This window comes from Megalops cyprinoides, chromosome 11 (assembly GCF_013368585.1).
Source record: "Megalops cyprinoides isolate fMegCyp1 chromosome 11, fMegCyp1.pri, whole genome shotgun sequence".
NCBI classification, from domain to species: domain Eukaryota; kingdom Metazoa; phylum Chordata; class Actinopteri; order Elopiformes; family Megalopidae; genus Megalops; species Megalops cyprinoides.
Window position 1 is genome coordinate 11,632,636 of NC_050593.1, and position 70,263 is coordinate 11,702,898.

Below are 70,263 nucleotides of genomic sequence, written 5' to 3' on the forward strand. Positions count from 1 at the left end.
GACGCGCTTTGCCTCTTTAAACCAATAACGCAATGACCCAGCACCGTGTGTGACTGAGCGAGTGTGTGTGTGTAAAATAGAAAATATGTCGAGCTGCCTATTACGGCGGCTGTATATTATTAAAGTCACCCTGCGCGGTCAATATGACCCGAAGGACTCCTCCGCTCTAAATGGTTACCAGAAAGCCTCATTTCATAGTTAAATAAATAAATATGTATATTTCAATTTGTCAGATTATAAATCAAGAACAATAACTTAAGCGGCACGACCCTGTAAAATATTTACACCCTGTAGTTTAATCAATCAGCGAAATGTCAGGCTCATTACGGAAATATGAACAGATTGTGTGATCTTTTTAAGTAATCACCCTTATTGGTTTAGATTTCCTCCTGCCTTGTCGTGTCACTTAAGTTAATGGGAAGGTAAGGGAATGAGCGACGGCGGCCATAAATTCACATCTGTCCGACTTTAACCGCCTCACAAATGCAAGAAAAAAGCCAAGTTTTGGTAATACACTTTATTAAAATGGGTAACTGTTTAAATGCTGGGTTGCGTTTAGGAAAGACATTTTTGCGTACGGTGCTTGAAAAAAAAAGAAAAACCACAGAGAGGGTGTTCTGTATTTACGTGCACACGAGAAAGGTAACAATCAAAGTAATTGACGATTGGTACAGCAGCGGGCTTTACAACTAGCTGGGGCAGGCATACATTTGATTAAACAGGAAGGGTGTAAGATAAACTCGTATAAGGGCGTAAACGTGCGGGGGGATGTTAATACTATTTTATAGAAAGCCTGTAGGAAACACCTTCTGTGAGTGCAATGGAAAATGCTGGAAATTCCCAGCACTATGGTAGTCTGTGTGATGAAGACGCAGAGTTACTCTCAGATCTGCAGACTGCGTCTATAGCAGCTGGTCATGATACAGGGAACCAGACCTGTCTGTTTTTAGCCAGCGTGACTCACTGCCTCCTTTTCTCTCCTGTCTGTTTTGTCTCTTCAGAGCTGCAATGTTGGCAGAGAATCCTGGAAACCCTTTGAACTCTGACCTCCTCCAGAGGTTACCCTGCGGCAAACATGAGCAGGTAGAGCTTTTAGAGGGTGCTGGCCCCTCTGTTTGTAGGAGGAAAGGACATAAAGTAAAAAGTAAAACAAATCAGTCCATTGCTGTTCTTAACAATTGGTTTTTTACAAATCATTCAACATGTATCCAACCACGTTATCATCCTAATCATGATTTTTTATGTGTTAAAACCAATAACTAAAGTCAGATTAAAAAATGTATTAAGGTAAGATTCCTTTACTGAATGCACTCTCATTGGATCGTCGCAGTGCCAATTACATCTCAGAGAGCTAAACGCAAAAATCATTCTTATGAACACCAATGATGCTTTTCTATTCTATTCTATTCTATCTGCTCTTAGAGTTGTACAACATACTGTATTACTGTTTTTTTTTTCAGTTGTGAACGTATACACCACAATACATTTTACTAGACAGTTAACTGTCTATGTACAGGCTTGCTTGAAAAAGTGCAGTTAAGTTACCAAATTTCACATGTTAAGTTTTAAAACTACTTTTGATTGTGATCTATTGCTCTGCTCCAAGTGTATCTTGGAGTGTAAGGAATTGCAGTTTTGCAATTAGAAATGCAGTAAGGAATTGCAGAATTACACAGGGAAGACAAAGCCCATATTGCCACGTGTGTGATTGTGGACATTGCATTATTGTGGTATTTGCTTCCCTGTGGCAATTTGTTGCAATAGCACTATATCAGAATAAAATTTGATTAACTGACTTATTTCTGTCGGGCGGTGCCGTGACACGGTGTATGTGAATTCACTGCTTAATATGTCAGAGAGCACTGCCACAAGGCTGGCACTAAAGACACAGGTCACTGAGTGCCACACCTCGCATTTGTCATGTAACCTCATTGAAATATTAGTGCTGACGTTCTCCTGACCTGTATGACGTGCACAAGGGTAAAATACGCAGGTTACTTTGTTGACATGTCTTGCTGACACTGCGAAGAATTGAAGTTGATCTCACAACCCCCTCTGGTGGTCATTTGTAGTCACAACACTGTATCAGGCAGTCATTATAGGCTGCCTGACAGAACTTGAATAATGCTTGCCTTCCTTTCCAGCTGACCAGTTGCTTCTAGTTTCCCGGCAGACCTTTGTAATTGTTTTGTAGCGTGACACCTCATCATTTTTTATCACACGTGCATCCCTCAGGAAGCACTTCTTGCTCTGTTGCAGCTGTCTCTCTCTGTCGAGTTCTTCAATGGTACAGCAGTTTTAGTGCTGTGCATATGTGGCCAGCAGGGGGCAGTATCACGGCGGTCAGGAGACGTCCTGAGGCGAGGGACCTCCCAGCGCAGCTGCTTCCTGGGGGTGGAGACATGGGCGGAGCTGGTGTGGGAGACCTGGGAGCTGGGGAGGGAGTTCACCAAGACCCTGCTGCTGAAGAATGTCCACGGGAAGCTGCAGAAACTGAGCTTCAGGTGAGTCTCGGCGTCCAGGCAAGACTGCAGAGTGTTCAGGAGAGTCAGGTGAAGCCAGTGTTGAGGTGAGACTGCGCAAAGTTCAGATGAGTGTGAGAAGCAGGGCGGGCTGAACTGTGAAATAACACAGTTTGAATATTATCATTAATATATGCATTATTAATGTCTCCCTCAGGCCTCCTGTCTCGAAGTCCTTCTCCACGCTGTTTCCACACACCATCACCCTGAGTCCAGGGACCTCCTTCTCCTTGCCCATCACCTTCCGCCCCCTGGACAGGGTAACAGAGTACAGCACCCTGCTCTCAGCCTTATCTGTACACACTTAACTGTGTTTCTCAGGCAATGGAGAGTATTCAGAGCAACATGTGCGCCAGATGAGTCAAAATGAATGTAATACTGCACATATGAGTTTCCCACTGTGGTGATACTACTGCTTTAGAATTGGAAGTAATGGCTTGCAGGACACTCATAGATGTAAAGCGGGGATATGTAAGCGAGATAATGTATGTGGAGTGGAGAGCCATGGGTGTAATCTCTGCTCCCTCCTCTGTCTTCCCCCTGGGCAGTGTGAGCACTCAGACAGCATTGAGTTCCAGAGCCGGATGGGGACCTTCCAGGTGTCCCTGCGTGCCACCGTCCCACGGCACGCCCTGGTGGTGCCTGAATCGGTGCTGCTGCCCCCCTGCGCTGTCCTCGACAGCTCCCGGACCACCTTCCCGCTCCGCAACGCCAGGTAGGAGTATGTGGTGCAGAGGAGGCTTTAACATGCAGGTCTTTACTGGCTTTACTTTATTCACTGAGAGTTCATAGGATAAAATGAGTTTTCTGTTGTTATGATATAAAAAGGAGGTCTTTTTCTCTGATAAAAATATTCACAGATAAGCACTTTGTAGAGAGATTGCACAACTGCACTGCACCTTTGACCCCCAGACAACCCCCTTTCAACGCATAGCACTGACCATCACTGTTTTGTCCCCATCTCTAAGCACAATAGCCCTGTGCATCACTGATTTGTTTCCCCCATATTGTCTCACCTTGTGCATCACTGATTTGTTTCCCCCATATTGTCTCACCTTGTGCATCACTGATTTGTTTCCCCCATGTAGTCTCCCCCTGTGCATCACAGATGTGCTTCCCCCCGTATAGTCTAGCCCTGTCTGTGACTGATTTGGTTCCCCCCAGACAGGCTAGCCCTATGCATCACTGCCCCACTTCCTCCTCTGTTCCTCTCTCTCAGTAAGCTGCAGACGAAATTCCTGTGGGAGGTGAGCGGCCCCTTCCAGCTGTCCCCAGAGAGCGGGGTGCTGGAGCCGGGGGAGGAGCGTCACGTGATGGTGCTCTTCAGACCACAGGGGGCGCTGGTGTACCAGGAGGAGGCCAGCTGCGTGTTCGGGGACGATGGGGAGAGCCGCTGCACCTTGCTCCTGCAGGGCCTGTGTGAGTGGCATACTGGGGTGTGTCTGTCTTAGCAACGGTCACGACCGCAGGGGTGACCTGGGTAATGATGATACAATGGGTATCCTGTACATAGGGTTTCAACAGGTGACTCTCACCCACTCTACCAGATGGCCCCACACTCTAACAGTGTAATAGTTTGAGGGGAGTCAGGCTGTGTGTGAATGAATATTCTGTACATTTCGTGAGGTGAAACGGCCCTGTGTTCGACACCTCCCCACAGCGAAATACCCCCATCTGCAGCTGCATGCACCGGGGCACGAGGAGGGCTGCAGCGTGCTGGATTTCGGCAGCGTGCCCGTCGGCATCTCTGTGGAGAGACACTTTGAGATCCGCAACCTGTCCCCGGTGAGTCCCCAACCCTGGCCACTGTCCCTGTGGCGACCGCTCAGCGAGACTCCATATGGCACTGAGTAGCTCTTATAAACAGATCTCTGACACGCTTTCTTTCTCTTTCTTACTCCTTCTCTGTCTGTTTTTGCTTCATCTGTCTTTCTTAATTTGTGTTCTTTGCTTTATGTCTCTTTATGTATCTAATTTTCTTTCTCTTTTCCTGTCTCTTTTGTTTATCTTTTTTCTCTCCCACTCTTTTTCCCTTTCCCTCTCTTATTCTCTTGTTCTCTCTTTCAATCTCTTTCTCTGTTTCATTTCTCTATCTTCCCTCTCCCTCCCCCTCCCCCTCCCCCCCCCCTCTGTTTCGTGGCAGGTGAGTGCCCCCTTTGCTCTGGCTCGTGTTCAGCGGCCGGCGCTCCTGGAATCAGTGTTTGGGTGTGAGGCACGGGAGGGGCGGGTGGCCTCGGGTTCGTCTGTGAAGGTGCCTGTGTCCTTCTCACCTCGCACTGTGGACTGCACCAGTGTGGAGTACCTCTCCCTCACCTGCCACGGCGGGGTCAGCAAAGCCGTCCTCAAGCTCACCGGCACCTGCACAGGTGAGAGAGGGATGTGACAGGGACGTGACGTACAGATTACATTCTACGTCATTGTCATTAAGCAGATGCTCTTATCGAGAGTGACTTACATAGGTTACACTTTTATCCATTTATACAGCTGGATAGTAGCTGAGGCAATTGTAGATTAAGTACCTTGCCTAAGGGTACAACAGCAGTGCCTCAGCAACAGGTTCCTCTCTAGCCAAGATCCAGGAGCATGTATGCCATTATGATGAACTTTTTAAAAAATGTATTTTTGCTGCTACCGTCATTGGAAAATTTGTATCGTTCACTCTCCGATGTAAAATGTGAATTGAGGGTTTATCTCATTGACCACACACGGCTTCACTGGTTTGTTACTTAACCCCTCCCTGCCTGGGGCATCTTGCTCTCTCATAGGCCCATCTGTGTCGCTGGGGGCTGCGGTGCTGGACTTTGGCTGTGTGGAGCTGGGCAGGGAGACGTGGCGCACCGTGGAGATCGCTAACACCGCCACTGCCGAGGCGCACTTCCAGTTTGACACGGACACTGCGGGGCACAGCGTCTTCAGCCTGGACCCGCCCTGCGGCACGCTGCCGGGCAACAGCAGCCTCGCCCTGCGTGTGCGCTTCCGCCCGCGGCACCCCATCCCTCACCACAGGAGAGTGGCCTGCCTCCTTCTGCACCTGGTGGGTGTGGCCAGAGGGGGGGCTACACATAGTGGGTGGGTCAGTAATGGTGCTTAGGGGGTGGGGCCTGTAACGGCAACAAGATTTACTGAGGAGTGGGGGTCGCCAGGGACAAGCAAAAGTGGGTGTGACTAGAAACTACACAAACAAGGTGTGGTCAGAGACAGACAGCACAGAGTTGGTGAGGTCAATGATAGGCTTGTGAGCTCCGTTCATGTACCGTACCTGAGATCTGGACTAATTTAATGTGGTGAACACATAATGCGTTATTAAACGTAAATAAGTAACTAAGACACAAATGATAGAGTTCACTGAGAGTGATGCTGAATCTGAACAAATAGTTGTGTAGGTTTTACATCATAAGTGCATATACATGCATATTAGCTTCAGTGTTAAACATGTCACTAAATATGGTTTACTACCCACATGGAAGGAGCCTCTGTTTCTGGACTTGATTGGCACCTGCCACTCTGAGGAGCAGAAGCCAGCTGTCCTGAGCCCGAAGCACTTGCACCTGTACCAGCTGCACCTGGCCCGCGGGCTCACCTGCTACCCCCCTGACATCCTGAGAGCCATGCTGGAGGAGAACAAGCTGCAGCTCGACCAGGAGGAGGCGCTGATGCTACGAGAGGTGCGCTCTGAGTGAGTGTGTGTGTGTTTGTGTGTGTGTGTTAGGAGGGCACTTGCTCATTACTCAGATCTGCAGTTTGCAAAAATCGCACAGATCCACTAAACTGTATATCATATGGACATATCAGTCTCATCACAAGTGTTCACTATAAGCCCATCCAGATGATGTTAACACAAAAAAATTGCAGCGCTTCTCAAAACTGATTCCTAGTAACAAGCAGGATATATCTCTGTGTGTGCATGCCAGAATGCCTGTGTGTGTTTGTGTGTGTCTTTGAAATTGAAACTCTGTTTCTTAGTCTTATTACTGCATGGTGTTAATCCTACTATGACATGGACTTCCTCCAGGACCTGTTGGAGACCCCGGCTGTATCAGACACCCCTTTCCCTGAGCAGAGCCACATGGAGGAGTACTTCCAGGAGGCTGCGGGGGTTGCCGTGGGAGCGGAGCTCGGAGGGGGCGACTCCCGAGCACCCCCCCGCTCTCACGTCACAGTGGACCCCCCCGAGCTCCTCTTCCACGACGGACCCCGCTCGCTCCCCGTCTCGGTCACCAACCACACCAAGGGCCGGCTCAGCCTGGTCTGGACCCCGGCCCCGGACACGCCCTTCTCCATCAGCCCCGCCTCCTGCGACCTGCCACCCCTCAAAAGCACCTCCTTCAGGGTGACCTACGCCCCCCAGCAGGACAACACCCTCCACGGCGCCCAGCTCGAGTGCTTCGCCTTTTACAAGGTGCAGCACATGATGTAGGGGTTTAGGACCTGGGCTTGATACCATAGGCTTGTTGGTTTAAATCCTGGTTGGAGCACTGCTATTGCGCTCTTGAGATAAGGTGCTTAATCTGGATTGCCTCCAGCTGTGCAAATGGATGAACTGTAAAATATGGGCTATGTAGAACCCACTGGAGGTAGTGATGATGCTCATTTCTGTTTGACGCATTTGCTTACTGTGTGGTGAAGGAAGGCATCTCCTTTTCTCTCCTCCTGCCTCACCAGGCACTGAGGGACTATCGTCAGGTGGAGGAGCACACACTGTGTCCGCCCTGGTGTGTGACCGTGAGGGTCAGCGGGCACTCCTTCCAGCCTGGCCGAGAGCACTTCATCCCCCGCTTCTCTCTGCAGCGCCCTCAAGTGGTGGGTCATGGCACAGCTACGAATTCCACTCCAGCAGATATTTAGCATAACAGCGTTTATAATGTGATTGCATGTGGCTCTCTGTCTGGGAAGGAAAAAGGGAGAACGTGACAAACCACCAAAAGTAAACAGGTTTTAATATTTACGATGGATCTTAATTCGGGTCTTAATTCATAATTTTAGGGGTTTAAGCTGGCACAGATGTCCATTGTTTTCATTGGAAGCTACGTTTTCAGCTCTTTTGCCAAAATATTTGTATTCTTGTGCTAAATTAGACTTTACTAATGAGAATTTGAAAATGGTTGAATTTAGTCATTTAATCTCTTTTATTCCTTTGGCTTTGTGGATTCATTTGGGATTTCAGCGCATCTAGTGTTGCTTTTTTTCTACTGTTGTGAGCTTGCTCCCTTGATTCATGGACTCTCCCTCCTTCTCTCCTTCCTCCTCCAGGTGTTCCCACCACTGGCCCAGGTGTGCTACAGCACAGTCCTTCTCCAGAACACAGGGGACCTTCCCCTCACCTTCAGGCTGGACCCTGCCGAGTGTCCCTCTGTCAGCGTGGTGCCCACCAGCGGCCTGGTCAGGGGCGGAGCCCACCAAATCCTCACCCTGAGGACCATCCCGGGCGAGAGCCACGCCCACAAGCTGCCTCTCTCCCTGCAGTTTAACGCTTCTCCCAATCACACACAGGTAACTGAGCATGCTCTGTCTCTTTCTTTGTGCGTCAGTGTCTGCATGCATGTGTATGTGTGCTATTCCTGGTATTTCTCACATACACCTGGCTGTATGGAAGGTCAGGAGGGTGAGAGGTCTGTTGGGATCTGTGTTGTGAAATAAAACTGGCCTGAGGTATGTCTGAGGTGAGTCTGAGGTATTTCTTTGACCTTCTCTGCGGAAGCTGATATACCTGTCAATGTTTTGTATGGCAGTCACAGTGTTTTTTTTCCCCACTGAGCGTGAGGGCAGGGCATTTGTGTGAATAAAGCGTGTATTTGTGTGGATCCAGGAGCTGACCGCGGTCAGCGTTGCAGAGAAGCCGCGGGTGTCTCTGGAGGGGGATGGCACCCTGTTCTTCAAGCCCACAGCAGTGGGCTCCGCCTCCTCCTGCCCCCACACAGTGAAGAACCTGAGCCGCCTGGCTCTGCGCTTCCAGTGGCGAGTTTGTAGCCCTGACGACCGAGTGCTCTCTGTTCAGCCAGCAGAGGGCGTTGTGCAGCCCAATGAGGCCCTGGTGAGAAAGGGGGCCTTTCACTTTGCTCCTTTTTCCAGTCCTGTGATTTTCCTTATACAAATATACAACCTTTTCATCTGAGGGGGCATTGTAGTTTATGATGTCTCAGTAAAACAAGTGTCCTTATCGAGCTTATAGAGCGCGGTTGGAAAGTAGTCTGTGTAAATTGTAAGTAAAGAGGCAACATTCTTTGGCTTGGTCCTGTAGCTGTGCTGTGATTGGCTGTGTCCCAGGTGCATACGTGGTGCTTCTCCCCATTGGCTGAAATGCAGTATACTCTGAGGCCCACCCTGATCTTCTGGCCAGCCCAGAGCCCTGGATGCAAGAAGTCCCGTCTCTCTCTCAAGGTGGTGGGGGAGGCCTCCAAGGGTTCCATCCAGGTCTCGTCTGCTCCTACCTTGTCGTTTTCTACATTATTATGCATGATATTCATAGTATAATCAGTGTCAGAGTGGTGATACTGTAATTATAGAAAAATGACTTTTTCAGGCAGAGCGCTCTGTACTCGACCTGGGTGAGGTGCTCGTTGGCAGCTGCCTGTCAGGTGACCTGCCGTTGATCAACAACGGGTCATGCCCTCTCAGCTTCTCCCTGACTGTGAAGCAGTGCATCGTGGGTCCCGGCCTGCCGGAAGACGATCCCGTTGGTGAGTAAGTGTGAGCTCCTGGTCATTTCTCTGTTTTCTGCTTTTCGCTCTTTAGGGACCAGCTGCTGTGTTGTAAAAGGGGACAGCAGTGTGGTAAAGAGGTACAGCGGTGCGGTATAGAAGTAAGGAGCACTGTTTCTAACTGAAAGGTTGCTGGTTCTGTTCCCTGCTAGGGCACTGCTGTTGTGCAGTTCCCTCAGTAAATATCCCTACAGCTCCCTCAGTAAATATCCAGCTGTGTAAATGGACAAAGAACATCTGTTAAATGCTTTGGATGTGAGCATCTGCTAAATGCCTGTAATGCAATGTAATGTGAAAGAGCTCCTTTCCTCTGTCTCTGTGGTGATTTGGCTCCATGCCGAGTCCCACGTTAGTGCTGTTCCTCATCTGTAGCTCACATATTGAGGATCCACAGCATTGATATGAGTTCTGACCCAAACTCCATTCTTCCTCTCCCCCCGTTGTCCAGCCCTGCAGCTGGACTCTCTCAGAGACACTGTCCCGGCCCGGTCCAGGAAGATGGTGCGGTTCACAGTGAGACCGGCCCGGAGAGCCCGGTACTGCTGGTCCGTCAGCTACCAGATCCTCAGCTCTGCCGGTACTGTTGCGGGTTGCGAGTGGGAGGGCTGGTTATGCGACCAGAAAGTCTTGAGTGACAGTGATTGGTGTTCTTCCTTGCTTGCTGAACCTACGTCCCCCCATCTGTCTGTCTATCTGTCTATCTGTCTTCGGTGCTCCCTAGGCTTGGAGCTCGATGGACCTCAGGACCTGTGCCAGGTGCAGGGGGAGGGAGTGTTCCCCATGTTTCAGGTGACCGACGTCCGCGGCGGCGGCAGCGGGGAGGGGCGGAGCAAGCAGCAACTGTGGGAGCTCTTCTCCGTGGATGCACTGAACGCCTACCTGCGGCGAGACCCCACCCCGTCCGAGCTCACCTACAGAGTGCCCACGAGACACAGGTACCGCGCCTGCTCTCAGCGGTAATCACGATGGTGGCCTTTTTTAGACTTTTAGACCTTTTTTAGAATATCACAGGAGCAACAGGAATAATATTAACAAGCACAAAATGGCCTTTGACACAGTGAATGAGCATCAAGGTTAAAAACAGTGCATGAATATAAGCATGAAGCAGAAATTGTAGGAATAATAGCAGAGTTATGTGTGTGCTTGGCCTCCTGGGTAATACTGATCCTGGTGTGTGTGTGTGTGTGTGTGTGTGTGTGTGTGTGTCTCCCCCAGCCTGCGGCGCTCCCCCTCCATCTTCAGTCCAGTTCTGTTGGACTTCAACTTTGGCGCGGCGCCGCTGGGCTCAGAGCCCTCCACTGCACTGCTGATGCTGGAGAACACAGGGAACATCCCAGTGGAGTGGTGCGTGCGTGTGTGTGTGTGTGTATGTGTGTGTATTTTCATGTGTACGCGCTTCTGTATGTATATCTCTGTGAAGTGTATGTGTGTAAGTTATGTGTGTAAATATCTATGATTTGGTGTTTTTGTGTGCGGCCGTGTGTGCGTGTGAGTTATTTTGTGCTTGCGCCTGCTCATTTCCAGACTAGCTTCCTAACTGTGGTATTACTTTGCCATCCTCTGTCAGGTCCTTCCTGTTCCCAGAGGACCAGCAGATCGAGCTGGAGTACTGGGCGGAGAGCGTGGAGTTCACGCCCACCGAGATGCACCACATGAAGGTGCAAGACAACAGGCTGTTCTCCATCTCTCCCCGCTCTGGCAAGCTGAAGCCTGGCCAGCAGAGGGCAGTGCAGCTCAGTCACAGGTCAGACACATGGACAAATCCATACACATGCACACAGACATGCGTACAGATAAATACACATCCACACTTGCATCCACGCACATACTCAAGTAAACACGTGTGCATCCACGCACAGACGCAAACATTCTCACATACGTGCAAAAATACACGCCTGAGAAAGCATTGAGACCTACACGCCTGCGCTCTCCCTTTCTCTCTCTCACACAGCAAACACAGTGAGGTGGCTCATTGTTTCTCGTCCCACCTCTGTCCAGCTTGATTTACACTTGATTTGGATCTTAGGTAAAATCATGATTTCTTGGAAGAGTAGTCATGGTCATTAAAATAAAATTCCCCCTTCCAGGCATGCTTTTGCTGGGACTGACCTCCTCCCAGTCGTGCTGAAGCTGTCCCATGGCAGGGAGATCCTGGTAAGACCCTCACTGTCAGCTTCATACAGAAGTACAAATGTGATACATTCATACTGGTTTTGCTATAATGATATAAACGTAGCAATGCAAATTTCAGTTAATTGGATTTGACAATATTTATATTTTACTGTCCTTAGAAAAGGGTCAATTTATGGCACATATTTTTACCATCAGTGTCTTCACTATGGTAAAACTAACCATGGGAACTAAAATCTACTCTCAAAAATATTGGTGAAAATTTCAGAAATGTATAGAAGTGAGATTCAAAGTGCTGTTGTGTGTGTTTCCTCCGTTCTGCTGTTTGTAGCTTAATTTCGTCGGGGTGACAGTGGAGGCAGATAGGCCCTACATTCACTTCACCTCCAACAGGCACACCCTCGCACCCGTGGCCATCGGAGGGTTCAACCCCCCCAAACAGGTCAGCAGCTTTACCTCCTCTAACGCTCTTCTCCTAATTCCTCTCTTCTTGTTCTTGTTCCTGTTCTTCTTTACCTGCCAATGCTCCTCTCTGAAGTGATTTACAAAACCATCATGCCAGCATACATGAATTGTATATCACAGGACCAGAGAGAACAATAAGAATATTGGTATAGATAAAATTTGATGGCTGATAATGATGTATAGAACAGCAACGCAGTAGCATTTGTTTCTTGGTGTACATTGAACCGTAACAATTGAAGAGCAACAAACCTACAGCTCCTTCAGCTCCTTCCCACTGTTGCTGCTGTGCCATAGTCCTCTCTTTATGTAATCTCTGCCTGTGTTCCTGTCACTCCCACTCTCTGATGCCTGATGTTTCCTGCAGATCTACGAGCTCTACAATGGAGGCGCGGTCCCGCTCAGGTACCACATCGACACTGTGCCCCTGGAACAGCTGACGGGGGACAGTTTCGGGCACCCAGTCCTGCAGTGCCTGAACCCACGCGGAGAGGTGCAGCCCGGCCGCTCGGTCTCCCTGGAGTGGGTCTTCTCCCCCCTCGAGGCTAAGACCTACAGCGTGAGTAATCCCTCTGGCCTTGCGATGCTCTGCCTTGCCCAGCTTTGTCCTGTGGTAGTTTGTCTCACTCTGTGCTAATCTCTGTTACATTTACATTTATTTATTTAGCAGACGCTTTTATCCAAAGCGACTTACAAAAGTGCATACAGTAAGTATAGCGACAGTACGGGGACAGGATGTGTACAGTTCCACAATGAGACAGTTCTCAGCTGAGAGCAAGGTCTGTTTGAGGACACAGTACTATCAGATTTGTACAACTACAGCATATAGGGCAACTAATACAATACACCTTCAAACAGCAAACTTCAACAACTTCAAACGGCGCAATGAGTGTCAGAGTAAAGGTGGCAACAAGAAAGAATTTAAAAAGCACATCACAGCACATTGTTGCCCTTTCTTGTGTTATATTGTGTTGTCTTGTGTCCTGTGTCACCCTAACTCCACAGGTGGATGTACCCGTCCACGTGCTGGAGGGAGACTCTACGCTGGTGACCTTTGAGGGCTGCGGTTTGGACAGCAGGGGTCTGGGAGAGGCCACGCCCGCTCAGCCATACGGCAGCTCTCACTCCGTACCCAGCACACAAAGGGTGGCCTTACCTGGCCAGGTGAGGAGCAATGCCACCACCATGTTTTCTTCCCTCAGGAGTATGAGTGGTTTACTGTTAGCGAGCTGATTGTGCTGTCCGCGGGGATGGTCGTGTGTTGCGCGTGTCACTGAGAGGCCGTCGTCCCTGTCCTCTCTCTGCAGCTGGTGTTCCTGCCACAGGAGCGGCTCTCTCTGGGCGACGTCCCCGTCTGCTCCCGAAACACACGCATCCTCTTCCTGACCAACGTCTCCCAGACAGACAGAGTCCTCTACACCTGGGACCTGGCTGACCATGACCAACAGGTCTGTGTGTGTGTTTGAATGTATATGTGTATGTGGATATTTGTGTGTGTACGTGTGTGCCTGTCTTGAACAAGGAGTGTGTGTGTGATTGTGCTTTGTATATGGGGTGTGGATGTGAGTGTGTCTTGTCAATGGAGTGTTTGTGTGTGTTTTGGTTATGGGGCATGCACAGGTGTGTTTGTGTTTTGTATATAGAGTGTGTGCATGGGTATTGTATGAGGTTGTATGAGTGTGAGAGTATTGTATGTGTGAGGGTATGGCTGAAGGTGTCTCTCTGTAGGTGCTGCAGATCCAGCCTGCTTCTGGGACCCTGGCCGCAGGAGAGAGCGCCCTCTGCATCCTCACCCTGCAGGCCTCTGGCAGCCCCAGCTTCTACCAGCTGGACCTCATCTGTCAGGTGAGTCAGAAACACACGTACACATACACTGCACTGCTTTACAGCAAGCTGATCTATGATGTCATTAATCATGTGATCTGTTGCCAGGTGACAGCAGAGAGTGCAGTCACACAGTACCAGCAGGAGCTGGAGGACTGGGAGCAGGAGAGGGAGAGACAGAAGCATGAGTTCACCCTGACAGAAAAGGACACCTGGCGCCCCAGTGAAAACCGGGACCGCGGCCACGTCCTGCAGGATGACGCTCAGGTCACAGCTTTACCCAGACACCCGCAGGTACTGTTTGCCGGGAGACACGAGGCACAGACAGCTCAGTCAATTTAAGCCAATCCCTCTGCAATTACCAAAACCTATTTTTTCTACCAACTGTAATGGTTTCATAAATCAATTTACACTAAATACAGTAAACGCGTGTGCTTTGCCTGATCTCTTCTACTGAATGTTCTAATATGATTTATCATATATATATAATGATTAGTCTACGCTCTTTGTTAAATGCTCTGATGTTGGTTTCTTTTGGCTCTAGGAATGCGTATTGCCTGCACAGAAAGTGGGGGCTGCTATCAGAAAGTATAAGGTAACTTTTATTTTGAGGTCATTTCAACATTTGTCAATAATAAAATGTTTGCATTGTGTCTGAATTAAAATGTCAGCACACAAATGTGAATCATGGGTAGGGCCAGAAAAGGTTCTGCCAAAGCAAGTTCATAATGGATTTAGTATGAGAAACATTATTATCACAATAATAATTTCAGATTAATTTTCTCTCTCCCTCTCTTCCTCCCTGTCTCTCTCCCTCCCCCCACCACTCTCTCTCTCCCTCTCAGACCCTGCCCCCCATCCGCGGCAGTACCAGTGCCCTGGGGGGAGTTACGTGCGCGAGGCCCACCTGGGCGGAGCGGCGGGCCCAGAGAGAGGCTGCCCAGCTGTGGAGGAGGCCGGAGCCGCCCCGCCCGGCCCTGCTGCACCTGGGGGTGACCGCCCGCTCCCACTCCCTGCTGGAGTTCCAGCGCTGTTTCCCCTCCAGTCTCAGCGCTCACTATGTCCACAGGTAGGCCTCGTCAGCGCCGAGCTCAGCCGAAGCGGCTCCTACCCACAAGGCTGCGCTGTGATTTTACGGACGGTTATTTCCAGGACTCTGAAGCCCAGACGCCCCCTCTCTGCAGTGCGTCAGTTAATACCTCAGCCAGGGGCCACCTCCACTCTCAGCCGTGGCTCTGAGAGAGAGATCATCACGCATACCCTCACCTCCATCCTCAGGTAAACCACATTCGTCCAACACCTCTCCTATCCCCTGTGAACAATGTTCTGTTGAAAGGGTCAGTATTTCTGTGTGTTTATGTGCCTGTGTGTCTGTATGTATGAGTGTATAATAAAAGCATATTTTACGCATACAGGAGCCTCCTCGATGACCCCCAGTTTCATCAGTCTCTGGTGGACAGCTCAGCAGACCCTGTGCCTTATTTCACGCAGTTGCAGACCACGCAGCCCCAGCGCTCCCCTCCTCATTCCCCTCCCACCAAGACCCTCTGTCCGGAGGACAGCACCATCTTCTCTCTTTCCACCCCAGGGACTCCCTCTGCTGGCCAGGAGGGGCATTGCAACACAGGCGTAGCAGAGCTGGAGGCAGAGTCGGCTCAGTCTGAGCCAGAGCCCAAGGAGGCCGGGCAGCAGGAGCAGCAGCTGAGGCTGCAGGAGTCTGTCCGCAGGTGAGTGGGCAGTCTGGCTGAAATGTCCTTTTGCCAAACTGTGCATATATATTCCTGTGTGTTGGTTGTCGGGGCTCATGCATTGATATATCTCGGACTGTGTGCCTCTGTGTTTCCCCCCTGGCCTGTGCCCCTGCCCAAAGGCTGCCTGAGTTTTGCGACCTGGTTGAGGACGTGCTGCTCAACACGCTGCAGAACCTGATGATGGAGGCCTTCCTGGGGGAGCTGGTTCTGACCGCTCGCCCCCGCGTCATTGCCCTTCCACCCACTTCTTCCAGGTGAGCCTCACACACCTGCGCCAAAACACCAAAAACACCTGCACCATACGTAATTATTCACAATAAAATCTGCACCACGCACTGTACAACAGCAAGAACACCTGCACCACACCTGTATTACACACTGTAATACCTGCACCACACCAGGAACATCTGCACCACACCTACACTACACACTGTAGCACCTACACCACACTTTATAACTCCAACACTATACACTGCAACACTCCTACACACCACCATCAGCATACACTGCAGAACTGCTGTCCTAACTGTCAGGTTATGTCAAATCTAAGACGATACAAAATTAAAACCACTTGATCGCTTGTGTTTTTGTGCAGGAGATCTCCGAGCTGTGGCTCTAGGAGGCCCTCCAGAGGGACCCCTGAGGTGGAGGGCACCACAGACCTCTCAGACTCTCAGGCACAGAGGCTGGAGGACCAGCCGTGAAGTGCCTCAGCTGGAGGCGTTAATGGAGCTAATGGACTTATACTGCTGTTTATTTACAAGGACTGTTTGAAAAAATATTGTTTTTGACAGAAACTGATTTTCTTTGTAACATATTTATCGCTTCCTAAAAAGCATAATCACTGTATTACCACTGCTTTTATAATCAAAGTGTTAGTATTACTGTGTAAGCATTTTAACTGGAAAGTTAATTTTAATATGTAAGTTTGTAATTGTAAGTAATGTAATTTTTTCACTTCCACATCATGTACGAACATACATAAAATATAATCACTAAATAAAAACTACTGGCATAAGATACCCAATTATTTGCAATTATGCGAACGCATGCGAAGCAAAATGCATGTACGCTGAGTGAGAGTCAGTGATGTTGAAAGGGAACCCTGTCCAAGGATTCAGAGCTCAGAGCTTACGTTTCACCAGCTAGATGCCGTTAAAAATGTGTCGAATATTAAATTATGTTGTCATATGGTTACCTGAGAGAACCTGATACAGCGCCGGGGCGGATATAAAGCAAAAGACGTCCCGGCATGCACTGCGCCATATAAAACTTTTGCACTCACATGTTTTGCGCAGTCCTGCTACGCACGAAATAACGACCTGTGTATAGAGTCTACGCAGAAAGCAGCACCATGGCTTGTTCTGAAATTGGTAATTTTGGATGCATTTATATACCTTGTAATTTTTAGGCGTATATAGCTAGCCAGATAAACCTCTGTGTATCGCTTTGTAAAGATGCTCAGATTACGGCTATGTTGCTACAAATGTGCACGGCGCTATGGAGCTAGCCAGCTAACTCGCTAGTAGTTTAAGGTAAAAGTTTGATTTTAAAACAAGACGAGTTTATTCATACTTGTGCAAATTTAGCATAAAGACCGCGTGGCTAGGTTGCACCGCTAACGAGCTAACGTCAGTCTGCAAATCGTGTGTGCGCGCAGAGTTCGCTAACTTCAGGTGGGCGTCAAGGAAACATTCACCGAAGAATTTTAGCAAACTCTCATTAACTAGCTGTCTGTTAATGTGGGTATTGAATTCCGGTAAAATTTATGACCCATGCTATGCGTGGTTGAACGTAACATCTTACATCGTGGCCAGTCTCATTCATCTTAATGGATGCCATTTTTAACTTCCTAGCCAAAGTTACGCTGATTTTGGACCATCTTATTTTAGCTAACTCGTCAGTTTTTGTGCAAAACATCGAACATAGCTGCATTGTTGAATTTTGTGTTTTATGAGAACATTAGCTAGCTAGCCAAAAGGGGTACAATACGTTATAGCTCCACAGTCCGTCCTTGAGATGGACAATGACATTCTATCACTGTAACCACTCACTAGCTCGTCAATATTAGCAACAGTTATCTGCGTTGCATTCTCGTAACAGAAAGTATTAATACTGTATGTAGTTAGCTTTCTCGAGGTATAATGATTTTTTTGTCGTGTCGCAGTCAGGGCAGCCTTATCAAAATGTCACCTGCTAGTGTCTAACAAACAACTCAAGGTGCAACAGCGTGTTAGTCGTGGGGCCGCTGATTGTCAATACAGAATTTGGTCTTGATGATAAAGCAGTATTATATTGATCACCCTTCTTGTACGGGAAACATTTTAAGAGGCTCCATTCCCTCTCAGAAGTAGAACATTGATTGTGTAGGTACCTGGGTAAGTGCAGGGACTGTGCTCACACCTCCGTGAGAAGAGGCTGGTAATTAGTAGATAATTTCAGGCAATATAAGTTGTGCTTAACTATTTATCGGCCGCTAATGTAGTCCCCCCACCTTTTGCAGCTTTGTTGAGCGTGTCTGATAAAACGGGACTGGTCGATTTTGCCAAGCGGCTGGTGTCTGTGGGACTGTCCCTGGTCGCATCGGGTGGCACGGCCAAAGCGCTCCGCGATGCCGGCCTCTCCGTCAGGTATGTATTCCTAACGCCCAGCCACAACCCTGACCAACAGCTTCTAACACTTTGCATGTGTTTACTTGAATTTAAAGATAAAGGTGTGTTGTGCGATCGCACATTACGTATTCAATTTAAAGATTTTTTGTATTTATAATTTGTTTTCCTGGTTATAAGATAATACCTGTTTGTTACATAAATATACAATATAGATCATCAAGCAACGGTACCACAGGCGTTTTCCCCCAGCGTTTTGCGGTTGCATCACTGTTACACGACTCATGACTGCTAACTCAGGGTTTAACTTTTAGTAACGCTCCTGCAGTTCAGCTAGATGTACACTAGGGTTTAATGAGAGATCACATGCTTCAAGGAGACCGTGGGGCTCAGTCCAGTCAGGGATTACTTATAGGTAATTCACCCCTCCCCCTAATGTGTAAAATCATGTTATAACCCCCCTGTCCTTTTCACAGAGACGTGTCGGAGCTCACGGGATTCCCGGAGATGCTAGGGGGAAGAGTTAAGACGTTGCACCCGGCAGTCCATGGGGGAATTTTGGCCCGGCGCACCCCCTCTGACAAGGCAGACATGGAGAAACTTGGCTTCAGTTTGGTGAGGTAGGAAGGCGACGAGGCTAAAGCTCGCGGCTGCCCTGGCGTGCCTCTCTCTGACACAGAAGATCGTGTCTCTCCGCTTCCTCCTTTGTGTTCTGTCCTTGTCTGAGTTTTCGAGTGCCCCCCCCCCACAAACGAGCTAACGAAGTGAAGCCCCCGTGATCTGGCTCAGGCACGCTGTGAATTTGCAGTAATGCCATTAAGGGCGGCGTTCAGTGGGAAGTGGGGCGTCATGCATGTTTAATCTGAATTGGAGATAATTCATAGACTGCTGCTCTAACTCACACTATCACACTGTCATGTGACTGAAGCCACACAGAGGGTTGTGATTGGCTGTGTGGATTTAGCACAGGACACCCATGAAATAAGAAATGAATGACCTTGGTCCCACCCCACTGTAGGAAATAGAACAGAGGTGTTTTTAGGACATTTGTACATCAGCAGCATCAAAGGCTGAAGAGATTAAACGTTTCTGTTACACTAATACTCCTTCTGTTATATTAGGTTATAACATTAAGTCTAAATATGAATGGGGACCCTGTAAAAGCTGATTCTCTGTGTTATATTTGGCCAGGGTGGTTGTGTGTAACCTCTACCCATTTGTGAAGACTGTCTCCTCCCCAAATGTGACAGTGGAAGATGCCGTAGAGCAGATCGACATTGGTAAGCTGTCAGAGACCTCTAACCTTTGCATCCCAGCAGTCTTGTTGTGCAGTTCTGTGACAACATTTGTGTCTTTGCAGAAGTGACAACCATGTAGGAGCATCACAGTGTCAGGAATACACAGTATATACACAGCATACACAGTATCAGGAATGCACAGGAACACCAGACTTCTCTGATTTGCCCAGTGCTTTGAACCACAGCAAGCAGCCCCTCTGTTTCTCAGTCCCAAACGTCTGACCCGCAGCAGAGGTTTTGTCTGTCCAAGTGCAGCGCTATGTGACGTTGGTTTTCGTTCCAGCCCTTGTCTGAAGTCCCGGTAACCATGTGTCCCCTTTCCCCCCCAGGCGGAGTGACGCTGCTCCGAGCAGCGGCTAAAAACCACGCCCGTGTGACCATCGTGTGCGACCCGGCCGACTACGAGCTGATCGCTACGGAGATGGAAGAGTCTGAAAACAGAGACACCGCCCTGGAGACCCGCAAGACCCTTGCCCTGAAGGTAGCCGTGGCAACTGCAGTGTACCCCTAAAAAAAAAAAAAAACCTGACCTTGAAAGTAACCATAACACCTACAGTGTAATCCTTAAACCCTGGTTCTGAAGATAGTTTCCTCGGATTTAGAGAATTCCTTGAAATTTGACCCACATTGAGCTGCTCTTTCTTTGGGTGTCAGCAAACTTTGCCCGACGATTCAGCCATTTTTAAGATCTACCATGTTAAATGTATTTGCGCTTTCCTATTGTATGGGATGATTCACACACAAGCTTTAATGCCACAATGCCCCTTCACTGTCTTTGTAAAGTGATACTGGATGTTTTGGTTCGATTGCGGTTACCTTGTTCAGGCATGTAGAAGTTTGGGTGGTGCAATGAATGGTGAGGATTGAGCAATACTCATCTGCCGCATGCCTCCTCCACCCCTCCCACCCCCCCACCTCCTGACTCGCACTCACCAGATTACACAGACGCGATTGTCACATACCTTAAAGGCACTTCGGTGGTCTCCTCTCCGCTCTAACTGTGATGACGACTCAGAGCTGCGTTGTTGATTAAACAACAAGGCCGCCGCTCCGACTCCATAGACGATCCATATTATCGATGGCAGGTCAGCGGGAGCCTGTTTGCTTTAATAAAGAGAGGGGAGGGTTCAGAGATCAGTGTGCAGGGGTCGTCAGGGTTCAGTGCGGTTGCATCATGTGTGTCAGTCCGGGTCTCCTGAGTTTCCTGTGTCTGCCCAGTCTCCCAGTGCTGCACCCCTGTGCTCTCTCTACAGCTGTGTCAGTACTCCATACAAAGAGCTCGACAACTGTGCTGGAAATGCTCTGTGGTACTCCCTCCCACTAAGGATATTGGCAAACGTTGTGATCTTTTGACGTCAAATGTTCCTAAAATCAAGTATGTGTCATTAACTCTGTCGTTAATTGATGTGCTGCGCACGGCCTTTGCTTACATTTGCATTGTAAAGTGACTACAGCTGCACACTGAAATAAGTCAGGAAAGTACGAGTGTGGATGAAAAGGGGTGATTTTTCTGAATAATGCATCATACAGCCAGAATAATTCAGCTCCAACAAGCCCAGTGTTGTTGTGTAATTTGTTGTCCTTCACCCTTCACTAACTGGAGAGGCTGGTGACAAACATTCTTTACAGTGGCAAATGATTTTTAGCTTAGCAGTGCTGAGGACTGCACTTTGGGACCGTACCTGTGGGAATGATCAGTAAGTAATTTGAAGCGTGATGTCACCAGCAGAGAGGTACAGAAAATGTCGATCTGTAATGATGCAATTTATTTGCAAATCCAGAGGTAGAGTCCCCTTGCCAACAGTTTGAAGAGGGACTTGTGGGTGAGCGCAAAGGTAACATTATCATGATGTGGTTTGGAGATAGACTCATCTCCTCATGCTGGAAAGCTCTGAATCAGGCTCCATTGTTCAACGTGGTTTTGCAAGCATTTGTTTGACAGGATGTGTTCCTGTGTGCCTTTTTCCATTTGAGTAATGAGTTGAAGTAAATAATTTGTTGTAATTGCTCTATCTCCCCCCCCCCCCCTTCCCCTAGGCTTTCACACACACCGCTAAGTACGACGAGGCGATCTCCGATTACTTCCGCAAGGAGTACAGTGGGGGGATATCCCAGCTGCCCCTGCGTTACGGAATGAACCCCCACCAGGCTCCCGCCCAGATCTACACCCTGCGTCCTGCCCTTCCGCTCAAAGGTACCTCCCCCACCATGCGGGCCATCAGCTCGGCCTACAGACTCCAAAAGACCGCCACCTACTAGAATATTCTGCATGTGTTATCACATTCATTCCGTGTTACAGTCCCAACTGATGTGGCGTTTTGAGAGCTTTCTGCTTTCCTAACAAGCCTGTCTTGCCCTCCCTGCCCATGTCTCTCTGAACCCACCCGCTCGCCCTGCAGTGGTGAACGGCTCACCCGGATTCATCAACCTGTGCGACGCCCTGAACGCCTGGCAGCTGGTGAGGGAGCTGAAACGCGCTCTGGACCTGCCGGCTGCCGCCTCCTTCAAGCACGTGAGCCCCGCGGGTGAGCCCTGCCATGCCCCTTTTCCCCACCACTTGGGTTTGGGCCCAAATTGAACCAAGACGTTACAGTGACTGCACACCTTCCTGAATATTGGAATACTCCTGGTGTTATAGTGAAATCTTGCCAGAGGTTAGAGGAGTCAAACAATCTGCGCTCTCATTTCACTTCAGTTCTGTAAGTGTGGTCAAAATGTTTCATTTAATGCGTTGTATAGTATGTATCAAACTTGGGTCTGCTGTGAAACGGTGTGAGAATAAGTTGGATTGTCCTGCTAATGACACTTTTGACATAGTGTGGCATCTGTGTTAACTTGCAATGTTTTGGCAGGGTTAACTGGACAGAGGGCATGTTTTATGTACTTTGCTCTATACATGTGCAGAATCCCTCCAACCTGGTCTGTTTTTAATTGACCAGGGGCCTAACAACAAAATAAACACTTCTGAGAGTCAACATGACTATTGGCACATGCTTTTAGGTGAAGATGAATATATGGATAATTGCATTTGAAGATTTCATCTATAACATGAGCAGGCTGATCTTCTAGGAAGGGTCTGAATACAGTATTTGTGCTCAGGGTGGTCTCTAAGCTGCAATTCCAAAAATGTCCATGTGGTGGCAATAAGCACTTAGGTAGTATAGCCTCATTAGCATTGCAGTTTGGTCAGCTGCAGCTGTTTTCAGGATTGCATCCTCTTGTTCAACTAAATTGTCTTGGCTTAAATAATTCACTCACAGATGAACAGCAGGGAGCTTAGATGTCTGAATTGTGACAATGTGTCATATTAAGTGACATGACTTGTTTTATTCCACTATGACCACTAGGTGCCGCTGTTGGCATTCCGCTGTGTGAAGACGGAGCTAAAGTCTGCATGGTGAACGACCTGCTCCAGGAGCTCACCCCGCTGGCCACCGCGTACGCCAGAGCCAGAGGTCATTTCTCTTTCTTCATCCTTCACTGTCACACCGTCAGCTCTGCGCCTAAGGCTATCGAAGTGACACATCTCCTTTGGTTCGTCACACTGTGAAGGACCCTCCCGGTGGCCAGCATTCCTGCACCTGTCCTTTAATGACAAACCTTTCAACAGCCGTGGCTCATTTACACTGGGGCTTAAAAAGCTATGTTCAATTATAATGACTGGTGCTTTGGTTAGATTGGTTATTTCTGCTCTCTCAGGGTAGGACTGTATCAGTAGCCTAACCCACAGACTTGGCCTTGAAATTCTGGCACATACATCCAGTCAATGTGGCCATTGTATGAGTGTCACAGTGATTGTAAACAGATTAATGTGGGCAAAATTTAGTTTGGGACACATCCTGTGTGTGACAGGGTGTGTACTGTACCCCTTCCAGGCGCTGACAGAATGTCCTCGTTTGGAGACTTCATTGCCCTGTCCGATGTCTGTGATGTTCCTACTGCTAAGATCATCTCCAGAGAGGTAGGTGATGGTGGTGATGTTCCAGGGTGCGGGGCAGGCCCCTGGCTGGGGTCCTGTGGCGATCTGGGAATGGGTCCGGTCTATAAAGTGGAATACAGTTTATTCTTCTATAGGACTGCGCCCCGGTGGTGTCGTTTAGGTCCAGAAGCGTCATTAATGCAGCCCTTTTAGTGTTTATTAAACCCTCATAATGTAAGAGCTGAGCTTTATGGGCCTGCATTTCCCCTTAATTTGCATGTTCGTTTTAGTAAGGACTGTGGAATATGTGTATGGTTTTCTGCATCTGTGTTGTGTCAGGAAAGTCAGACACACACTTGCGTGCAGAAGCACTTTTGCCGCGGTCATACAGAGCGCTTTCTCTCTCTCTCCTTTCGCAGGTCTCAGATGGGATCATTGCACCGGGGTACGAGGAGAAAGCCCTGGAGATCCTTTCTAAGAAGAAAAACGGGAACTACTGCATCCTCCAGGTCAGAGGTCAGAGGTCAGAGTAGCGCCATTGCAGCCAGAGTGAGCCAGAGTGGGTACAGCAGAGGCCGCATAGAGAGCACGTAATGCTTCAGATCTGCTCACACTGAGGATAGCAGCAGCAACCTCTTACACTTACACCCCACACGTGCCCCTTAGCGTCTTAGTATGTGTGGCATTTGTGGGCTGGAACTGTTTGTGTTAATTGGGTGGTTTGTGTGTTGCTTGTGCTTGTGTTGGGTTGTGTGTGGTGTTTGGCTTGGGTTGCGTGTGGTGTTTGGGTTGGGTTGTGTGTGGTGTGTGGTGTTTGGGTTGGGTTGTGTGTGGTGTTTGGCTTTGGTTGTGTGTGGTGTGTGGCGGTTGGCTTGGGTTGCGTGTGGTGTGTGGTGTTTGGGTTGGGTTGCGTGTGGTGTGTGGCGGTTGGCTTGGGTTGCGTGTGGTGTGTGGTGGTTGGGTTGCGTGTGGTGTGTGGCGGTTGGCTTGGGTTGCGTGTGCTGGTTGGCTTGGGTTGCGTGTGGTGGTTGGCTTGGGGTGCGTGTGGTGTTTGTGTTGGGCTCGGTGGGAAAGAAGAGGCTCGGTGACCCGCTCCTCGTGTCTCTCAGATGGACCCCGAGTATGAGCCGGACGAGATCGAGGTGCGCACGCTCTTCGGCCTGCACCTGAAGCAGAAGAGGAACAACGCCGAGATCAACAAGAAGCTCTTCAGCAACGTCGCCTCCAAGGGAGAGGTGTGTGGAGGCAGGGGGGGGGGGGGGGGGGGGGGGCTGTGTGTGTGTGTGTGTGTGTGTGTGTGTGTGTGTGTGTGTGTGTGTGTGTGTGTGTGTGTGTGCGCGCGCGTGTGTGTACAGGCCTGCAGTCAGTATTCCAACTTCCACCTTCAGTGCGTTAACCCTGCTCTGTGTTCTAGCTGACGGAGAAGGCGATTCGTGACCTTATTGTGGCGAGCATTGCTGTCAAGTACACCCAGTCTAACTCTGTATGCTACGCAGTAGATGGACAGGTAACCATGACGAAGATGTGGCAGCTTGACTGTGGGTACCTGTGTAGCTGCTGATTTGTTTTTGGTTTAAAAAAAAAAATGTTGCAACATGTAGGCTGTTTTGTACTTAGCATTGTAATTAAAATGTGATGTGTATAATGTGACATGAAATGTAATCTAAAAAGGTTATCTGTTAACCATATACAGCGTTTTAATTGTAGTTTTGTGAATAGCAAAAAAAAATGGCTGTTCTCTTCCCGTTTGTGCCAGGTGATTGGCATTGGGGCGGGACAGCAGTCACGAATCCACTGCACCCGATTGGCTGGAGACAAAGCCAATAACTGGTGGATGAGGCACCACCCCAAGGTGCTTTCTATGAAGTTTAAGAGCGGTGTGAAGCGGGCAGAGATGGCCAATGCCATCGACCAGTACGTCAGTGGGACCATTGGACAGGTACACCTGCAGCCTCGTCCCATGTTGGGTTAATCTCTCTACTGAAGCACACAAAGACCTTTTCTCTGTCTGTGTCTCCTCTACCAAAACTTGTAGCATATATATCATCGCAGATTAGCACATTTTAACAAAGAGATTCCTTTTTGTGGAATGTTGAATTGCCACAAGCACAACTTGGAAAGAGAGAGCGCATTCCTCCTCTACGCCATAAGCGCAGTTAGGATTATAAGGTCTCTCCGCTTTCTCACCCGTGCAACTGTGTGCGGCGGTGCGTGTGTGTCTGTGGCCATTCTGGTGGCGTGACCGGGGCAGGGTCAGGACCTGGCGGTGTGGAAGGCTCTGTTTGACGAGGTACCGGAGCTGCTTTCTGACGCGGAGCAGAAGAACTGGATCAGCTCCCTGCAGGGCGTGGCCCTCAGCTCTGACGCCTTCTTCCCCTTCCGGGACAACGTGGACCGGGCCAAACAGGTACCAGCCTGTCACCCTGCTGTCTAAAACCAGCACGTCATGGACTTTCAGAGATGTCAGAGAAACGCGGTGATAAGGGTCATATTTCACCCTGTCTCCGTCAGATAAGCTGCAGGTGTGAGGCACTGTATTCAGGGGTGTGTGCAGTCAGTGTTCGCGCAGTGTTGCATTCCTGAACGGTTTCTTCTGTCCAGTCACGAGTGCGGCTGTGTGGATTTGCTTACTGACGGACTCCCCTGGTTTGTGCCCACAGAGCGGGGTGGAGTACATCGCCGCACCCGCCGGCTCCACCGCTGACCAGGTGGTCATCGACGCGTGCAACGAGCTGGGGATCACGCTGGTGCACACCAACCTGCGTCTCTTTCACCACTGAACACGGTCAACACCCAGGAACCCACACTGAACACGGTCAACACCCAGTGCCCCCACACTCAACACGGTCAACACCCAGGAACCCACACTGAACACGGTCAACACCCAGGAACCCACACTGAACACGGTCAACACCCAGGAACCCACACTGAACACGGTCAACACCCAAGAGCCCACACTCAACACGGTCAACACCCAGTGCCCCCACACTCAACACGGTCAACACCCAGGAGCCCACACTGAACACGGTCAACACCCAGTGCCCCCACACTGAACACGGTCAACACCCAGTGCCCCCACACTCAACACGGTCAACACCCAAGAGCCCACACTCAACACGATCAACACCCAAGAACCCACACTGAACACGGTCAACACCCAGGAACCCACACTGAACACGGTCAACACCCAAGAACCCACACTGAACACGGTCAACACCCAGTGCCCCCACACTGAACACGGTCAACACCCAGTGCCCCCACACTCAACACGGTCAACACCCAAGAGCCCACACTCAACACGGTCAACACCCAGTGCCCCCACACTGAACACGGTCAACACCCAAGAGCCCACACTCAACACGGTCAACACCCAAGAACCCACACTGAACACGGTCAACACCCAGGAACCCACACTCAACACGGTCAACACCCAGTGCCCCCACACTCAACACGGTCAACACCCAGTGCCCCCACACTGAACACGGTCAACACCCAGTGCCCCCACACTCAACACGGTCAACACCCAATGTGCCCCCACACTCAACACGGTCAACACCCAATGTGCCCCCACACTCAACACGGTCAACATCCAATGTGCCCCCACACTCAACACGGTCAACACCCAAGAACCCACACTGAACACGGTCAACACCCAGTGCCCCCACACTCAACACGGTCAACACCCAGTGCCCCCACACTCAACACGGTCAACACCCAATGTGCCCCCACACTCAACACGGTCAACACCCAGTGTGCCCCCACACTCAACACGGTCAACACCCAGTGCCCCCACACTCAACACGGTCAACACCCAGTGCCCCCACACTCAACACGGTCAACACCCAGTGCCCCCACACTCAACACGGTCAACACCCAGTGCCCCCACACTCAACACGGTCAACACCCAATGTGCCCCCACACTCAACACGGTCAACACCCAATGTGCCCCCACACTGAACACGGTCAACACCCAAGAACCCACACTGAACACGGTCAACACCCATTGTCCCCACACTCAGTACGGTCAACACCCAGTGCCCCCACACTCAATACGGTCAACACCCAAGAGCCCACACTGAACGCGGTCAACACCCATTGTCCCCACACTCAGTACGGTCAACACCCAAGAACCCACACTGAACACGGTCAACACCCAGTGCCCCCACACTGAGCACAGTCAACACCCAAGAACCCACACTGAACACGGTCAACACCCAAGAACCCACACAGCATTAACCAGAGCTAACGATTCCACACACAGTGACCTGCGCACAGTACACATACCCCAGCATTCCTGTGCAGGTCTCTGAGCATTCCTTTTGTAGTCTCTGAAAGTTTTTTTTTTTCCTCATGAAACTAATAAAATTATGAATACATTTTCTGCTCTTGTGGAGGTTCATTGTTGCCATTGTTTTTCCTCTGAACTGTTAGTTTTAAATTGGAGGTAAAACATTTTCCTTTAACCAGCTAGGCTGAAAGGCTGGATTATGGGAATCAAATAGGCATTCCAGTTCATCTATGAAGTTTCGAGAAGAATCTGATATTTGGCCAGCTTGTTTTCTGTTCATTTTCCCGTGCTGTAATCTGGCCAGCTTCTGTTTTGGCTTGGGTGGTATATGTTGATTCTGAAATGCTTAAACTAAATAATAATGTAATCAGTTTTCATATATTATTGTCACATACAGTCAGAAAGAAAGAGAGAGAGACCTTCCTGAGGTTCTTTGGAAAGCTTTATTAAAAAGGGAATTTCTGTCCACAGTAGTAAAGACTTTGACGCTTACAATATAAAAATAAGAACAAAAAGTTTACACCCCGAAATTTTCATTCACAAAAAAATTGCTTGGATAAAAGGGATAAATAAAATGAGTTAAAAAGATCAATTTGAAGGATGAACGCAAATCCGTATGGACCGGCAAGGGTCAACTGTCACAAACAGTGCTGCCCCCGGATATGAGGACAGCAGACTGCTAGACCATTCAGGACAGGAAATGAACCGCTGTGTGCATGTGATGTGCCAGGTTGCACAGCTGAACAGTGCTTAAATTTCTGAACCTCCTTTTTAAGTACAAAAATATTGTCAATAATACTGGACAGGTAGTTTTAAAAGTAGCATTCACTATATTTGAAAATACTGCAAGGCACGTGGTTGGCTGGGGTTTGCCCACGTTTGTGCTTAATCCAATGGGAGAAGGTGTGGAGGGCCTATTTGTCCAGTCCACTTCTTAAGTTAAGGGAAGGTTGGACTGATGAGTTCTGGATGCTTGGATGCTTGGCGGGGGAAGGGGATGCGAGCTCTAAACCCCACGGACTTTGGGGCGGGCGACTAATCTTGGGAAGCGCTTTACAGGGACTGTTCTGTTCTTACATCTTTTTATTTAAAGTGTTTTAAAGCAGCAACACAAGGACAAGAAAAAAAACATTGAAAGAGCTGTTTTTGTGCAAGGGGTGTTTGGAGGTGTAGCTGGAGGAAGGAGTGGGGGGGGGACTATCAGCAGGACGGCAGTGAGGCCAGCAAGTACACGGGGGGCACAGTCTCGGGTGGGAGGTGTTATAGGAACTGGGGGGGGGGGGGGGGGGGGGTGTTCCTGAGCTACTCCCTGGTGTATGTGTCTACCAGAAGCTGTGGGTTAAGGCACTCGATGGGGCACTGGATATTCTGCAGGAAAGAGGAAAAAAAGTACAGATTCAAGTAACTTCAGTACTCATTTTTGGCAGCCTGTACATGCAGTTACTTATCCAAAAAAGGATATTTAATCTGCAATTTTGATTCATTTCTTAATAAAGTTTAGATTTCAGTGAATTGAATCTACTGCAGTTTTTTATTCTAAATCGAAAATCAAAATTCTGCTGCAGGTCATTTTCTTTTCAGTTGCAATACATTTCCTTTTCATAGACGTCCATCAACATGTTAAAAATGCATGTTCTTAATGAACATGTTAGCCTCAAAACCAGTGAATGAACTCAAATTATAATGTAACAAAAACAGTACCTTGTGCATTTCTCAACACGATCTCCATCCACAGTGTCCTTGATAGATACTTACTATGCGTAGTAATTAATGGCTCCAAAGCGGATTGGCGGAATGTACGTTGATACCCATATCTATGCCCTTATTTGGGATCACCCTCCCACCGTGTGTGTTCATGCACATCACAGAATTTTGGGTAACTATTTTTCCCCTGCAGTTTGAATCCATTCTTAATAAAGTCTTCAGAATCTCTGTGAACACAGGTGCGGGCGTGTTAGGTGTGCTGTGTGTAGAGAGGAACGCACCAGTTTGTTCAGGATCTCCTTGTGACGGGTAAAGTCGCTGGTCCCTGTGGGGTGCAGCACGCCCGCAGTCACGCCTGGCCTTCGACAGTTCTCACAGCGCCAGCCCTGTGAGGGAAGACCTTCTGTTAGGCGCCTGACACACGCATATCCTTACACTGCTATGGCGCTGCTCAGCACCACACGCAACACACACGGACACCTTTACACAGGTACAGCCTCACTCAGCATCACACACATCATACACACACCTTTACACAGGTACAGCCTCACTCAGCATCGCACACAACACACACGCACACCTTTACACAGGTACAGCCTCACTCAGCATCACACAACACACACGCACACCTTTACACAGGTACCGCCCCACTCAGCATCACACACATCATACACACACACCTTTACACAGGTACAGCCCCACTCAGCATCACACACATCATACACACACCTTTACACAGGTACAGCCTCACTCAGCATCACACACAACACACACGCACACCTTTACACAGGTACAGCCCCACTCAGCATTACACACATCATACACACACCTTTACACAGGTACAGCCCCACTCAGCATTACACACAACACACACACACACACACACCTTTACACAGGTACAGCCTCACTCAGCATTACACACAACACACACACACACACCTTTACACAGGTACAGCCTCACTCAGCATTACACACAACACACACACACACACCTTTACACAGGTACAGCCCCACTCAACATTACACACAACACACACGCACACCTTTACACAGGTACAGCCTCACTCAGCATTACACACATCATACACACACCTTTACACAGGTACAGCCCCACTCAACATTACACACAACACACACGCACACCTTTACACAGGTACAGCCTCACTCAGCATTACACACATCATACACACACCTTTACACAAGTACAGCCCCACTCAGCATCACACACAACACACACACACACCTTTACACAGGTATAGCCCCACTCAGCATCACACACAACACACACACACACCATTACACAGATACAGCCCACACACACATCTTTACACGGGTACAGCCCTGCTTTGTGTCATGCACAGCTCACACACACACACACACACACATCTTTACATGGGTACAGCCCATTTCAGCGTCACACACATGCACGCTCACGCCTGCCCATCCAGCCCCAGCAGAACAGATGCACAGCTGAGGGCAGGAGCTCTTACCCGCTGTCCCCCGTAGCAGGTGCAGGTGCAGATTGCTCCCAGGTACTCCTTCTGCCACTGGTTCCCCACGTGGTACATCTTCCCGTCATCGTAGCACGTGGACTCATCTGCACCAGGGCAGTGACAAAGCGGCCATTACTAAAAAGGCATCAGTGCTACACGCACAGCGGCCAATCAACCAATACGGCTGCAGCTACCCTGCGGAAGGCTTATTCCACAAAAAAAAGCTTGCAATGGGAGAGAGGGGTTTCATGAACACCAAAACAGCTGGAGCTGTCACGCGATATCAGCGACTCGCTCGACTGCAGCAATCAAACTCATGTTGTGGAGATCTGTCTTGATTGGTTATGTGATTGGCTCCACCCATTATGAGTCTCATGAAGCCTCATTCTCCCATCATTACAGAAAGGACAAACAGGGACGGGGTGTGTCTCTGTAGCCTGTAATCATGATGATGATGATGATGCCGGTGTTGTATGGTCGTTAGGCCGGTGGGCGGGGCTTACGTGGCTCGCACTTGAACTCTCCCTTCCCGTTGCCCAGGCAGGTGCAGCTCATCATGTGACCATTCTCCGCCTGGCGGTCCCACTTCTCGCCGACGCGGTAGTTGTTGCCGTTGTCATGGCACCACTCTGTTCGGGGAGGAAGGCGGACAGGTTACGGTCAGAGGGCGCTTCTGTCGCGCGGGTCACGCGGGGGATCGGACGTCCTCCGCCTGGTCTCGGGAGCACCACGCCCTGCTTGTGAAGCTGCCGCTCGGTCGGCAGGAGAACCGATTCATCCCTCACACGCAGCTCTCGTTATGTGACCGCAGGACCCGTGATGTCATCACCGAGTGGTGCGGGTGAGAGTCGCGACGCAGGTCTCAGGGTTTGCATCGTCCGGTTAACAGCTGACCATGCAAAGCTGAGGCCCGCACTGCCGCCCTCCCCTTCTGGGTGCCATGTATGGCAGGCCATTCACAGACATGGCGTTTGAGGGGCTAGCATGAGCAGAACATCACTGGAATCAAAGCGCTTCCACAGAATTCAGCCTGAGCCACCTGCTCTGTAAGACTGGGTTCTTAAAACACCAACAACAAAAAATGAAACCTAAACTGATCTGTCTTATCAAAACAGCGTAGTCTCTGCCCTCTTCTAATTGCATTCTCTTCTTCTGCTGTAGTCTCTGTTTTAATGAGACTCCTGCACCGGCATTGCTGAGCCTGCTCATGCTAGGGGCATAGGGGTGAGAGGCATGATGGGAAGGGTGAGTCACTCACTGGATGAATCGCATCTGAAATGGCCGCTGCCGAGCCCCAGGCACCGGCACCAGAGCTTGAAGCCTGTGTCGGACATGCGCTCCCACTCGGCGCCCACCTCGTAAGTGGTGCCGGTGAACGTGTCGTAGCAGGTGTCCTTGGAGGGCAAGGTCTCTTGAACTGGAGGGAGGAGGGAGGGAAGGAGAGAAGAAGGGACGGTGGGAGGGAGGGATTAATAAAAAGCAGAGGGGCATGAGCAGGAGAAAACTTGGTTGCCTTTTCGTCAGTTAAAAACTAACAACATACAAACAAAAATACCTCAGAATGATTAAATGAAGCTGTTGGGAGCAGAATTTCTTCTGCTACCGTGGGTCAAAACCAAAAAACGTAAGCCCTTTCCTCATTGGAATTCTGTGAGTGATATTAGTATGGGAGCATATGCCCCAGGGTGCGTGCTGTACCTGATTCACCAGCAGTGAGAATCTTCTCAAGAACCGTGTGCTTGTCCACTCCACTCAGGCCATCCACAGTCACCTTATAGGAGGCACCGGAGGTCAGGCCTATGAGAGTGGCACCGGTGGAGGAGCCTGGGAGACTCGCCTGTGGAAGAGAGGTGTGTGTTTTTACTGCTGTTTTGGTTGTTTTCATATGTGGAGTTGCTTCTTGGACAAGGACTCTCTTGCAAAAATAAGAAATGTCTGTTGGACAGTTCAGCAGACCTTTGTCAATCCTGAGTGCAATTGGACATAGACTCATATAACACATGTCATATGCTGTTGTGGGTGCTTATGTGTGCACATGTACATGCGAGAAATTTTGTGCGTGTGTGTTCATATCTGCAAGAGATTTTGTATGTGTGTATAGTTGCGTGTGTGTGCGATTACTTGTGGGCACCTATGTGTGACAGATTATGTGGGCATGTGTTTGTATTTTTGTTTGTGCACACATGTGTGAGAGATTTTGTGTGTGTATGTAATTGCGTGTGTGTCTACATTTGTGTGTGCGTACGTACATGTAAGAGATTTTGTGTGTGTGTATGTGTGTATGGGTGTGGGTGTGTGTGTGCGAGTGCCTGCTCACCTGGAAGGTCTTCTCCCCGTGGGGGCTCAGAGGAAGGCACGTCACTATGTACTCCGAGCTGGCCAGCTGCGGCTCCCAGGAGATGGTGGTCCTGGTCAGGGCCTCCTGGGGCTGCCCCGTCTCGTTGCCGGGGAAACCCAGTGGGCCGCCCGAAAAGAAGACCTCATTGACCTGCACCACGGGCACGCGCTCCCCGTGGGGCCCCGCCTGGGGGATGTAGATCTGCGGCCGGCGGTCGCCGGGCCGGCGACCGCTCCCGTCCTCGATGTAGATGTGCTGGCCTGTGGAGTCCTGCCCGTCGGGGCTTAGTGCGTTCCCACTGGCGGTGGGCGTGACGCCCGTCTCCTCGGGCACGTCCAGGTTGCCTGAGCCGGTGTGGATGGGGAGGTCAGGCACGTGCAGGGAGGAGCCCGGCTCTAGCGGAGAGATGGGTTAGGAGCGAGCGTGTTAGAGAGGCCTGCGTTAGCCGGTCGCGGGCGCCAACGGGGGCGCGAATCTGGCAGGATCCGCGGAGCGACCTCCAAGCCGCCAAGCCCGCTGCCGTTTACTTTTGAAATATGCAGCCATTCAAAAGTCAGAGCGTTGTGGGGTAGCGTTTGAAGGGAGCCGCGCTGCTGGGCTAGGCAAGACCAGCTTGCCTGGAAGAGACCTTATCACAACAGTTAACACTACACAAAAGCAGCGTAGAAACCCGAGACACAGGTGAAAAATCAGTGTGTTTACAGGAATGTGTGATGTCTGCTGTTTAAAAATCATTATTGCATGTGTGTGTCCACATGCATAAATGTGTTTGTGTGTGAGTACTTGAGTGTGTGTGTGTTAGCGTGCATATATGTGTGTTTGCATATATGTGTGTTGTAACATTGTGTGTGTGTGCATGTGTGTGCATATATAGGTATTTGTGTGTGTGTGTACACTTACGAGTTCTGGCCTTGCCCACAAGAGCAGGGCTTCTGTTGGTATTCTGCAGGGCAGTGATCTTGATGATGTACTCAGTGCCTGGTTTTAGCCCTAAAAACAAACCAACAGCCATGTCACACATGCAGAAATGTACAATTTCAAGAGCCCCTTTCCATCAGCTTTGAATGAAAGACTCTGACTGGGTGCCCGACAGGGTGCGAGCAGCTACCGGTGATGGTGGCGTAGCTCCTGGAAGGAGGGGGTGAAGGGAGCAGCTCCCGGGGGACTCCGCCCGCCTCCTCGTAGGTGACGATGTAGCCGGTGACGCGGCCGCGGGGGGGCTCCCAGATGAAGGAGATGGTGGTGGGGGTGAGGGAGGTGAAGCGGATGTTGGTGGGAGGCTCCACTGAGGACTTGGCTGCGGAAACGAGCAAATGAACACGCTGACGCCCGGCGATGTGCGCTCACGTCAACGCACCTTTCGCAATACACGTTTCCCTCTCAGTCTGAACGAGGAGCTCACACATCAGCGGAACGCCGTGGAAAACCTGCAGGTCAAAGGTCATGATCTGGGGGGCGAGGCGTACCTGTGGTCACACTGAGAGTAAAGGGGGGGCTCCGGCTGTCCCCGTTCAGGGTGTAGATGTGGATGATGTACGTGGTGCTGGGCTGCAGGCCTGCAAGAGATCCAGTGGTCATTCATTGGGAAATCATTCTGAAGCAAGAACGAGTTCCTCTCCATGGACCTGCAGTGAATCTACACAGCCAGTATGTCAGAATGATTGGAACAGAATAATATAACTAGTGATGGTGTAGAAGCCATTGTGATAAATGTGTAATTATACCAGTGGTGGTGTAGGAGCTAGCATAATAAACGTGTCATTATAGTGATGATGGTGCAACAAATAAGCTAATACAAATGTAATTACACTGCAGATGGGGCAGGAGCCAGTGTAATGAATGCATTATTATACCAGTGATGGTGTAGGAGCGCTCGTCTGCCGGGATGGTCCTTCTGATGGGTGTTTCGCCGCTGAAGCTGGGCGTGGCCTCGATGAGGTAGCCCGTGATGGGCTCCACCTTGGAGCGCCAGGTGAGGGTGATGGCGGAGTCCGTCACTTCAGTGATGCGCACACGGCGAGGGGCGCTGATATCTGCAGCGGGAGGGCGGGGCCGTTCAAAGATGGTGAATCGCATTATGATGAGTCAAGAAATCATATACAATAAGAGGCTCATTATAAGGATGCCCTGCTATTATAAGGATACACTGCTGATACTGCAGATTAAGCAAAGATGAGACATGGGCTTGTCATTTTGGTCAGAGGATATTGTCACTGAAAAGTGTAACATGTCCTGTCCTGTACCCCAGAGTTTAACTCATATGGCTACTGAAAAACAAAGAACTAGTTTAACAGGAGAAATCTACAATCTAAGCTTGTAGATCAAATTTAACATTCAAGTGGTAAATAACATTGTTTAAATACTGAGGAAAATGATTTGCAGAGAGGAGGGGAGATACAGCAATGCATTCTGGGCTTTGTATGTGGGCCAGATGGCCTGAGGTCAGAAAACGCATAAGGAGCTTCAGACTAGCTTGTGCCTTTAATTACTGAAGCAAATTTGTGTTCTTAGTTCTGATCGATAACTTAAGAGCTTTTGAATATGGATGCCTACGATGATAATGGAAAGTTACGAGACACTGAATTTTAGACTTTCTGTGGAGAGAGAAGACTCACTGTCAAAGGTGGTGACCTCTCCTTGAACAGGTCGGCTGGAGATGGTGTCCTTCAGGGCATAGACTTGCACCACATACGTAGAGGCAACCTGCACAGGCGAATAGATATGACGTCATCAGAAAGGGACACTGCACAACGGCTGAAGGCAGATGAACAATTCATAAAAGCAAGAAGAGGCTGAACAAAACTGAGATTTGCTTTCGATTCATCAGCGCAAAGACCAGTGAATTCATACTCTGATCCAGCCACTGCGAGGAAATGAAAAGCTTTGGTGGCTTTGCTGGTCAGGGGACTCCTGGTTGTAGCCCCTCCCTCTTCAGATCACAAACCCCGCAGAGCGAGGTGGGACCAGCTCATTACATTTGACCTACAGATTTGATCCCCAAATTTCGGGGAAAGAAAACGATAGTAGGAGAAGAGAGAGCTGAATGCCTCCTGCGGCCTTGTCCTCAGATACAGAGCTGTCTTTGTGTCAGTGAGGGAGAGCGCGGCATGGTTAAGCTCACCATGAGCCCGGACACCACGACCTGGGTGGTGTCGGGGGCCACGTTCAGCTCCTTGGCCGGGCCGCTCTTCTTCGGGTTGACCACCACGCGGTAGCCCGTGAGCTGGGCCTTGGGGGCGTGCCAAGACACGGTGACGGTGGAAGGACCCACCTGGCCAAAGTCCAGATTGGTGGGGGGAGGGATAGCTGGGTGGGGAAGGAGGCATAATATTACGTATTTAATAAGGACTCGAACAAGCTGTTCAGCCCAGCTAGCCTTGCCGTTCCTCCACAGTGTAAAGCGTTGCTTGTTTTCGCACCATTATAATAGGAAACTAAACTCTCATCCATATTCATTTTTATATTAGTGGGCTTCTTATTGTTATGTCCCTGAGACCTGATATTACAGTCATTATGCATAACAGATACCTACTATGCAATATGAATATCTGTTTTATCAATTTCATTGTTTTTTCTAACCCATGTAGAGACTGCTGCATAAAACGGGGAAATGTTGCCTCTACGTGCAGGGAAGTAGCATTTTGTGTATCATGACAGTAAAAGCTTGTTTTCATTGCGGGGCCATGTCTCAGCTTGTGGGACAAGGCCCCAGTTATGAGGCGTGTGAGGTTTACCTACCTGTGACCTGTGTCCCAACCAGGGGCGGGCTCGGGGTGTGCCTGTGCATGGCGATGACCTTGACCGTGTACTCCGTCCCAGGCTGCAGGTGGGTCAGGACGGCGGTCTCGGCGTCCGGTTGCGGGCGGGGGTACAGCTCGCGCTCGCCCTCCTCCCGGCTGGAGTACAGAACCCTGTACGAGGTCACCACCGTGTCGGGGGCCTCCCAGGAGATCCGCATGGAGGTGGTGTCCACGTCAGAGAAGGTCAGGTCTCTTGGTTGGTCCATGGCTGCGAAGGGAGAGTAACGTGGACGTGAGGATGAGGAAAAGCCTTCTTTAGTGCGGCCTAGTGCTTAAGCAGCACAGGTCATAACCTAAGGGTTGCAGGTTTGATTCCAAGGTGGGACACTGCTCTTATACCATGCACATTTAACATATAATGATATATCTGTATATAATTTATATATAATATAATAATGTAGAAAATATCCAGCTGTGTAAATGGATCACTCACTGGTCACTATGGTCACGTCGTGAGACGGGCTCTCTCCATCCTCACGCAGGGCATACACACTCAGTATGTACTCCACTGCAGGAGAGAGGCCAGTGAAGGTCTTCTCTGTCTGGTCTGAGAGAGAGAGAGAAAGATAGAGAGGGAGAGAGAGAGGGAGAGGGCATCAGAGACCCCTCACAATGCGCTGTAAGCACGGTCATTCACAGTGAACGCAGTCCTGCTCGTTAAATACGGCCCTGCACCCAACACATGATCCTGGGCTGAAAACACAGACCTGCACCACGGAGGCCGGTGAGCAACAGACTGGGGAGGCAGAGAACTTGGCATCATTCAACAATCTTCCTGAGCCTGTATCTGACCGTGCTGTGTAACTAACAACCGTTCCAGTTTAAGTGAGAGTCACCCATCAGTAGCTGACTCTTTGGTTATATCATTTGATTGCAGTTGTAGTGACTCTGTGTCACTACTGTGTCACTCAAATGAAATAACTACTCATACACAAAAGAAACAGGTGGGATTCTGTGAGCCTGCTTGTTAAAGTCAACATTATCAGGTACGTATCGTACTCTTTCTTGTAACTGAAAGTATCACGCATCATTCAAGTAAAAAAGAATCAGATATTGTTGGGTGATGCTTTCTAAAACTGACAGGCTTCATAACAAACATCAAAACCGGAAAAAACACTATTATTAGTTTACAAGTAAATTCTCTGCCTCCTCTGTAGAGGAGTATTACTGGCTACTAGTCATGCCCATAACACATTAAAGGCCTGACTTTGTAACATAGGCAGTGTGTTAGATGTATGGTTTGCACACACATACAGGAAAGAGGGTTGTTGGAACAGTCAGCCAATAGTCTAAAGATAAGAAGCAAACTGTGAAACAGAAGTGATAAATACCCATGCAAAACTGTTTTATGCTTCATAACTTATGAAAGGATATGAACATGTCTCAACTGCGCCCCCTGCCATCTGCAGTAGAGAAGTACGGCCAACGCTAACAAGGCGTACTGCAGTCTCTCTCAGTCCCATAGCTGTTGTCTTACCAGGGCCGACCACCTCAGAGAGGGAGGGGCCTTGGCCATTTTTGGGCACAGCGGTGACTCTGTATCCAGTGATGGGGCCTTTGGCAGGGGTCCAGCGCACTGTAATGCTGGTGTCCTTCACGTCCGCCACGTCTATCTGAGAGGGGGTCTTGTTTCCGTCAGTGTCATCTACAAGGAGAGGGAGAGGGAGAGAGAGAGATTCTCAACTTCCACAAAACTGATCCATCCTAAATACTTGAGCAATTTGTGCTGAAAACTGTTACTGAGTTACTATAGTGAGGTGCACACCTGCACACCAGCAGGGTCTTAATATAAATGCAGCAATAATAACCTGGCTTGTCATTAACCCCCCCAAATCCGCTTACACCAATAGCATACAAAAAGTATACTTTAGCTAAGCCTGTTATACTGGATAAAGCTAGTCACCATACAGACTGCCTACAAAATATATTGGTTCATTAACATAATAATGATAATGCTAATAATGCTAGTGCTAATAATAATAATAGTATGGTGTAACAATAATAATTGGCTGGATGTGATGGTGACTATGGTATAGTGCAGTGTGTACCTGTCCTCTGGGTGATGTAGATGGGGGTGCTGGAGGCAGGGCTGTCCCCTCTCCCGGTGACGGCATAAACGGTGATGATGTACTCGGTGCTGGGCTGCAGGTTGCTGATTGTGGCTGTGGACTTGGTGCCCGGGACGGTGAACTCGGTGGGGATGTCATGGCCTCCTGCGGGGGGGTGAGGGAAGACGACAGCAGATTGAGAACAGACACGAGCGGATACGCTTCCGAGCGCCACGCCGCGCCCTGTTGGTGCTTCGGCGACGGGTGAGAGGAGGCGGGTGCACTGACCTGTCTCCCCGTGGGTGATTCTGTAGTAGCGCACGGACACGGGGGGCGGGTCCCAGCGGACGGTGATGCTGGTGGGAGAGGTGTCCGTCACCTCCAGGTCGGTGGGGGCGTCGGAAACTGGAGACACACAAGGACATTGGTGAGCCGCAGCGACGGGCAAGCTAGACACAGTAGCATAGTATTACCAGTGCTACAAACTAGCAGCAAACTGCACATAAGGATAAGAATAAGGATAACAATAAGAAATACTTTATTAATCCCGATTCCTGTGATTCCTGTGATTCATTTTCACACTGAAGTACATGTATCTGTGAAACTGTATGTTTAGCATGTGCTAAAACAGTGAAAAACATATGTAAAACCATAAATAATATAAACAAGCAGTCAGGACTGCCAACGTTATTTATAGTAATGCTGCTGTTTGCCGTGCCAGGGCTTCCAGGGAACCGGGCTCGTAACCGGAGGGTTACAGGTTCAAGTCCCTGCTGGAGCACAGTGGCATCACTGAGGTAACCAGCCTTCAGTGGATGTCCAGCTGTATAAATGTGTGGGTGCAGTGTAAGCCATGCAGGCTACGCTGAGTGGATGGGCAGAATCTCATGGTGTGAAACAGGGCATGAGTAGGGTAACAAAGGGAGAGAGACGGGTGGAGTTAGGAGAGGGGGCGGAGGCGGGGGTCGTACTGGTGGACTGCTGGCCGGTGAGGGGCGCGCTCTCATGGGCACCGCTGACGGCGTAGATGCTGACGATGTACTCCGTCTCTGGGATCAGGCCCGTGAGGGTGAAGTGGGTCCGGGACGGGGGCAGCCTCTCATCCTTGGCGCGCCCGCCAGTGGCTGGCTTGTAGCGGATCCTGTAGCCGGTGATGAAGGCGCGGGGCGCCACCCAGTGGACGGTGAAGGAGTTGGTGAAAATTTCGGAGAAGTCCAGACCCGTGGGGGAATCCAGCGCTGAAGAGAGGAAACTGCACGGTCAGATTGGCCTGTGGCCTTCCAGATAGTCAAAGTGTACCGGCAACATCGATCCACTGTCCGCACTGTTTACCCTGAATCCAGCAGACCAGTCAGAACGGCTGCAGCACAGAACACCACAACAGCAATAATTAACCACTTTTCACTGGAAAGAAAAGGAACATTCAAACACAACTGTGCTGATGACTCAGAGCTAAAGGTAACCAGGACAAGTAAAAGCACCACCTTAGTTTCCCTGTGGAGGCTAGCCTTCACTTCAGCTAACTACATTTCCCAGAAGCCCCCTGCTAAAGCTACGGGGCATTTCACACAGCTCAGCGGGGGTGTAGCAGCGCTGCTTCCCAGGCTGTCAGCGACCCTTCTCCGTGTCAGAGCCCCCCCCCTGCGCCCCGCCCGAAAAAAGCGGAGGTGGGAATTCACCGGTTTGCTGGGTGTGTGTGGTAGGTTTGCCAGCTCCATCCTGGGTGACGGGGGTGACGCTGATGTCGTACTCGACGCCGGGCTGCAGTCCGTGCACCGTGTACTCCCCCGCCGTGGACTCCACCACCTCCTCGAAAACGGGGACGCTCTCCCCGGCCGCCACCACCGTGATGCGGTAGCCCTCGATTTCCGTGTAGTTAAGCGGGGACCACCTCATGGTGATGGACGAGTTGGTGATTTGGAAAAATTCGAGGTCTGTGATCTGGGGTATTTCTAGCCGGTTAGAGGAGTGTCGAGATGGGGGAAGGGGCCGAGGGGAGACAACCCCCAAAAAAACAAAAAAAAAACAAAAACAATACAAGACACAGAAAAACAAAAGAAACAAAACACACAAGCCATGATGATGATGAGGATGGGAAACACAGGCATGACAATCACAGTGCCATTCCAGCCGCATGATGTGCGCACAATCACAAATTTCAGCTCCGTTAATTAGCGCATCTCTATTTCCACCAGCATCAACATTGTAAGATTATCAACTTCAAATCAAGCCACAAATCATTTATTCCAGTACCCAGAGTTCTAGAACAAAAGTCATTCCTTCCACTGATAACATGTTTGGTAAACAGGGCAATTATTTAAGTTAATTATGAGTGTTTTCAATTAAATGGTCATGCTTTAAAAAAAAAATTAAACATGTCCATAAGCCACCACAACATTCTGACCCTTGAGCTGTTTATGTAGGCATACGGGGCCATGGGGTCTCATGACCTTGGGCAGTTGCACAGGAATTACACACAGTTCAGCAAGTGATTGTGTTAGTAAAGTGGTGTACAATTACAGCCTCAGACAAAAACAGAACAAAACAAAAAAAAAGACTGAAATGTGCTTTTGGAAGTGGCCACAACAGGGGAAATATAACCATGCGGGGCTCTATCCGACAGCCCTGTTTCTGCGTTGCTGGGCGGATCTTGGCACCGAACGCTGTGCTTGTCATTTATGGACATAGCTGCAGGGAACGCTCCGGTAAGCGCATTGCGAATGATGAAAAAAAGAGGGAGTCTGACATAATTCCCCACAGCTCTGCAGATTCTACATCGGCGTCTCCTGGCTCGACTCTTGCGCCTGTGCTAAAACGAAGTGTGGGGGGGGGGGGGGGGGGCGGACGGACGGACGCGTGGGACCAGGACAGCAACAGCGCTGGTGCTGGGATACTCATGAGCTACTCCTGGCCTCCTCTGCCGGTAGTGCTGCCCCCCCCCGTCTCCAGGAGGGAAGATGGACAGGTGCCGAGACGCGACGCCGGGCCGGCCGACCTTTAACCCCGTCCCTGCAGACCTACCTTGCGTGACGGTGGTGGACACGGGCACGCTCTCCAAGTGCTCCTTGACGGTGAAGACGCTGACGTTGTACTCCACGCCCGGGCTCAGGTTCTCCAGGGTACAGGACGTCTCGCTCGGCTTCACAAACTCCTCAAGGGAGTTTCCGTGCTGCCCGTCGGTCGGGTTACAAGTCACACGGTACCCTGTGATATCTGTGAGGGAACGTGGGGGGGGAGGTAGGAAATGTGGGGCAGGAGAACCGAGGTCAGGGGGAGAAATAGAACGATACAAAGCAGTGGAAAAAGAGGGTTGTTTATGAACCAACAGCTAGGGCTGAAATATTCCGAAAGAGGGTGTTTTTAAGGGAGAGAGACATTTGTCCTGAAACGCAGGTGATCGTGGGCCAAGGTCATGCGGGCAGAGTGTCACCAACACAAAGTCCATCTGTTGGCGGGGAGTGGGAGGAGTGTCAATATTTACCAGGCGTGGTGGTTGCGCTCCACTGGACAGTCAGCTCGCCCGTGTCCGGGTGCGACTCCACAATGAGGTTGGTGGGAGGAGACAGAGCTGTTGGGGGGGTCAAAGTACATCTAAGTGACCCCAGTACATTTCAATTTATTGTTAAATGCAATGATCTTCTCCGTCACTCTGGATGAGAGCATCAGCTAAGTGACAAAATGAAATGTAATGCGATGTAAAATGGCAAATCAGAACATCTGCCCAGTTCACTTCCTCCCATTTTACATGATTTCAGGTTTGTTATCCAACCACACCACTTTAGTGTTAAATTCTGAAGTAGCACACTTTCTACTAGGAAATCTTTAGATACATAAAGTTGTCTTTCTTTTGGAACATAACATTTTGCAATAAACAACATTTTTTTAGATTAAAACTTGGAAAAAAAACAAGTGATGACTTTTCAACTGACGTTTCCAAAGACACTTTGTATCAGGTGTGTAATGTGTGGCTGGAAACATGGTTAAGTTACGGTCATGACCTCTGTGGAACCCTTGGCTATGGTTATTTGTGGTCTCTTACGCGTAGTGACGCGGCGTGTGATGGGCGGGCCTTGGTTCTGCCCGTTGATGACTGGCTGGATGCTGTAGGTATACTCGACCCCTGGGGTCAGGCCAGAGATGTAGATGCTGCCGGAGTCAGAGGTGACTTCTCTGGGAGCCTCTCCCCCTTGGCTGGGCCTCACGGTCAGCTGGACAGAGAAGGGGTGAGAGGTTAAAGGTTAGGGGTGAAGCCCTCTTTCTGAACTGACAGGTACAAGCGCACGCTCACACGTTTATTCGTCATTTCTCGGGGGGAGGACGACACATCAAATTGATGACAGACCTTGTATTTGATGTTGGGCACTGGGGTCCAGGAGATGACGATGGAGGTGTCGGTGACGTCAGTGGTGAAGGGAGGGGCGTCTCCCTTTGGACGAGCTGTGCAAGGAGAGAGCAGTGTTCAGTCTCACAGTTCTAAACACTGACCAGGAGTACACCTTCAGCCATGATGCGCCTGTGCAGGTCCGTCACAGTGCTGCGCGTTCACGTTTCCACATGAAGGCGAGTGGAGGACTCATTAAGGTTAGCAAGCCCCACCGACAGCTCCTCATGCATTCCCAGCATGCAGTGCATCGTCTTGGCACGGACGCTCACCGGTGTGGAACCTGCCCTGCACCTCCTTGCTGCGCTCGCCGTCCTTCTCGGCCTGCAGGGTGATGAGGAACTCGGTGTCGGGGAACAGGTCCAGCAGGGTGAACTGATGCAGGTCGGCCGGGATGTTAAACTGCTTCGGGAGGTAGCCTTCGACCGTCAGGGTCAGGAGGTACTTTGTCAAGGTGGTTCTGGGGACGTCCCAGACGACCCGGACGCTGCTGTCCGTCACATTGCGGAAGTGCAGGTTGGTGGGGGCATCCGGCTCTGAAACCCACACATCACACTGATTCATCAGGCTGGTCTTAATGAACGTCATTAAATAAGAAGGATAATTACAGTAAGTGGATTTACAAAACTCAGAAAGCCTTCTCTACACACAAAAAGCCCCTCTGCCAATGCTGAATGCCTTTTTTTCTGTTGCCACAGCAATTAGACAAAGGCCTTGATTCAATCCAATTGCTTTGTCCTAAACAACTTTAAGCAAGTCTTCCGTTTTGTTTTTTTTTCCTCCTGTACTTACAAGTTATTACATGTTTAGCAGTTGCTGCAATGAAGAAAAACACAACTGTGCACCAAGTATGTCACTCTCACTTCAAGGTGGAGTTGGGGCAGCAGTGTAGCACAGTGGTTAAGGAGCAGGACTTGTAACCAAAAGGTCGCAGGTTCAGTTCCCCACTAAGGCACTGTTGCTGTACCCCTGGGCAAGGTGCTTAACCCACAATTGCCTCAGTGAATATCAGGGTGTATAAATGCGTAACATTGTGTAAAAAAAAAAACTGTAACTGATGTAAGTTACTCTGGATAAGAGTGTCTGCTAAATGCCAGTAATGTAATGTAATGAGTTAAAGTTGAGGATAAACTGCCATGGTGGGTTGGACTGAATTGGGCCTTGAAAGGACTCACTGGTGGCGTGCTCTCCAACCAGCGGCTGGCTCCTGGTGTCCCCGCTGACGGTGTAGATGTAGAAGCGGTACAGGGTCCCAGGCTGCAGCGGCTGCACCTCGGCGTACGCGTTGCGGGTGATGGGCAGCGTCTGCCGGGGGCTGTCGGAGTCGGCGGGCCCGAAGGCCACCAGGTACCCCGACACCTCGGCCGCCGGGCCCGTCCATGTGATGGTGATCTTGCTGTCGGTCACCTCGTAGAACTGCAGGTCCGTCGGGGCCAGGACTTCCTCTGCGGGCGGGGAGAGGTCGTAGGTCAAGCTTGAGGTGAGCACCACACAGAGCACGTCACACATTCTACATTTCCATTTTCATTTCCAAGTCAATTCAGGGAATGGACTTAAGACTATCTCCTGAATTGAAAATCACCAGTCCTTTTCTATGATGACTTTTCAATTAATGACTTGAGTTTCAATTCATTTCTTGAATTCACTGAACCAACATGGAATTAACCCCAAATCTGCCTGCCAGTATAACATGTTGTCATGCATATGCACTCAGGGCCGGGGTAACGCCCCTCTGAATCTGATGCCGCATGACCTCAGAGGGGTCAGGTGTGCTGACTGAAGCGGCCGGTGGGAGTGATTAAAGCAGCTTAAAAATGGAGCAGCCAAGATCACTCACAACGCAGGCAACAGAACAAAAAGGGGGGGAAAAAGGCTGGCAAGTGGCCCTACGACATGTAATAGAGCCGTCATACTTAGTAGGCTTGTTCAGAAAGAGACTGAACAAGCTGTCAGAAAAATGAATGTCCTCTTGCAGGTGATAGAGAGAAAGGGGGAGAGAGATGGACTGCGGTCTTGGTGAGTGAGTCCGCTGGCAGTTTGTTCACACAGGGCTCATTATTAAAAGTATAAATAAGTGCGGGGTGAAGTGGCACAAAGCCAACTGGTTGTAGGCTCACAGCAGCTGGTCCAAATGAGTGAACACAAACACACTCCAAACTCTCTGCTAACCCTGTATGGACATGCAGACTGGACAATGTGAGCTAATCTCTGACTGACACAACCTTACGTGAACTATTCACTTACTAATAACCCACCCGCAGGTGTTCACAAGTAATACAGCACCTCAACATTTCTGAATTCTCCTGTCAGCAGCTCATCTCCTGGAATGCCGATTTTTTATAGGGTGTCAGAGTGTCAGAGAGACAGAGGAATATAACCAGGTAGGTATAAAGTGAATTCAGGGTCGAAGTAAGAAAGCACTTAATTGGAAGTCCCTAGTGTGGGAAAATGACATAGTTTGGGCTTGGGTTCTCCAGTCAAATACTTGACCTGGGGTTGACATCATTGGTTTTTTTTCATAGAACTTGAAACTGACTTGCTTGAGTTGCTTGAGTTACTTGAAACTTGAGTTGCAATCAGGTGTATATGTCTCATGCTAACTACTAATCTACTTACGATTGATCACCCTAAAGTGCGCATTCTTTGAGGGTCCAGTTCCATGAGGATGCTTCGGGGGGAGCTACAACTTTCAGGCAGAGATTAACCATCAGGTCATGAGTAAGCATACACATTTGTAAGAGGCTGGCAAATACCAGTTATGGGCTCTCCTTCCGTGTTGACCTGTACGAAGACAGGCTCGCTCTCCTGGTTCTCCTCCACAGCGTAGATGCTGATGTTGTAGAGCACGCCGGGGCGCAGGTCAGTCAGGGTCACGGAGGTGGCGGTGTCAGGCAGGAGGAGCTCTGTGCTGCTGCCCTCTTCTGACGGAGTATAGACAACGCGGTACCCTGCACACCAACACACACACCAAGGGGGGGAGGGGGCTTAGAAAAGGATGTCCCCATGGAAACTCGTGATGTCTGCCTGAAACCTTACAAAGATTATGAGATTCACCTGCTGAAAAGGTTTCAGAAAACTAGCTGCAAAATGCTCTATTATAAACATACAGAGAGCATGAATATGTTTTATAAATATACAGAGAACATAGCAAATACGAAACAATGTAAATAAAGTTTCATCATGTGTCAATTCAATTCAATTCAATTGTACAACTCCTACAAATCATAGCATAGCATATCCAAACACTGTACAATGTCAGCACAGTTTATCAGGGTGTACATCTATTACCTTTTACCTTGGCTATCCTGTGTGATATAATCTGTGAATGTGCTCCTTACCAATGGCAACTTTCAGTTTCCATTCCTACGTCTAAAAACACATGAGTCAAGAATGGCTGTTTATTTATGGATCAATTGGAAATGCATTGAGCTGGGGAGTGCTCGCTTGCCTTTTAAGATTTGGTGTCTGGGCTGAACAGACACCTGCAGTGCAGTACAGGCAATGGACTGCTCACATAGTGAGGCATTCATACCAGGACTCACAGTCAAAGCAGGGACCCATGCATTGCTCAGTTACAGGCATTGGCTGCACTAGATACACTCCAGACTAGCCAAAGTGAGGAGTCTGTATGGAGGGAACGGCCATTAAACTCTCACTGTCTTGCGACTGCCGGGAGAGCTCTCCCAGGTCGGTTCACCTGTGATAGGCGCCAGGGGCTTGGACCAGCTGACCATGATGGAAGTCTCTCCCACATCCTGCACCTGGTGTTCGGACGGGGCGTCCGGAGCTGTGGGGGCGTTGAGAAGAACAACTGTTACGCTGTTTTTTTTTTCATAGCAGTTAATGTTTTCCGCCGCGGCTCGTTTGTGGTCGCGGTCTCCGGGAGAGAGGCGTAGCACGTGACTGACCTGTGGTCTGGGTGGTGGTCAGGATGAGGTTGGTGTTCCCGTCTGGCGTCAGCTCGTAGACGTGCACCGTGTACTTGCGCCCGGGCAGCAGGTCGCTGAGGTTGACAGATGTAGTAGTGCGGGGCAGTTCTGGAAGGCCGAAGGCGAATGAGTGAATTGGTTTCAGATGCCATGGGCTGTATTGCGGGACAGCAGCACAGTTTGGTAGTTCATGAACTGGGCTTGCAGCCACAAAATCTGCAGGGCTGATCCCCCTAATGCCTCTGTGCCTTTCAGGAAATGCTTAAATACTGAATCCTGAACAGTAAATATTCTGCAGTGTAAATGTAGAATATTATAAAAAGAAAGTCAGCTCTAAGGCCAAATAAGGCCACCCGAGAGACTAATGAGTAGAAATATCAGTAACCATATAATTCCTAAAACCTAAAGTGAAAATTCATTTTAGCAGATGCATTTTCATGTCATGAAAGTGTAGTAAAACCAAAAGCCTAAAAGCATATTAAATGTGGCTACGTTAATAATGGTCAGATGAGCCGGTACTGACCCAGGACCACGGGCTGCGATCCCTCCTCGCTCAGCTCGTACTCCACCCTGAAGCCGGACACCGTGTCGGACGCGGACACCCAGGAGATGACGAAGCTGCTGGAAGTGATCTCAGTCACCGACTCCGAGGTGTCCACCACCGGTGGGGGCTGGGTGGTCTCCCCGACCACTGCGGAGGGAGGGGAAGCATATTTACCAAATCATCGTCCCTTTCCACGGCAACCCGTGATGCATCTTCTGTGAACCACAACCACAGCTGCTCGCTACAGCAGCCTTTGGTGTTTACATACAGATGAAAAGACTTTCACACATTTAATTCAGCCTTCATAAGCAAACACTGGCACTAGCACCAGTATGTTCCTTCCATATTGTACTGAAACCAACATAACCTACTGTTACTATTGGTCATTATTATTTCTTCACAACACTGGATGATTGTAGAATCCTGTAGTCCTAATACACAGGGAATTAAAACACACAGAGATACTCTGTCAGAGGTGAGGTAAAACCGTCAAAGCAAATACTGCTCTGCACAAGAGATGAGGAAGACTGGGGTGGAGGAGGAGAGGAAGGACGGCCGGGGAGTGGGAGTGGGAGTGGGAATGGGAATGGGAATGGGAATGGGAGTGGGAGTGGGAGTGGGAGTGGGGGTGGGAGTGGGAGTGGGAACGGCAGTGGGAATGGGAGTGGGAGTGGGAGGGGGAATGGGAGTGGGGGTGGGAGTGGGAGTGGGAATGGGAGTGGGAATGGGAGTGGGGGTGGGAGTGGGAGTGGGAATGGGAGTGGGAGTGGGAACGGGAGTGGGAGTGGGAACAGGAGTAGGAGTGGGAGTGGGAGTGGGAACGGGAGTGGGAGTGGGAGTGGGAGTGGGAGTGGGAACAGGAGTGGGAGTGGGAGTGGGAGTGGGAGTGGGAACAGGAGTGGGAGTGGGAGTGGGAGTGGGAACAGGAGTGGGAGTGGGAGTGGGAGTGGGAGTGGGAGTGGGAACAGGAGTAGGAGTGGGAGTGGGAATGGGAGTAGGAGTGGGAGTGGGAGTGGGAGTGGGAACAGGAGTAGGAGTGGGAGTGGGAACGGGAGTAGGAGTGGGAGTGGGAGTGGGAACAGGAGCGGGCGCTCACCGGAGCCGACCGTCGTGGTGAAGTCAAAGCGGGTGACCTCACGGGTGCCGTAGCGCAGAATGCTGATCAGCTCTCCCTCGTAGGTGAGGCCGGGCTTCAGCCCGCCGATGGTGTACGAGTTGAGGTGGCCGGGGATGGTCACCTGCCTCCAGGGGCGATTGCTGCTTTTCTGCAGAGGGGGTATAAGGGGGGGCAAAGTCACAATGGCGTTCAATGGACTACGGACTGAATAACACCACAGACTGAAAGCCTAACACATTGTTTTCGAATGTGGCTTTGATCTTGTGACTTTTATGAGATCTTGCTGCAGCAGCACTTTTTGTATGTAATAAAGACCATCTGCCACAGAAAACAGATTAGGAATGAAAATTTAAAGCACGACTCTCCAACCTGTGTTAAGTCTGTGTTACAGGACAGACAAAGCAAGAGAAAGCTGTCAACCTTTGGGCTTCAGTGTCAGCTGTTACCATTTTCTTCACTTCTGCCATAAATTAGCACATCATGATTGCTCACTTTATCTGAGGTATTCATAAAAACACAAGCATCTTGTGAGGACCTGTACTCATAAACAAAATAAACTCATGAAATGTTAGCACAGGTTTTCCCACAAGAACAACATTGAACACTTTTTATGGAAAAAAAAGTTTAGAATTTGGACAGTAATTTATGAATTCTGCCTGCGCTGACCTCGATCAATACAGGAGCTTGCCTGTCACAGAGCACCGCGGTCAATGACCCTGATGCTGTGTGTTCAGACAAACCACTGTCCCCGCTGTCCTCTTTATGCAAGCGTTCCAGTAAATGTTTGAACAACCTCTGCCTGTGTTAGCCCCACGTCTTTTTGAAATAGCAAAATACGAAATGCCTTTATCCAGAAGCTCAGAGTGCGCAGAGCTTCACTTTAAAGAGAGGGAAAAAAATGCATGTTTATCACCTGTTTGCATCCTCGTCCACTTACTCACAGAAGGTTTCTGTATACAGGAAAAGAGAGGTACAACTGAGGGCAAAGCTGACAGGGACGCTCACCAGTCTCCACTTGAGGATGTAATGGGAGATGTGGGCGGAGGGGGGGGTGTTCCACTGGATGGGGTGGGCGTTGGGCTGGTTCCCTGTCTCTGTGATGATCACCTGGACCGGTCGGTTTCCGCCTTGGGGGAAGGGAGCAGAGAGGAGGCCATCACCGATCACTGCTGAACACACGGTGCGAACTCTCTACAGAAATACTTTTCCCTTGTTACCCTGGGACAGGCCTTTCAGCTGAAGTTTCTGAATTCTTTTCAAATAATAACCAGCCATTACAGAGATAATCCCAATGCACACATCTTTGAAAAACATAATAATCACAATAATTTAATGTATCAGATAAAGATACAGATCTTATGGCATTTGAAGAAAATTACGCAGTCACATTGATACTGCAGCGCTCAGCCATACAATGCAAGAAGATGTGCTGCAAGGAGTTCTGGGAAAAAACCAGTGGGAGAACTTAGCAGTGTGGTGTGAGATTCTTGTCAGGGTCAGTCCTGTAAGCAGTGACCACGGGGCGAGAGAGCAGCATGCTCCCTGACAACTACAGCCTCTTAATGTCCAAACAAAGCTCCAGCGGGACACGTTCAGGCCCACGGCAGCTTTAACTCAGCCCTTAAGACAAAAAAAAGCATCAATCGAGCCGAGGCATACACTTCAAGGCCATACCATGCCAGCCACACCAGTTAACATCAAGGCCCCAGTGGGGCCCGGTCCAAGAGGGAGTAATTGTAGCCTGGTTCACACACCACTCAAGCAATTTCAAACAAATTTTCTCAAATGGCTGTAATCACATGGTTTAGCAGTGTGAGAAACAAGGGGGTTCACCAGGCACCGCAGTAAAGGCCCAGCAAACGAGCCCTCTGGGGGCAGGGCCGTACAGGCTCTGACGGAGTGGGGGGGGGAGGGGTGTTACATGGTTATGCCACGGTCAGGACTGGCCCCCCCAGGCCCCCACTGCAATCTGGTCTCAATTTCTGCCCCATTATAGCCAGGAGCGCGGGCATGGGCAGACAGACTGCACGCAGCATTTAAATCCCACTTAGACAGGAATCACATTCCGCCGTCCACCTCCGACGGATTCCCAGGCATTTAACAGAGCAGCTGCAAGTCATTTCATGCAGTGCATGGGCGTGCCAGGTGGTGCCCTCCCCTTACATTCCCAAATAAACCAGTCAGAAAGAAATGGCGACTTTTACCTACCTGCTAGAATGTAAAACAGTTTTGCAACTGAGGAGCACTTGGTTTTTAGAAGATCTCAGAATTAAACGCTGCAGTACTTATGACGTTAAATTTCAGGATCTGTGAGCATTACTAGGCGTGTGTATATAACAGTGAGGGTTACAACACTGGGCACTTTCACATTTGCCCCATTAGCATGCTCCAGAGCTGGGCATAACTTGCCATTTTGCGAAACTGATTGTATGAGAACAGGGTCCATACCATGAACTGCGTTAATCTGGTACGGTTCCAAGCGTACTATTTGCGAGCACTCCAGAGTTGGTTAAAATTTTGACAAGAAGGATCCCCCGCCAAAGTGACTGTGGGCCCTGTTTGGGTCTCATAATAGTAGTGTAACTACTCTGTAGGGTATCTGTAGGGTATTGTGTTGCTGTTTTGCGGTGAACCATGTACGCACTTGTGATCTCACCATCTCACCACTGTGGCACTGACACAAGTCAGGGTCTTCATGTCCTGTTTGTACAACCTTAAATGGCAGCTCATTAGATGTACTTTTCACTTGCACTTTGTGACTTGCACTCTGTATGAAAGCATTGGAGAAATGATGAAAATATAAATGTAAATGCCTCAGCCAGAACATGAAATATATGATGCGCTAGGTGTGTTTTTGGTGTTTAGTATTACTATATCAAAGCAAAAAACAAACACAGAAAATCAAGCCCCCAATCAGGTGAGTGATTTGGAACATAGAGTATCATGTATGTGGTCAATCAGCCACAGTCAAGGTGAGACCTGGGGCTAAATATATATTTAGTTTGAATAACATCAGTTATATCAGCACCTAGGCTACCTAATTGCAGCAAACCTGTGCCATGTCTCATGTCCTACATAAACTCTAGTGTCTCAGTTGTGAATACAAACATGCATACATGCATTTCCTGGGTGTGTTACAGGTAACGCTACAGCCCAGAATCACATGACAGGATGTGGTCATGTGACAAAAGCCCCGGTAGCAGGTGAGAAGAACAGCACCGTGGAGGAGGCACTGAACCTCTGCTGAGAAATGGCCAGGAGAGGAGGCGGGGGAGGCGAAGAGAAGGGGTGTGCACCCTCACCCTCTCCGCCCAACTTCAAAGCACAGCTGCGTGCAGTACCCCTCCCACAGAGAACGGGGCGAAACCCCCAGAATCCACTACTTCAAGTGGATTCTGCTGCTCCTCTGCCGTGTTAAACGAGCGGAGCGGCGGCTTAAACAGATACAAACACGCTCGAGCTGCCAGCGGGAGCGCCCTCACAGAGAGGTGACACCTCAGAGGGGAAACTCTCCGCTCTCGCTCTACAACCCGCTCTCTTCGGTAGACACCTGAAACGAGCTACGGTCTTGGCGAGCTTCTCAACAATCCCCCCCGCCGTTTGACCACCACAATCTTGCACTGTACGGCTGGCACCTTCTATTAAGCAGCCACGTGTCAGGCCAGGCTTTAAACTGAGATAATGTATTCGCAAATATCAAGTAATACAAAAGTAGCAGGTGGTTCACCCATCCAATCAATGCTCAGTGGCTGCACTTACCGGGGTAGCCCTGGGGCTGACAGCTCATCTCGCCAATGCCGTTGCCATAGCAATAGCAATGGTAGTTGACACCCTGGATGGCCTTGGTCCAGGATTCCCCAATCTGGTAGTACACCTTCGTCTCTGGCTCCTGGCACTGGTCTGAAGACGGATATTACATTATTAATTTGTTTGGCGGCACATTTACAAAGGAGGAACTTTGGTTAGGAGATGTTCTAGGAGATGGGCGGTAGTGTAACATAGTGGTTAAGGAGCAAGGCTTTTAACTGAAAGGTTGCTGGTTCGATCCCTGTTGGGACACTGCTGTTGTACTCTTGGGCAAGGTACTTAACTTGTACTTGTCTATGTAAATATCTAGCTGTATTAATAAATAACATTGTAAAAGAACTGTAACCTATGTAAGTTGCTTTGGATAAAAGCGTCTGCCAAATGAATAAATGTAAAATGTTCTCATCCAGACTGAAACAGTTTACACAGCAGGGCAACTCAGGTTAAGTCCTTTTTTAAGGGTACAACAGCAATGCCCCATTCGGAGATCCAACCTGCTTCCTTCTCTTTTACAAGCCCTGGTCCTTACCATTACAGCCTTAGATCTCTGCATTGATAGAGCTGAATTAAAACCATGGGCCACTGCAGACTCCAAATCATCCAATATATAACACTCCATCAGGTACAGTACATACAGAGGCGGGTGTTCAACCTAATGGCCACAGAGGTGCCGAACATGAGTCCACGATGCAGCTTGTTTTGGACAAATGGAGAAATCTAAACGAATAAAACCGAGAAAAGGGGTGCTGAGGAGCGAGGCGGTGACTCACTCACCGATGGCGTCGCACTTCCAGCGGCCGCGGCCCTGGCCGAAGCAGGTGCAGTTCATCATGTAGCCCTGGTCGTGCCGCTTGGTGAAGGTCTGGTTCACCTCATAGTTCAGCCCGTCCACAATGCACTGGTCTGTGGCAAGATGAAGGACAGGAAGTGATATCACAATAAAAACAGAGCTGTCATCAGCCTCACGAAAGAATGAAATGAGAGCTGTGAAATGTGTCCTTCAGGACTGACTGTAAAATGGTCCATATGGACAAATAACATCAGACATTCTTGTGTCATGGTTTTACTGAGTAGCTGACCAGAAAAGCTTCATCCACAATTAGATGGCTATTCCATTGTTCGTTACGGCACATCAGTTGGCCAATTAAATACAGTGGTCAATATAGCTTCGGTTTTGTGTTATTAAGTCCACTTATGCAGTCTTGCCTTTTCAAAGAAACTGTCTTTTAACATTAAAAAGGCAATCTCAAAAACAGTCCCTTGCTATCTTTCAAGTGATCAAAGCCCTGCTCCTGCAATCTTTTTGTAGCCCGTTTTTTGGAAAAGAACAGTCTGGCCACAATCCAGTCTGCAGTCGGTGTGACTGGTGAGCTGTTGTCCGGTGTTGGTCAGCGTTGACGCCTGCTCTTGGGCGAGCCCTCACCTTTGAGCTGGGTGTAGGCGATGCAAGTCCACTCGCCGCGGCCATTTCCCTCGCACGTGCAGCGCATCATGTGACCCAGCACGTCGTGCCGCTTGTCCCACTGGTCCCCGACGTGGTACATTACCCCGTCGCTGGTCGTGCACACCTCCTCGTGAGCTGCCGGGAGACACAGGGCTCTGAGTCACAGTCACTGTATCTGCTCCGATTAGCCACTCTAGGAGAACCTGGGATGAGCGACCATAGCAGTGGACTCACTCTCTGAAGAGCTGTTTGAAATTCACCCATTGGTATGAAAACCAGCAGAACACCCTGTGCACAGCCGTAGACACTATACACCAGAAGGTAAATCTAGGAGAACCAAACCAACCAAACCAAACCAATGTAAAAAAATGTCTTAAACATAGGATTCACACACAGGACATTGTGTTACCGTGTAAAGACATTTTGCTAACTCAAGCATCATCAGGTTAAAGCTGACAAAACACTGCAATTGCAGTAGCAAGCTCCTCAGAATTGTGCTTGCTCTCCACATGAATCCTGTCATTAGGTTTAGTTTGTGTTATTTCCTTTTGACTGCTGGCCCTTCAGTTCTCCTAAGAAACATCATATGGATATACGAAACAACAACAAAAAACAGTGAACTGTATTCGATTTTTTTTTGGCTTGTGAGTGAGCGTGCATGTTTAAGAGTCAAAGAGGTACACTGCTGTACTTGGGCACAGCCAGATGAACCTGCTGCCCACCACTGCCTGGACTGCTGCCAGTCGCTGTGTCTCTCTGCCCACCTCACAGGCTAACTCCCGAAGGTCAGAGCCCGCCGGCCATTTTAGGACACATTATAGCACAGCTTCTCGTGCTAATTTAGCTGTTTGCCCAACAGCTCTTAAAGACTGGGCTGCAGGCTCTGTGGCCCCTTCACCGCAACAGTGATTATGTCTAATGAACAAAAAATACATACACGAATTGAAGTAGCCTTCCACCTCACCCCCCACTCTAATGAAAGCCCATCTTATCTATCATGACTCAGTTTGGTTGGCTAACTTCGCTAAGTTCAGATAAAAAGACAAAATGTACCTGGACACTCTGTGCAACAGTGCAGCCTGGGCTCTTGGGACATGAACAGTAAAGTTTGCTAAACCTGCTGCATAGATTGCTGGCAGCTGTTGTTGCTAATAGCAGCCCGTTCTGAAACCCACCGGCCATGGGGCAGAAACCGAACTTCTGCTCTCCGTCGTAGTTGGTGGTGGTGCCGCACCACTTCATGCCGTCGCGGCGCCCGTCGGAGGTGCAGTCGGTGTAGTTGCGGCCGTTGTATATGAAGGGGAACTGACACAGGGCCCCGTTGGAGTTCCCACCTCTGGTCTTCACCAGCACTGGAGACGCATGCCACCAAAGACAAGAGTCAGGACACAGAACGGAACACGAAAGCCCTGTGTTCTGAATCTACAAAGGACAGGGTGCCAGGACAGAGCTGGGACCCCGGGCTCCTGCCACAGAACGCCAGAACACCTGCCACAGACTGTTCTTATCTGAACACACACTCTGTCACACATCGTGGCGCGTGTGCCCCCCACACCCTGCGCCCAGGTCAGCTCACCGTTCTTCTCCGTGCAGAAGGAGTACTTCTGGTCCGTCTCGTAGTTGGAGGAGGTGCTGCACCACAGCTGCCCGTCACCCCGCCCTTCAGAGGTGCAGGAGTAGTACGTTTTTCCCATGAAGACGAAGGGGAAGACGCAGGGCTGCCCGCCCGAGTTCCCGCCGTACACCTGAGCATGGCCGTCTGCAACGCACACACAGAGATGCGATGAACGCCCCGGGGAGACCCACCCGCGGCGGTTTCAGGCTCCCGCAGACACGCCCCGGTGACATTTGCTCTCAGCGCAAGCTTTTATTTTAGGGATGTGTTTTCTCAACCGGAGAACAACGGAAGGAGCTTAATAAATGAAGAAAGTTCAGCTATTGTGATCCAGCGCTTTAACATATTTCAGAGAGGGGGAGAAAGAAACACATTTCCTCTGGCAGAAAGCCAACAATGTGCCTACTTTGTCTCGGAATGCCAGTCGGGCTTAACAGGAGGAAACAGACGCGAAGGCGACACAAGCAGCACTGGAAGTAAAACAAATCCACGCCAGACGGGGCTTTATCTGCATCTCCTTGCCCTTTCGAGTCACAGAGGGGTCGTGCTGCCCTGAAGCACTCTGCACTTCTGGTCCCATGGGCCCCTCAGGCAATACAGCACGCTGCTTGATTTCAACAGCCTTACCTGCAAAACTGTACCAGGACCAGGTTAAACGCAACTTTAGCAGCAAGGTATTTGTTCAGCTTTGCTGGGACAGCGCTGTGTGACTGTCAGGAAAGAGTTGAACCAAAGAACCAGGACAGCAAGAAGACGGAGGGTAAGAAGGTAAAGGCGAACACTGCTGAACTGACCCCACGGCTCGCAGCTGACCCCGTTGCCCAGACAGGTGCACAGCATCTGCTTGCTGCCCTGGGTCTTGATCCAGCGCATGCCCAGGAAGTACGTCAAGCCCGAGTCCGACCTGCAGGTCCCCTCCACGGTCGGCTCCGGCAGGGGCACCACCACTGGTGTATTGACAATCGTACCAGTGCCTGTATTTCACAGAACGGAAACACAGATTCTTTATCGAAACTCACCAGAGCTATTCACATACGAAAAAATCACGCTACCGTGAGATGCGACACATGCAGTCCTCTTAGGTTACCTGATGTACATACTTTGTGTCAACACTGTTCCATGTTGTTTAATTGGCTGAATAATTTTTTGGCTTTGATTTTTTGTGCTTACATATGTATGTGCAAAATCTACCATCTTATTCATTTATGTCACATATGCTCTCATATCATACTTCAATGTTCCTAAAAGGTGGTATTCAACATAGCAATTACATATCTATAGATATATACACATATATCCACATACATGTATACATCAATACATATGTGCATATGTGTATACATAAATCAAAAGTGAAGACCAAGGGTACTCTCTGAGGTGCACCCAGCTGGTGGTGGGAGCGGGACTCTGCAGGTGTGAGTCACCTGGCCTGACTCGGGCAGATCGAGAGCCTCACCCCCGCCGGTGTTGGTGGTGTGGCGCTCGCATTTCCACTCCCCGCGCCCGTTCCCCATGCACAGGCACTGCAGAACGTTCCCGCGCGCATCCCTCTTCCTCCAGGTGTCCCCGATGCGGTAGGACGCCCGCGTGTCCTGGTCATTGCAGCGGTCTGTGGGGGGGGACGGATGCGAGTGAGAGGGCGCCTTTGGTGACACGTGACGGCTCTGAAATGCCTGCACCACGTTCATCACTTTCCGCCCCCTTCGGGATACCGATTCTTTCTCACAGGAACGGGTTGTCATCGACTTCCGTCCACAAGCCTGGCTTACAAATACACTTGCATCATTTATTATTTTCTCTATGACGGCAACCTCTTTCACTTCATCCATTTTGATGATTGCTGAACTGGCTGAAACTGTTTGTCAAGTTAACATTTTTCATCTTAAGCCAAAGTGTGGAACAAATGCTGACTGAATCCAGCAGCTAGCAGTGTATAAATGACCCTCCCCTTCCTCCGCTGGCTCGGCGAGGGTATTCGAACGGCCCTAAAACATGCATGCGGTCATTCTCCCCGCTGCTCCAGTACAGCTGCAGACAAAGAGCTCCACAGGCTTCAGGGCCATGATGTCATGGATGGCGTGAGGGAAAAATACTTACAGGATAATGCAACATATCTGGGAGCAGTGGGGAGGGACCAAGACATCTGGCAAGCTCTGCGACACTTAAAAGTCACAAGGGGCAAGCAAACGGTAAACCAAGCAAACAGCAGCACCCACTGAAATGTGTGTAATTTTCCGTATCTGTACTCTCTAAGGAGAGGCACAACATGTCTGTTGAATGTTGTTTTTTGGCTGATTTTAACATGGGTACCGGAAAATGGAGAGGGCTGCTGGGCTGAAGGGAGGGGTGTGTGTGATAAAGTATTTTGTTGTGTATGTTTTAGTTCATCCTGTTGGTTGTTGAGGAGCAGTGAGGACTGGCACTGAGGTGGTGAGAACAGCAGGCAGAAGTTTGTGTGTGTGTGTGTGTATGTGTATGTCTCTGTGTGTATGTGTGTGTGTGGACCGGCAGTGCTTCTCTCTGAGGCTGCCGAGTGGTAGCCATGATGCGGGGCCGGGCGGCAGATGCTTACTTCTGGAGGTGCAGGTGATGCGGCCGCTACCCTCCCCAAGGCAGGTGCAGTCCACCATCATCCAGCCCTGGTAGGGCTTCTCCCAGGTCTCGCCCACCACGTAGGATGTGCCTGCCATGTTGTCGTAGCAACGCTCAGCTGAGGGGGGGGGGGGGGGGGGATGGCATTGCAGGCGGTTAACACCAGGAAGCTGCTGTGGTGGTGGTGGGGTGTGGGGTGGGGGGGTGGCAAGGGGGGAGGGGGTGATTCTGCAAATCACACTGCTTGCCCGTTTGGGATTGGGAAAAGGGAAAGTTGGCCTGTCAATATTGACAACCAGGTCAAAAGTCCTCTTAATTTCACAGAACCATGTTTCTAAGAAGCATGTACAGTGTAGGTGCAGGTGAAGTAAGAGGCACAATTTAGCAGGCTTGCTTGCAGTAAAACTGCCACACTTTCCCACCGAACCCATGCTGTTTCTCTCTTTATTCTTTCTGAGTCTCACCAACAGGCTTGCAGGTCCACTCCCCTTTGCCATTGCCGAGACAGACGCATTCAAGCATATAGTTTCCGGTGTCATGGGGTCTTCTCCAGGTATCCCCGATCTTGTAAGACTGGCCTCCCTCGTGACAGCGATCTGAGCGTGCACAAAGCAGATTTTCAAACTTATCACCGTAACAAAACCCGAGAAAAGCACGATCACTCAGACGCACAGCACATTTTATAAGGATGAAGTAAACCACTCACTTGCAATAGTGCAGCTGATTTTGCCCCGTCCAGAGCCGATGCACGTGCAGTCCCAGATCATACCATCCTTGGGACGCTCGTAAGTTTCTCCCACCCGGTACGACCGCGCGTTGACTTTATCATAGCAAGTTTCCTCGGCTGCAAAACACGGTAAGTGATAATGCAGTTGGAAATTAATATGTAGGAGCGCATGGAAACACCGAGCGCCGCAGAGCGCCAACAGAGTTAACAGCAAGCGCGTCTCTTACTGTAAAGTAAATTATTCTACATATGCACGTAATATTTTACAAAAAATAGTCCCCCGAGGTATCTCCCGCGGTGGCGCGTTGCAGGCTGTCGATGCAGAAACTATCCAATTGGCAAATGGACAGACATTGGACAGTCAGGATGCAGGTGAGAAGAGACCTTGCATTGTACTCCGTCGTAACGTTGGACAAAGGAAACGCAAGCTCACCTTCAGGTTTAGATTTACATTTAATTCCTCCAGTCCCGTGACAAGTGCAGAGCAATGTGCCACCCAGATAGGGCCGTTCCCACTGGGCGTTTAAAGGATAGCGCCGACCATTTTCAACGCAGTCTAGAAAGAGAGAGGAGAAAAAAATAAAAGTGGTTCAAATGTACCTTTGTAAACATTTCGATATGACATTCCATCCACTAGCTTTAACGTTTGGTTTTTTAGTTTTTTTTTTTTTGAACGAAATATGCATCAAATGATTGAATCTGGTCCAACTAATGGGATATATATTAGCGGACTGTCTAATTTCCCCAGGTGAAACGTCCAATGTCCCTGGAACGTCCAAACAGCACAAACAAGAAAACTGAAGTATTTCCGTTTTTTTTAGTTTAGTTTAGTAAAATAATTCTAAACAATACTTCAACTTCTAAAAGAAAAAATAAGAGGTATGCCGGCCATCTTACCGGATTGGTCATCGAGGAGAGAGTAAAGTGATTCCTGAGTCTGCTGCGCACAATGCACGACGCTGCCGAGGCACAGCGCGAGCAGCAACCCAGTCGTTGGATTAGCGGTCATTCCCAAATTTTGGAGAAGCTGCGTGTGCTTCTTGTCGGCTTGTACGTTATTCCCCTGACAAACTGAAATATACACAATAAAACCGAGAAGGCGTTCTTTATGGTTACGGAGGCTGTGTCTGTTTGTGCTCCTCAATTATTTATTCCGGCTGCCTGTCGAGACTCCAAGCCTCCGCCGCGCAGCCAGTTTGACTAGAAGGAGCGCTCAACGAGTGAGCGTTTTTATTCGTGGATAAAACGACTTTCGCGGGAGGAGTTTCCTACAGTGACTAGACTGTTTGGACGTCAGCGCCCTGGAGTAATCATTTATCATCTACCAGCACAAATAAGGACAAAATGACTTTCAGACATAAACACGAAATATGTATTTGCACTTAGAGAATCGTTATTCTCTCTTTTTGGCCACGTCCCCTGCACACGATTGGTCGATGAGTAACTACGATAGTATACTATGTTAGAAGTTTTTTGACCGCTACCTTGTTTCAAAGGAAGGGGTCGGAAGACTTTCAAAACATTAGCATTATGACTAACCACTACAATAAAGTTATATATAAAAAATCAGGACTTCTCAATCTGCTCCTTGATCTCCCAGACGGTGACTGAGCTTTAGGTCTGAGATCTTGTTCAGTCAAAATAATCCCTTCCCTTAAATTACATTTAGGGAAATTAGTTCACAAACTATGGTTTTATGTGTGCGTTTTGTGATAAATTCTTCAAATGAAAAGACCTTGAATGTGGAGATTTACTACTATTCCTGTGTATTTCATACTTGTTTTAAATAATCTAGCCTCACAAACCTTAGAGGGCCATGTCATTGCAGTAATGTGTCATTTTTATGATCATGTCTTTCCATGGTATTACATGTAAATGGTTTTTTAAAATATTCTTTTTACTGGGACGTGCCACCAACAGCTCTAATCGCCCCTGACGTGCACGCAGGTTCCACTGGCTAGACACTTCTTCAACAGAGATTGCGTGATACCGGTATATTGTGTCTTTTGTATGGGGTAGATAATGGCCAGTCCATAACAGCTTCAGCTTTGGCTTTCCTTTGTTGCTTCTTTGCTGCAAAACATATACAGTTGTAAAATATATCAAGTAATTTTTATTTTAGCCTTAAATCACACCGGGTCAGATTTAGGTCGCCCACAGCGCTATCCTGACATAATCTTACCATGACATATGTTATGACATAATTCAGAACAGTAAACATGTAATTTAAGTGAGCCCCCAGAGTAGAACCTTCCTCACCTTTCACAGGGAGGTGCAACAGATTCAAACAAGTTTCTGCTCATAACCATGTGTAACTAATTAGAAACCGCAGATGTCCCTGCACTCCTCGGCTGAGAGAGATGTATTTAACTAGCGGTCTCTAGCGACCTACATCTCCTTTTCCAATTTATGAGAATTCAGGATTCTGTTTTGCTTGCCACACGTCTCTAGAGAACTTAAGCTTTCATTAGCTTGAAGCAAGTCTCCAGTATGTTCAGTATTACAAGGAGCGTAGTAGATCTTACGTTGTGTCAGGTGCTTACGACGGACTCCTTTTTTCCAAAATAAAAAAGGACAACACAAAGTATTGTGTTTCAAGAGCCGACCACATGACAAAGACTTCCCAAAGCCAATGGAAAAAAAAGACCGTTTAACAATTTAATGTTCCAGTGGCTATTTTGAGAAAACGATTTCCTGTAGAATCAAAGCATCAAAGTTATTTGGGGAAGTCAGTATCAAAGCAACATGTTGGACAGAAGCTTGACGAGGAGCGCACTGGGATGCATGATACCATGGCAAATGAAGAGAAACAGCCGGGCGGTTTGGTAGACACGGAAGGTGATTTAAAGCCCCCTGATTTATGCACTGCATTTTAAAACATTAGAGCAAGCTAGCACGAAAATATTGTGTTTCCGAAACTGCAGCAGCCCCTTGAGCTTGTTAGAAGACCCACAATACAGCTGCTCAATTTCAAAACATGTGTAACAGCAAACAAGTGCCGACTCCGAGTAATAAATCGCAGCAAACTCGTACAGTGAGCGCTCACAAACAGCCGACTGTTTATGTTTAATAAATGGCATTTGCCTTTACTGCTCCCACAAACAAACCCCCGTTTTCACACATTGATTATCGATATTTCTATGCCAGCCACATTTAATAGAACACGTCCCGTTTCCTGTAATACCCGCTATGTTCAAGCCTTGCACAGGATCGATAAATTAGGGTCTTGAATAATCTAATTCTGGCAGTATTTTGCCGTTATTAATGGATTCAGTTTTCATGCTTACGCCTATGGGTCGAGCTACACTTAGATACGGGAGACCTCTTGTGAGAGTTCCATCCATCCACAGCAAATGCAAATAATTTAATTGCTTGTCGTAACACGCTCTGTAGCGTGTGCAAGTGTGCAGAGGACTTAATTGGGCGAGCTCGGTTATGTGAGAGGATGAACACTGAATATTAGCTCACGTGTGTATTGAATATGCTAGAATTTAAACCTAAGATGTGACAGTGGGAAAAATTCAAATTCAGTGAATTAAGTCTCAGTGCATTGTATACATACCACAAAATATGCAAAATGGCTGTTGTGTTTTGTATCAGTAAACGCAATCATCTTATTTTCAGTTAACTGAGTCACTTTCATAAAGTGCAAATTCATAGGGTGATAGAGGGAGTTTCTTATTGTGATGGCAGGGAGAGGCTTTGTGAACCTCACAGTGGGTGGAGCTAGTATAAGTTGTCAGTCACTTACTGCTGTTAACCAACCAACAGAGGCTTTGCCGTTTTCAGTGAAACACTATAATTAATTATGGGCAGTGGGTCAGGTAGTAATGCATAGTAACTCCACCCATTTTGGGGTTCATGAAGACTCAGTCTCCAATAGCCACAACTTCCCTCATCTTTCCCTCATCATCATTTATGTAATGAAAAAAACCCTTATGACCCTTATGTGATTTGGCAACATTTGACAAGTGATTTGGCAACATTTGTCAGTTTGATATAGAGATATGTCATTGGCCGGACAGCTGAACTCACCTCCTGTTGCTGTACACCTTTCTGCTGAGTGTAGAGGAGCACTGAGCTATGAGCTCTTTTTTTTTTTGGAGAGCAGAGCAGGGTAACTTTGGAGGGGAGTAATTGTGCTGTCAACTCGCCCCTGTGTTTAATCTCACTGCAGGGGAAAAGTTCACTCAGATATGCCCCAGGACAGGCCCGAGGGAGGAACCACAGACTAATTCACAGTTATGAAACTGAAGGACCTTAAAATGTCATTTATATGTGATTTATAAATATTTCAGATTCCTGTTGGAGATATGTCTGGGGAAAGGATAGTAATTGCCTTTACAGGCATTTCAGCAACTGAGCAGTGAGGTGTGCACCCACCCCATGCCCCAACCCCCCCCCACCTTTACAGATGTACCTTTCTGCAGTCCAGCTAACCTTTTGAGTCATGCCCTGCTCTGTGGCATTGTTTGTGTCTGCCTCATATGAGGCCCCCATGCCTGCTCAAGTACCCTTACTTGTAGGCCTGTATGTGCATATGGAGGTGATGGTGCACATGCGTGTCCGTGTGTGTGCATGTGCATGTGAAGTGTGCGTATGCCTGTGTATGTGTGTGCGTGTGTATACGCATCCCCTCCGTCTGAGAAGGGACATCTTGCCTCCACGCGCAGCGAGATAAAAGATGTTTGTTTTCCTATTGAACAGCAAGGAGCACTCTGTCTGGCCCATTGTTCCCTGCTCAGACAGGGAAACCCCCCGTCCTTGCAATGTGTTGGATGAAGGCACGCTGTTATGGTGAGTTCCCTCAGAGAAGTGAGACCTGACCATGAGGTCAGTGGACATTAATGTCTCCTTCCTGTTTTGTACAAAACATTGTGATGGCTATTTACTTATTTTTAGCTGAAAGTCAAGTCGTTTGCCTTCACTTTAACTTTTATAAAAACCTTTAATTTTTTCGTTGCACATTGCTTTTTCTTTCTTTTTATTATGATTGTTAGTCTTGTCAAATTTAGTGTATTCCATTAGTGCCATAGTTATTTTTCCCAAATATTTGTAATCTTTTGGCAAAAAATGTAAAGGAATATTGTGCCCTTCTCCAGGGTCGTGTTGCCCAGACTGTGCTGTGGTTTTAGCATGAAAGCTTTCTTGCAAAATGTTCATAGCTTGATCTGCCTTACAAAACTGATTGCGGCAAAAGAAATTCATTGACAGAAAGTAAAGACAAAAATTGACGAAGAGACAAGGTAGGTATCATTTGGGGAAATAGAGTGTTGGTGAAAAGATGGGAGTTGCTTGAACCTCAAGCCAGAGTGAAATGGCTGAGAAGAGCCGAGTCATGGCTGAAAACCATGGCCGAGGTTCTGGTGGAGGCCATGCAGTGCCTGACAGGGAACCCAGGGCTTGGGACTGGCACCAGTGACTGGCTCCCTGCAGTGAAAGAGAATCCCACAGTCATTTATTTCTGGGACCTGTTACCTCCCATACAGTGTTTCTTCTATTCATGAAATAAATGAATTATGTGGAAGAAATATATCTGTGTGGGACAAGGCTTTGTCAGCCCAGGACCTCGTCTAATGTTCAGACCTCTTTCTGCCTGTGCAGAGAAAATTAATTAGAGACTTTATTTGGTCACGTTGCTAGTGTGGTGGTGAGAGCTCCCATGTTGGTGAGTTAGTGAATTGGTTCTCAGTGAGTCATTCAGCCTTAAACTGTTCAGCTGGAAGTTGTTTGTTCTATTTCTATTCATTTGTTCTTTTAATTTCAAATCATTTGTCACTCACTTATTTGACATCCATCCCTTTTCCTCAGCAGATAAATGTTTGTATATCCTGTTTAAAACAGTTTCTTTGTGGTTTCTGGGGTGTTGGGTAAAAACTCTGCCTGGAACTCCTGTTGAACATGATGAATTTCGCATCCCTTTTTCCAGAGGGTTCTGGAGGCCTTGTTTATTCTGTGCTCATATCAGTAAGTGCTCCTCTGGTGCAACACAAAGGGTTTGGAGAAGCAAATCGAAGGAGGGGTGGCACACCAATTGGATCAGGTTTGGCCTGCGCAGTGAAAGTGCAGAAGTAGAGCTCCCACCTTCCTGCAATCGCCCCATCTCTCCCCCCCTGGCTATGATCTCATATTCTAAGGAAAAGGGCATAGTGAAGCTGCAACACCCATGAGTTTAACTACCTGGTTCTCTGTGAACCCCTGCTCCCCTCGGCTCTGTCTCATGGCTGGTGAAAACACCTCCCTCAATCCGCCTGCTCCTTCGCTGTCCCCCGCTGCACTCCTCCATAACCGCCCTTGGCCCCAGAGCCAAAAAGCTGTTCCCTCACCCTGCCCCTCTCAGGGTCTGGATGAGAGGGAACTCCTTAAACACGTCACTCTCTGATGATTATAAGTCAACACAAATTACACAATGAACGGCGCATCATTCATTTTCAGTGACTCTTTATTGCTTTTCTGTTGAAGTCGTGGTGTTTTCCTTTCATTCTCTGTGATATAATTCATTTTTTCTCACACAACTGCTGATTCCAGGCATCCAAAATGAAAGAGTCAGGGCAGCAGTGTGGTGTAATGTTATGGAGCTTGTAATCCAACATTTGCCAATGCAGTTCTCCACTAGTGTATTGCTGTTGTACACTAAGGTGAGGTACTTAACCCAGGATTGCCTCAGTAAATATTCACCTGTATACATAAGATTTCAGCCAATGAAAGTGGCTCTGGTTGAGAGTATCTGTTACGCAACTAAATGTAAGGTAATGAAAAATTGCCTGAAGTGTTCTTTGCAAACAAACTTTGCCGTATGTATTCAAGGGAGACACCTTCGTCTTCATTCACGTTGTCTAATTTTTCTTTGAGTAAAGGATCCTGTTTACTTTTAAGACTAGAACTCACAAAACAATAGCTGTCTTTGTTTCAGTGAATTTTGTTGAGATGACAGTCTGATGATGTAATGGGAGGGGCCTTTTAATTTATCCGATGACTATCCCAGACACTCGACCTTAGCTAGAGGGAAGTGGCTGAGGGCTTATACAGGGCAGAGGGTGGGGTCAAAAGAACCATCGACCCAAAAGTTGGGTTGTCACATCACTCCTCAAGGGTGGGGCCAGTCAGGAAGTCCAATGGTTCTCTCTCTGTCCTATCCCCCAAACGCCATATGTGAATGTGAATTGCTCAATGAAGTTAAACTGGCCCTGCCCTTTGACCTAATATATCTGTCTCTGAACATCTCCAGCCTTAAGCATCAAACCACTTCTGTTTTTGCGTTTTGGAACCAAGGTTTACAGTTTGAACCCCACTTCCTCCAAAATCACGAATACTTGTGTTGCATTTGCTTATTTGATGAATACTCTTTTCCAGGAAAATGTACAATGCAAAGGTATGAGTGTTTAAGTCATTGTAGTAAGGCTGTACGAACAACAGAACATGCAGAAACTGTCAGATTACATGCACAAATGTGTAAATTCATCAGTGTCAGTTGTCTTCTTGACTTGCCGGCTGATACGATTGCTGATGTGTTGAAAAGGACCAAGTAGAAATAGCCCTATCTATAGTGATGCTGTCCAATGCCAAATGCACTGTCATTATGAGGTCATTACAAAAATGTTTGCTCAGTATATACATTTTATAGATTTCCTACTGCCTCCTCTTCCTCATCTAGGTGGTTAATATCAATCTCAGAATAACAAATGAAAATTAACATAAAATAATACTATCTCTGCCACCTAAATAGTTATATTTGGTCCCTCTTTTGGCTTAGAAGACACAGGTAGGCTGCACTCATTTGTGCATCTAAGATGCAACACCAAAAGCCCTCGTGGAGAGGACAGCTTGACTGTATTTTCCCATGTATTTTTTAACACTTTTATCCCTTTTTTCCCTCAATATTGGAATCGCAAATTGTATGTTATGCTCCACCCTTCGCACACCCTTTGTGCTCATGCAGGGGTGCTGAAGTGGTACTCTCAGGATCAACCAACAACTGTTATCCACACTGCATAACCTACAATGCACCGCAGCAGGGCACACACTGATTTAAGGACGCTCCTACTGAAGTCACTGAGGGACATTGCAGGTGCCTAACGAGCCATTAGAGGGCACCACAGCAGAAAGACAAGGGAGCCCACCTGACATACCCACCCATACACCCAAGCGGAATGGAGCCAGTTTGTTCTGTCACTCACAGTCATTGTTGGTTAACGACACGACCCAGATCGAACCTTTGAGTCAAGCATAAAACACGTGGCCTTATTTAATCTAAATTGAACGGGCTCACTCAGTTTTCCCTCTTTTAGCTCGATTTTACCCTAGCTACAGACTGATTCACTGGTTGCTCTTGTACATTCACATGAAGTCAGGGGAGGGCTCTTGCGTTGCTCTCTGACAGATGCAACTGGTTCAGGGATATTGAGCTGGCTAGGAAATTGTTCAACAAAGCTAATATTTACTCTGTTCTCAGGTTAAGGGTAGAGAGAGGAAGGACTCAGAGAGCTCAATGGTCTACCCCTTTACTTTCTAGAAATAGCAGCAGCTTTGTGGAGACTGGAGTGAACTTCACAGAAGACCACTGAATTCTTCTTGTCCGTGAGACCTCTTGTGGATATTCTTTAAACCCGCACAACCCATAATATGTTTTTGATAACATCATTTTACATGATATAATGCATTTATTTGTCACAACTAAAACTTTCTTGGATTGATTTCTTGAACTTTCTTGAAAATTTGCTCAGGAGAACCTTAAAACACAATAAATACACAACAGAGCTGTGTTAAACAAAGACAGCCAAGATCATGGGGGCACCAGAACATATCCTTGGTTCTGCCCCCCCCCCCAGGCTTGCTATTGGCTGTCCATAAAGAGGATCAAAATGAGTGGAAATTTCTCATATATTTATATTTACAGTTGGTTCATGCTCTTATTCAGAGGGACTGACACCTACCATCTATAGTTCAGCTTCAGTTTAGCAGTTTAAGTTGAAATGAGGTTACTATGAGTGTTGTTGAAGCTCATGCTTATATACTAAAATCCTTTGTTGTCCTAGCAGAACATGTCAATTCTCTTGGAAGAACTTCCATAATTGAACTGTGTTCTGGCAAATCAGAACATTTCCTGCACCTGGTGTTGGGTTCCAGGAATCAAGGTTTCCAGGACTGTCATAGACCTGTCAATAAAAGGTCTATTTAAAAACACAATGTTCCAGTGACAGTTTTTTCCTGTAGGATCAATACAAAATAGCAGTAAGAAAGAAATGGGAGAAGAAAGATGCAAAAGCATGCTAGTATGCAACACTAGAAACACACTGGACAGAAATGAAAAACGAAAAGCTTGTTGAGCCATTACAAAACGTTGAGATATTGGACGCGCTGTTTATTGGGTATCACCTGATTACTTGTGAGCCCCGTAGGTGGTGATGCGTTTTCACCATTTCACCATTATCAGTTTCTCACTGCTTTCATTATGCTCACTTCACAAATTTCATAGTAGCTCACTTTGAGTGAAGGCTAAGCTGTACAGCTGGGGTTCAGTTCCAGCCATGTCAGGTGCCTGTGAGTTTCTTAGGTGATGTCAGTGGAGTAATTCTGGCCCACTTCACCGTGATGCACCATGGGACTTGTAGTGTGAAACATGCAACATGCAAGTGTATCGGATTCGTCTTGCTTCAGCGCCCCTGTATGACTGCAGAGGTTGATGTGGCGAGACAAGCCCAGTGTACAAATGGTGGTTCTAAACAGGGTTGCAGAAATGTGGGAAAAGCATGTAAAATAAATTGTATTATGTACTCTCCGCTTTGGTGGCTGTGTCTGTTGCATGTGTTTAGCTTCCCACCCCCTGATGAAACCACCTTCTCTTACATCACAACGCACTCCTGCCCGGTTGCCAGATCACACTGAGCCTCGTTCATGGAGGACACCTGTATGAGGAACAATTGGTCAGGTGTTCCGTTCTCAAATCGATGACGACAGCAAAAGCCAAAGCATCTGCTTCTCTGTCCACAGACAACATCAAGATGCAGGCAGACAGGTGTTTACTACAAAGAGCACACGCTTAAAGGATCAAATAGGTAATTCCTATTCATCTCCCAGTCAAAAGTTAACTAAATGAACAAAAAATGTAAGAAATACAGCATAGAAAACTGACACAAAAGCCCCATCAGGAGAAAAAAAATCTTTGTTGCCTTTCAGTCGTTTTTCTTACTTCAGTGCTTTCGCTCTCTCTTTTTCTCACTTCACCGCCTGTATTGTCATGAATCAGGATTTTGTGTTATAAAACAATCAATAACGACATTTTCACAAATGTTGCAAGTGCAGATCGGCATAACTCAGATTGTCTTGAAATGGGGACGCCGTGTACCCTGTAGCAACAATGCATCAGAAATGAATTTTCCAGTTTTAAACTGCTAAATAGCACTTGTGGAATCTGTTCCTCTTGGGCTCATATTGTATTGAGGAATGAGTTTTTTACTGCTCTTAAATGGTGTTCTTTCAAAGGATTTCACTCGACACCTCTCTGAGTTTCCTGGCAAATGGCAAGGAGCATCTATTGTTTGTTATTTTTGTTCTGGAGCCTAACAGAGTATTGTTCCTGTTCCACTGTAATCTAACTGCATTAATACTAGGCTGACTCAGATATGCACACACACATGCCCACAAACACACACACACATACTCACATATTGGGGAGATGACTTTTTCCTGGACAAAGACGTATTTTTTCAGATGGTACAGCACTCCCTGTACCAGTATAAGCTGAAGGGTTGGTCTTGTAAACCCATCACGGGAGTCATAGCACAGTAGGCACAGCTTTGTAGCAGTGGCACAGGGGAATTTTGGTCCAGAACTCACTTAGAGTAACCAGCTGTGCTGCTTTCAAATATTCCTGTCGGAAGATGCTAACAGAGTCACCAGCACCTTGCCGTGATGCTAGTGAATGGTTTTGTTGCATCTCCGTAAGTTTGACTGGTTGGTTCACAGTCCCTGTGGTGTGGCCGCCTGCTTGGTGTTTGAAATACATTTGTCATCAACAGAAGTGTAGCCCGCAGGGACTAGCAGCAGGTTTGGTGAGACTTTTGTATTGGAGCAGAGCGTTTTAACCTCAGAGCCACCTGACCTCACGCTGGAGAGAGAGATGGATGCACCTTGCGTTGTGTGCCGGCTGCGTTTTCAGGCATGGCACAGCTGGAAGGAGGGAGAGCTACAAAGGAAACTTATAAATGTAGCCACAGCTCATTC

The 70,263-nt window shown here is 48.6% G+C and overlaps 3 protein-coding genes and 1 long non-coding RNA gene across 5 annotated transcripts; 2 read left to right on the forward strand and 2 right to left on the reverse strand.

Annotated features, from left to right (window-relative positions):
- Window positions 1–1,008: 1,008 nt before the first annotated feature.
- cfap65 (cilia and flagella associated protein 65) lies at window positions 1,009–16,006 on the forward strand. Its single transcript, XM_036540789.1, is given in 32 exon segments — window positions 1,009–1,083; window positions 2,326–2,504; window positions 2,680–2,782; window positions 3,071–3,237; window positions 3,742–3,941; window positions 4,183–4,307; window positions 4,666–4,888; window positions 5,288–5,556; window positions 5,990–6,187; window positions 6,535–6,921; window positions 7,185–7,322; window positions 7,773–8,012; window positions 8,329–8,553; window positions 8,787–8,933; window positions 9,043–9,199; window positions 9,669–9,797; window positions 9,942–10,155; window positions 10,436–10,564; window positions 10,788–10,964; window positions 11,308–11,374; window positions 11,682–11,792; window positions 12,180–12,371; window positions 12,818–12,976; window positions 13,120–13,260; window positions 13,541–13,657; window positions 13,745–13,930; window positions 14,181–14,231; window positions 14,482–14,705; window positions 14,789–14,914; window positions 15,052–15,363; window positions 15,507–15,690; window positions 15,983–16,006. Coding segments are annotated over 32 exon segments (5,376 nt in total).
- Window positions 16,007–16,677: 671 nt separating this feature from the next.
- Window positions 16,678–26,326, forward strand: atic (5-aminoimidazole-4-carboxamide ribonucleotide formyltransferase/IMP cyclohydrolase). 2 transcript variants are annotated; one of them, XM_036541103.1, is made up of 16 exons: window positions 16,678–16,760; window positions 17,891–18,017; window positions 18,473–18,616; window positions 19,188–19,276; window positions 19,624–19,775; window positions 21,332–21,488; window positions 21,694–21,819; window positions 22,642–22,749; window positions 23,170–23,255; window positions 23,633–23,722; window positions 24,323–24,448; window positions 24,628–24,720; window positions 24,970–25,152; window positions 25,465–25,620; window positions 25,874–26,010; window positions 26,102–26,326. In XM_036541103.1, exons 1-15 carry the CDS (start codon window positions 16,742–16,744, stop codon window positions 25,991–25,993), a joined length of 1,776 nt encoding a protein of 591 aa, XP_036396996.1. In that variant the 5' UTR covers window positions 16,678–16,741; the 3' UTR covers window positions 25,994–26,010; window positions 26,102–26,326. The 2 variants fall into 2 exon arrangements, with proteins under 2 accessions (XP_036396996.1, XP_036396995.1); XM_036541102.1 differs by having other exon boundaries at window positions 25,874–26,326.
- Window positions 26,327–27,925: 1,599 nt separating this feature from the next.
- Window positions 27,926–29,615, reverse strand: LOC118786140. Its single transcript, XR_005005307.1, has 2 exons — window positions 29,487–29,615; window positions 27,926–28,869 (listed from the first exon to the last, which is right to left on the reverse strand). It is a non-coding gene; the product is annotated as an uncharacterized LOC118786140 (long non-coding RNA).
- Window positions 29,616–30,635: 1,020 nt separating this feature from the next.
- Window positions 30,636–60,346, reverse strand: fn1b (fibronectin 1b). The gene is made up of 42 exons (XM_036540790.1): window positions 59,938–60,346; window positions 59,474–59,596; window positions 59,020–59,157; window positions 58,778–58,909; window positions 58,294–58,431; window positions 57,178–57,330; window positions 56,516–56,695; window positions 55,683–55,865; window positions 55,282–55,458; window positions 54,086–54,241; window positions 53,437–53,565; window positions 52,615–52,755; window positions 49,861–49,982; window positions 48,835–49,003; window positions 47,718–47,885; window positions 47,174–47,302; window positions 46,963–47,052; window positions 46,019–46,213; window positions 44,441–44,710; window positions 43,538–43,801; window positions 43,227–43,321; window positions 42,924–43,092; window positions 42,366–42,452; window positions 41,906–42,097; window positions 40,501–40,836; window positions 39,856–40,122; window positions 39,173–39,289; window positions 38,885–39,049; window positions 38,314–38,481; window positions 37,270–37,383; window positions 36,775–37,044; window positions 36,158–36,342; window positions 35,652–35,739; window positions 34,890–35,069; window positions 34,503–34,592; window positions 34,145–34,333; window positions 33,937–34,026; window positions 33,016–33,431; window positions 32,397–32,535; window positions 31,957–32,115; window positions 31,202–31,327; window positions 30,636–30,802 (listed from the first exon to the last, which is right to left on the reverse strand). The coding sequence occupies exons 1-42, from the start codon at window positions 60,047–60,049 to the stop codon at window positions 30,636–30,638; spliced, it is 6,978 nt and encodes a 2,325-aa protein (XP_036396683.1). The 5' UTR covers window positions 60,050–60,346.
- Between the last annotated feature and the right edge of the window lie 9,917 nt (window positions 60,347–70,263).

Coding starts and splice junctions, on each gene's coding strand:
- fn1b (XM_036540790.1), bottom strand. CDS start 60,049: ATGACCGCTAATCCAACGACTGGGTTGCTGCTCGCGCTGTGCCTCGGC. Junction 58,432..58,777: donor GTGGACCTGCAAGCCTGTTG/GTGAGACTCAGA, acceptor CCCCCCCCTCAG/CTGAGCGTTGCTACGACAAC. Junction 43,093..43,226: donor TGCCCAACATCAAATACAAG/GTCTGTCATCAA, acceptor TTCTCTGTCCAG/CTGACCGTGAGGCCCAGCCA.
- atic (XM_036541102.1), top strand. Junction 18,617..19,187: donor CTTGGCTTCAGTTTGGTGAG/GTAGGAAGGCGA, acceptor ATATTTGGCCAG/GGTGGTTGTGTGTAACCTCT. Junction 19,277..19,623: donor CGTAGAGCAGATCGACATTG/GTAAGCTGTCAG, acceptor TTTCCCCCCCAG/GCGGAGTGACGCTGCTCCGA.